The sequence below is a fragment of the Chiloscyllium punctatum genome, chromosome 32, assembly GCF_047496795.1.
Source record: "Chiloscyllium punctatum isolate Juve2018m chromosome 32, sChiPun1.3, whole genome shotgun sequence".
NCBI classification, from domain to species: Eukaryota; Metazoa; Chordata; class Chondrichthyes; order Orectolobiformes; family Hemiscylliidae; genus Chiloscyllium; species Chiloscyllium punctatum.
The window spans coordinates 40,343,877-40,415,965 of NC_092770.1; the positions used below are offsets into that span (position 1 = coordinate 40,343,877).

At 40.5% G+C, this 72,089-nt stretch overlaps 1 long non-coding RNA gene across 1 annotated transcript; it reads right to left on the reverse strand.

Moving 5' to 3' along the window:
* Positions 1-13,760: 13,760 nt before the first annotated feature.
* Positions 13,761-23,103, reverse strand: LOC140457796 (uncharacterized). The gene is made up of 4 exons (XR_011953364.1): positions 23,030-23,103; positions 18,752-18,840; positions 16,662-16,708; positions 13,761-14,088 (listed from the first exon to the last, which is right to left on the reverse strand). It is a non-coding gene; the product is annotated as an uncharacterized lncRNA (long non-coding RNA).
* Positions 23,104-72,089: the final 48,986 nt, after the last annotated feature.

The following is a 72,089-nucleotide window of genomic DNA, read 5'->3' on the forward strand; positions in this document are numbered from 1 at the left end:
GAGGAAACCCACGCAGACACGGGGAGAATGTGTGTGGAGTTTGCACATTCTCCCCGTGTCTGCGTGTCCTCACTTTCGCCTCACACTGTTGATTATCCTCTAAAATCATGCATCAGTTTACATCTTATTCTAGTATTTCATAAATGACTGTGCAATCAAACTCATTTTCTCCTCCCTCTCGTTTCTTTGTTCTGTTCAGCCTAGAACTTGTCTTTCCAATGTTTAGTTGTAATGACTTGTTTACCTTTGAACCATTTGTCTGGTCCTTTATGGAGGTATAGATCCTGATGCCTATCCCTATTCTGTCTTATTTCAGATTTTCCATGCTTTAAATAATTTCCTTTATTTGTAAGAATATCCAGTTTTTCTTTTCCAAAGATGGTGCTTAAGTTTATGAGGTGGAAATGCCAGTGTTGGCCTGGAGTGGACAAATTCAGAAGTAACACGACACCAGGTTATAGTCGAGAGTGTGGTGCTGGAAAAGCACAGCAGGTCAGGCAGCATTTGAGGAGCAGGAGAATCAATGTTTCGGGCATAAACCCTTCATCAGGTTATAGTCCAACAGATTTATTTGAAATCACAAGCTTTCAGAATGTGGCCCACTTCGGCATGTGAAGTGAGAGGGAAGCACACAGAACATAGAAATAATGGGCAGAGAGATCAAAGGTGGAGAGATCAAAAGATCATACAAATGATGTGAGTGGAATATCGAACATAAGTCTCTGCAGGTGACCAAGAGTGTTAGACGGTGTGAGTAAAATGTCAATAGTTAAAAAACAACTGAAGGGATGATCTATAATCCGATTAACTGAGCAGAGAGAGATGATAACAAAAAACTTAAAATAAGGCAGCGATGGAAACAAACCAAATGACTGGAATGACATTATATTCCAGTCAAATAAAAAGTGAAAGAACTTGTGGATGATTTAAATCAGGAGCAAGGGCAGGGGTAGGCAGGGTGCGGGTAGGTGGCATCTGTGAAGAAAAGTCAAAGTTAAAGTTTCGGTCCTCTGTTCTTTTTCGTAGATGCTGCCAAACCAGCAGCTTCTGTTTGTGCTCTATGTTATTCCTTTGATCTCTCTGCTCATAAGTCCTGTGTTCTGTGTGCTTCCCTCTCACTTCACCTGACCAAGGGGCTACATTCCAAAAGTTTGTGATTTCAAATAAACCTGTAACTATAATCTGGTGTTGTTTGACTTCTGACTAAATTCATTAGGGCAACCTTTTCTAAAATGACTGCTCTTTCAAACTTTCTTTTGCAAAGTCAATTGTTGTAGCAATGGAACACTGGAACCTACTAAATGTTTAAAAATACCACTACCCAAAAGAATAGTTCCAAATAGGCTTTACACCTCACCAGTTCTGTCCTAATGCAATTTTTTCATTTGTCTTTACACAATAGAGCAATCAATTAATTTATTTTTACAACCCTTCTGAGGGAGAAATCTCTATTACAAAGGGAACACTAAAATGTCACTGATTTTGCAATAACCCATTTGGTGAATCATAAAGTCGTAAATGACTAAGACCTTAGGGGAACAGTTATGAATCCCTTGTGTTTTCTATGGACAATGTAGATACTAAGTGATTAGATTAATAGCTTTAAAAGGAGATTTGGACTGATTAACGATGATGGACTAAACAATCAGAGAAGTCTTTTATGCAAAAGTTTAAAGTAACCTACAGCATGTGTAAAAAATTGGAAGTGAATTCTGGAATGGATAAACAAAGGCCTCCATTTATAGGGAAAACAATTCTTCCTGGCCAAAGATTTTTCCCTTTAAATTGTGGACACCAAGAGCATTGGTTCCTTCAAGCAACTATCCCTTTAGTTAACTTTAAAAACAACCCCTGAAATCTTTGATGTTGCAACAGTTGCAGAAAATATCAGGCTTAAAAATTAATTATCTCTGAGTACAATGGGACCGTGATCAGATGGGCTGAGGAGCAGCACACGGAGTTTAATTTAGATAAATGTGAGATGGTTGCATTTTGGAAAGGCAAACCAGGGCAGGACATAAGACAATTAATGGTAGGGCCCTGGAGAATGTTGCAGAATAAAGAGACCAAGGGGTGCAAGTGTACAGTTCCTTGAAAGTAGAATCACAGGTAGACTGGGTGGTGAAGAAGGTGTTTGGCATTCTTGCCTTCATTGGTCAGAATAATGAATATAGACGTTGGGATGTCATGTTGTAGCTGCATAGGACATTGGTGAGGCCAATTTTGGAAAACTGCATACAAGTCTGGTTGCCCTTTTACAGAAAGGATGTTCTTAAACTTGAGAGAGTGCATAAAAGATTTACAAGCATGTTGCCAGGGTTGGAGGATTGAGCTACAGTGAGAGGCTGAAGAGGCTGGGGGCTGTTTTCCCTGGAACATCAGAGGCAGAGGGGTGACCTTCTAGATGTTTATAAAATCATGAGGGGCATGAATAGGGTGAATTGCCAAGGTCTTTTTCTTGGAGTGGGGGAGTCCAAGACTGGAGGACATAGGTTTAAGATGAGAGGGGAAAGATTTATCAAGGATCTGAACTATAACTTTTTCACACAGAAAGTGTTTTTTTTATTATTCATTTGTGAGATGTGGATGTTGTTGGCTAGCCAGCATTTATTGTCCGTCCCTAGTTGCCCTTGAGAAGGTGGTGGTCAGCTGTCTCTTAAACCACTGCCGACCACCTGCTGTGGGTTGACCCTCAATGCCCTTAAGGAGGGAATTCCAGCATTTTGACCCAGTGACAGTGAAGGAGTGATGATGTATTTTCAATTCAGGATGGTGAATGGCTTGGAGGGAACTTGCAAGTGGTGGTGTTCCCATGGATCTGCTGCTCTTGTCCTCCAGATGGAAGTGGTCATGGGCTTGGAAGATGCTGTCTAGGGATCTTTGGTGAATTTTGGAGTGCGTCTTGTCGATAGTACACACTGCTGCTGCTGAGCGTCGGTGGTGGAGGGAGTGGGTGCTTGTGGATGCAGTACCAATCAAGTGGGCTGCTTTGTTCTGGATGGTGTCAAGCTTCTTGAGTGTGGTTGGAGCTGCGCTGATCCAGGAGAGAGAATGTGAGAACTGCAGATGCTGGAGATCAGAGTCGAGAATGTGGTGCTGGAAAAGCACAGCCAGTCAGGCAGCACCCAAGGAGCAGCAGAATCAATTTTTCGGGCATAAGCCCTTCATCAGGAATGGTTGCCTGCACTCATCCAGGCAAGTGGGGAAAATATTCCACCACAATCCTGGACGTAATTGGAGAGGTCATGAGATCTCCAGGGAGTAGCAGGGCCTATCAGGATATGGTTTAAATTTCTTTTAGTTCCAGTTTTTCTTCAGTTCCTGGATGCAGTCCGGGACGTACATATTTGGGTGGTTGCTTTACCTGAAACACTACTCAGGTAGTGTCTCCCACCCATCCTCCTCCTCTAAACAAAACAAAAAGTTCTGTACACTGGTTGGTAAGGTACAAGTGTTTTCTTTCGTGTTTCATTTGGTTTTTTTTCTGGCAGTTTATTTGGGAATTTAGAATAGTGGGAATGGAGGTTAGGGCCGTTGAAATGTTCCTCTTGCAGTAGTTGAGAGGTAAGAGTCACCTCTAGTGTCCCTGCTGACTTCATTTGTGGTAAGTGCACCCAATTCCAGCTCCACAAGAACCATGTTAGGGATCTGGAGCTGGAGCTGGATGAGCTTCGGATAATTCAGAGGTGGAGGGTGTTGAGAGAAGTTACAGGAAGGTAGTTACTCCACACCCCTGTGAAGAAGGTAGATGCGTTACCATCAAGTATAGGAAAGGTAACCGGGAGCAAGTGCAGGGATCTCCTGTAGTGGTTCCCCTCAACAACAAGCATACCATTTTGGATACTGTTTGGGGGACAAATTACCAGGGGTAAGCAAGGGGGCACAGGTCTGTGGCACAGAGTCTGTCCCTGTTGCTCAGAAGGGAAGGGGGAAGAGAAGCAGAGTTTTAGTCATTGGGGACTCCATAGTTAGGGGACAGATAGGAGGTTTTGTGGGAACAAGAGAGACTCATGATTGGTGTGTTGCCTCCCAGGTTCATGATGTCTCTGATCATGTTTTCGGGACCCTTGAGGTGGAGGGGGAGCAGCCCTAAGTCATGGTCCACATTGGCACTAATAACATAGGTAGGAAGAAAGGTAGGGATCTAAGGCAGAATGTCCATCCCCTGCAGTTTCCTTCCCCATCCTAAATCTTGCCTAATCGCATCATAATTCCCTTTCGCCCAGTTATACCTCCTTCCCTACAGTATAAATCTATCCCTGCCCATTGCTATTATAAACATAACTGAATTACGGTTACTATAACCAAAGTGTTCACCTACCTCCAAATCTAACACCATTCTTGAAATGTGCAGCTTATTCAAGGAACAGCTACTGCGGGTCATTGATAAGTATATACCTATCAGACAAGGAGGTAGTTGTGGAGAGAGGGAGCCATGGTTTACTAAAGAAGTTGAAGCTCTTGCCAAGAGGAAAAGAAGGCCTATGTGAGGATGAGGCATGAAGGCTCAGTTAGGGGGTTTGAGAGCTGTACATTAGCCAGAAAAGATCTAAAGAGAGGGTTAAGAAGAGCCAGGAGGGGACAGAAGAAATTGTTGGCAGATAGGATCAAGGACAACCCCAAGGCCTTTTATAGGTATATTAGGAATAAAAGAATGACCAGAGTAAGATTAGGGACAATCAAAGATAGTAGTGGAAAGTTGTGTGTGGAATCTGAGGAGATAGATGAAGCACTTAATGAATACTTTTCATCAGTATTCACATTGGAAAAGGGCAATGTTAGTGAGAATATGGAGGTACAGGCTACAAGATTGGATGGGATTGAGGTTGACAAAGAGAAGGTTTTAGCAATTTTGGAAGATTTGAAAATAGATAAAACCCCGGAGCTGGATGGGATTTATTCTCGAATTCTCTAGGAAGATGGGGAAGAGACTGCTGAGCCTTTGGCTTTGATTTTTATGTCATCATTGTCGACAGGAGTAGTGCCAGAAGACTGGAGGGTAGCAAATATCATTCCCTTGTTTATCAACCCTGGTAATTAATGGCCAGTGAGCCTTACTTCGGTTGTGGGTAAGGTGTTGGAAAAGGTTATAAGAGATGGGATTTATAATCATCTGGAAAGGAATAATTTTATTAGGGAGTCGACACAGTTTTGCCTCACTAACCTAATTGAGTTCTTTGAGAAGGTGACAAGACAGGTGGATGAAAATAAAGCGGTTGAGGTTGTGTATGTGGACTTCAGTAAGGCATTTGATAAGGTTCCACATGGTAGGCTATTGCACAAAATACAGAGTTTCGGGGTTGAAGGTGATTTAACAGTTTGGATCAGAAATTGGCTAGCTGAATGAAAACAGAGAGTTATGGTTGATGGGAAATATTCATCCTGGAGCTCAATTACCAATGGTGTGCCGCAAGGATCTGTTTTTGGAGCTAATGGTATTGGTCATTTTTATAAATGATCTGGAGGTGGGTGTAGAAGGATGTGTTAGTAAATTTGCAGATGACACCAAGATAGGCAGAATTGTGGATTGTGTCGAAGGATGTTGTGGTTTACAGAAGGACCTAGATATGATGCAGAGCTGGGCTGAGAAGTGGCAAATGGAATTTAATGCAGAAAAGTGTGAGGTAGTTCACGTCAGAAGAAGTAACAGGAATGCAGAGTACTGGGCTAATGGTAACATTTTTGGCAGTGTCGATGAACAGAGAGATCTCGGTGTCAGGTGTATAAATCACGAAAGTTGCCACCCAGGTTGATCGGGTTGTTAAGAAGGCATACAGTGTGTTGGCGTTTGTTGGGCGGAGGACTGTGTTTTGAAGCCACGAGGTCATGCTTCAGCTGGTAAGGCTGCATCTGGAGTATTGCGTACAGTCCTGGTCACTGCATTACAGGAAGGATGTGGAAACTTCGGAAAGGGTTCTGAGGAGATTTACTAGGATATTGCCTGATATGGAGGGAAGGTCTTATGAGGAAAGGCTGAGGGAACAGAGGCTGTTTTCTTTGGAGAGAAGAAAGTTGAGAAGTGACTTAATCGAGATGTATAAGATAATCAGAGGGTTAGATAGGGTGGACAGGGAGAGCCTTTTTCCTCAGATGGTGAAGGCTAACACAAGGGGACATAGCTTTAAATTGAGGAGTGATAGATTTAGGACAGATATCAGGGGTAGTTTCTTTACTCAGAGAGTGGTGGGGGCATGGAACGACCTGACTGCAAAAGTAGTAGACTCACTGATGTCAATGGCATTTAAGTGGGCATTGGACATATATGGATAATAATGGAACGGTGTAGGTTAGAGCGCATCAGATTAATTTCACAGATTGGCACAACATCAAGGGCAGAAGGGCCTGTACTGCGCTGTAACGTTTTATGTTCTATGTAATCCTAACTTTTGCTTTGTAGATAGTGGACAGGATTTAGGAAGTCAGGAGGTGAGTTTCTTTTTTGCAGCAGAGAGCAGCGGGAGCCGGGCGGAAGTGAAGTTGGAGCGCAGAGGCTGTTGGGAAGGTGGGTGAGTGTTACTTAAGTAGGTGTGTTCTAGGCCCCAGGTCCTACACAGTAGGGCCTCCTCTAACCTAAATTAAAAGTCCACAGACTTGCAACAAAACACGGGGTCGAGGGAAGTTTCTGTTGAGAAAAGACCGAGCTTTGGCTCAGGAGTCTTCGACAAAGACGTTGAGAGAAGTGATTATGCCACAGTTGAAGAGGGTGAAGACATGACTGCTAAGCTGATTCAGTGTACTGCATGCATGATGTGGGAGGTCAGGGACTCTGGCGTAGCTGGCTCGTATAACTGTGGAAGTGTGTACACATTCAGCTTCTGGTAGAGCATATTGCAGCACTGAAGAAAGAACTAAATGACCTCAGGCTCATTCCGAGAGAACGAGATCTTTCTGGACAGGATCTTCAGTGAGGTTATTACACCGAGCATACCAGAAGAGAGTAGACCGGAGAAGACGATGAGAAAGGCAGAGATGAGACAAGTGCAAGAGACACCGGGGGAAGTACCTGTCAGGAACAGGTTGAACCTCTTGGAAACCGTAGAGACAGACGTCACTGCCAGTCCAAGAGGTGGTCAGGTCTGCCAATCAGATATTGGCGTGGAGGCAGAGCCGAGGAGTCAGACATCACACAGAGCCGTGGTAATAGGGGACTCCATAGTGAGAGGGACTGAAAGGGGTTTTTGCGGCAACCGGTGGGATTTGAGGATGGTGTGTTGCCTTCCTAGTGCCAGGATTAAGGACATTGCAGATAGAGTGCAGGAAATCCTCAAGAGCGAAGGTGAAGAGCCAGACGTGGTGGTGCATGTTGGCACAAATGACGTCAGGAAGAAGAGGAGGAACATACTACAGCGGGACTTCGGAGAACTTAGAAGAAGGCTGAAAAGCAGGACATCCAGGGTGGTTATCTCCGGTTTGCTTCCAGTTCCTCAGGCTGGAGAGGACAGGAACAGGGAGATAATGAACTTGAACGTGTGGTTGGGAAACTGGTGCAGGAAGCAAGGATTTAAATTCTTGGATCACTGGGGTATGTTTAGCGGTAAGGATAAATTATACAAGAGGGATGGGTTGCACCTTAATAGTATTCTGGCAGGCAGGTTTGCCACTGCAACACAGCTGCGTTTAAACTAAATAGTGGGGAGAGGGGGAGGGGACAAACTGGAAGTTTAAGAAGGAAGTTAAAAGGGAAAGTTAGAATAAGAGAAGTCAAGAAAAACAACTCAAAAAATCATGCCGCAAGGTCAAATGAAATAGGGATTGATAGGAAGTGTGAGGGGAGTAACAAATTAAAAACATTATATATGAATGCACGAAGCATTAGAAATAAGGTAGATGAGCTTGAGGCTCATTTGGAAATTGGCAGTTATGGTGTTGTGGGGATAACTGAGACGTGGCTTCAAGTGGACAGGGCCTGGGAAATGAATATTCAAGGCTATACATGCTATCGTAAGGACAGACTGACAGGCAGATGGGGTGGGGTGGCCATGTCGGTAAGGAATGATATTCAGTCCCTTGCGCGGGGGGGACCTAGAATCAGGGGATGTAGAGTCAGCATGGATGCAGCTGAGAAATTATATGGGTAGAAAGACCCTAATGGGAGTAATCTACAGGCGCCCAAACAGTAGTCTGGATGTAGTACGTAAGTTGAATAAGGAGCTGAAATTGGCCTGTCGCAAAGATATTACTACAGTTGTTATGGGGGATTTCAACATGCAGGTAGACTGGGAGAATCAGGATGGTACTGGACCCCAAGGAAGGGAGTTTGTGGAGTGCCTCCGAGATGGATTCTTAGATCAGCTTGTGCTGGAGCCTACCAGGGAGAAAGCAATTCTGGATCTGCTGTTGTGCAACGAACTGGATTTGATCAGGGACCTCAAAGTAAAGGAGCCATGAGGAGGTAGTGACCACAATACAATAAGGTTTAATCTGCAGTTTGAAAGGGAGAGGGTAGAATCGGAAGTGACAATGTTTTAGTTGAATAAGGGGAACTATGGAGCTATGAGGGAGGAGCTGGCCAAAGTTCAATGGTGCAATACCCTAGCATGGATGGCAGTGGAACAACAATGGCAGATATTTCTGAGTATAATGCAGAAGATGCAGGATCAGTTCATTCCAAAAAGGAAGAAAGATCCTAAGGGGTGGCCATGGCTGACGAGGGAAGTTAAGGACCATATAAAGACAGAAGGGCAAAAGTATAACATAGCAAAGATGAGTGGGAAATCGGAGGACTGGGAAGCTTTTAAAGAACAACAAAGGATAACTAAAAAGGAAATACACAAAGAAAAAAATAAAGGTAAACTGGCCAAAACATAAAGGAGGATAGTAAATGGTTTTTTAGGTATGTGAAAAGAAAAAAAGGTTAAGACTAAAATTGGGCCCTTGAAGACAGAAACGGGTGAATTTATTACAGGGAACAAAGAAATGGCCGAAGAGTTGAATTGGTACTTTAGATCTGTCTTCACTGGGGAAGACACGAGCAATCTCCCAGACGTAATAGTGGCTGAAGGATCTGAACTGAAGGGAATTTATATTAGGCAGGAAATGGTGTTGGAGAGACTGATAGGTCTGAAGGCTGATAAGTCCCCGGGACCTGATGGTCTACATCCCAGGGTACTGAAGGAGGTGGCTCTAGAAATCGTGGATGCGTTGGTGATCATTTTCCAATGTTCTATAGATTCAGGATCAGTTCCTGCAGATTGGAGGGTGGCTAATGTTGTCTCATTTTTTAAGAAAGAAGGGAGAGAGAAAACAGAGAATTATAGACCAGTTAGTCTGACCTCAGTGGTGGGAAAAATGCTGGAATCAATTATAAAGGACGAAATTACGACATATCTGGATAGCAGTAACAGGATAGGTCAGAGTCAGCATGGATTTATGAAGGGGAAATCATGCTTGACTAATCTTCTGGAATTTTTTGAGGATGTAACTCTGAAGATGGGCAAGGGAGATCCAGTGGATGTCGTACACTTGGACTTTCAGAAAGCCTTTGATAAAGTCCCACATAAGAGGTTAGTGAGCAAAATTAGGGCACATGGTATTAGGGGCAAAATACTGACATGGATTGAAAATTGGTTGGCTAACAGGAAACAAAGAGTAGTGATAAACGGCTCCCTTTTGGAATGGCAGGCAGTGACCAGTGGGGTACCGCAGGGATCAGTGCTGGGACTGCAGCTTTTTACAAAGTACATTAATGATATAGATGAAGGTATTAAAAGTAATATTAGCAAATTTGCTGATGACACAAAACTGGGTAGCAGGGTGAAATGTGAGGAGGATGTTAGGAGAATACAGGGTACCCTGGACAGGCTAGGTGAGTGGACGGATGCATGGCAGAGGCAGTTTAATGTCGATAAATGTGTGGTTATCCACTTTGGTGGCAAGGACAGCAAGGCAGATTACTCCCTAAATGGAGTCAAGTTAAGTAAAGGGGCAGTACAACAAGATGTAGGTGTTCTTGTACATCAGTCAATGAAAGCAAGCATGAGGGTACAGCTGGCAGTGAAGAAAGCTAATAGCATGCTGACCTTCATAACAAGAAGAATTGAGTACAGAAGCAAAGAGGTCAATTCCCGGAATGGCGGGATTATCTTACGCTGAAAGATTGGAGCGACTGGGCTTGAGTTTAGAAGACTGAGAGGGGATCTGATTGAGACATATAAGATTATTAAGGGATTGGACACTCTGGAGGCAGGAAGCATGTTTCCGCTGATGGGTGAGTCCCAAACCAGAGGACACAGCTTAAAAAGAAGGGGTAAGCAACTTAGAATAGGCCACCCAGAAGGCTGTGGAGGCCAAGTCTCTGGATACTTTCAAGAAAGAGTTGGATAGAGCTCTTAAGGATAGTGGAATCAAGGGTTATGGGGGGAAGGCAGGAACAGGATACTGATTGAGGATGACCAGCCATGATCATAATGAATGGTGGTGCTGGCTCGAAGGGCAGAATGGCCTACTCCTGCACCTATTGTCTTTTGTCTTGCGGCAGCATTTCTAGCCTCTGACTTGCCCTTGTAGCCACTGTGTTTACGTGTTGAGTCTAGTTGAGTTTCTTAGGAGAAAGTGAGGACTGCAGATGCTGGAGATCAGAGCTGAAAAATGTGTTGCTGGAAAAGCGCAGCAGGTCAGGCAGCATGGATGCTGCCTAGTTGAGTTTCTTGTCCATGATAACTCCCAGGATGTTGATAGTGGAGGATTCAGTGATGGTAATACCATTGAATTTCAAGGGTTGGTGGTTAGAGTGTCTCTTATTGGTGATGGTTATAGCTTGGCATTTGTGTGGTGCAAATGTTACTTGCCATTTGTTAGCCCAATCCTGGATATTAGCCAGATCTTGTTTCAATTGAACATGGATTGCTTCAGTATCTGAGGAGTTGTGAATGGTGCTGAACATTGCACAATCATCAGCGAACAGGCCCACTTCTGACCTTATCATGGAGGCAAGGTCATTGATGAAGCAGCTGAAGATGGTTGGGCTGAGGACACTACCCTGAGTAACCCCTACAGAGATGTTCTGGAGCTGTGATGAATGAACCATGACCATCTTCCTTTGTGTCAGCTATAACAGGAGAGTTTGCCCCCTGATATCCATTCATTCTAGTTTTGTTAGGGCTCCTTGGTTGAATGCAGCTCAAGGGCTGTCACTCTCCTCAGAACCCAAACTGGGCATCACTGAGCAAGTTATTGCTCATTGATAGCACTATTGATGACACTGTTCATCACTTTACAGATGACTGAGAATAGACTGATGGGGTGGTAATTGGCTGGGTTGGATTTGTCCTGCTTTTTGTGTACAAGACATATCTGAGCTATTTTCTACATTGTTGGGTAGATGCCAGGGTTGTAACTGCACTGGAACAGCTTAGCTATGGGTGTGGAAGGTTCTGGAGCACAAGTCTTCACTACTATTGCCGGAATGTTGTCAGGGCCCGTAGCCTTTGCAGTAACCAGTGTCTCCAACCATTTCTTGATATCACATGGAGTGAATCGAATTGGCTGAAGACTGGTACTTGTAATGAGGCTGAGGTGGAACATCCACTTGGCACTTTTGGCTGAAGATTGGTGTGAAAACTTATCTATCTTTTGCACTGGTGTGTTTGGCTCTTCCATCATTGAGGAGGAGATATTTGTGGAGTCACTTTCTCCAGTGAGTTGTTTAATTGTCCACTACCATTCACGACTGGATGTGGCAGGATTGCAGAGCTTAGATTGATCTGTTTGTTGTGGGATCACTTACCTCTGTCTATCACTTGCTGCGTATGCTGTTTGGCAGTAAATATTTCTGTTTGGTAGGTTCACCAGATTGACACCTCATCTTCAGGTATACCTGGTGCTGCTCCTGGCATACCCTCTTGCACCGTCCATTGAACCAGGATTGATGCCGTGGCTTGATGGTAATGGTTGGGTGGGGAAATGTTGAGCCATGGGATTAAAGATTGTGCTGAGTACAATTCTCCTGCTGTTGACGGTCCACAGTGCCTCATGAATACCCAGGCTTCAGTTACTGGATTTGTTTGATATCTGTCCCATTTTGCATTGTGATAGTGCCACACAACACAATGGAGATTATTCTCAATGTGAAGGTGGGATTTCATCTCCACAAGGACTCTGCAGAGGTCGCTCTTATCAATATTGTCATATACAGATGCAACTGCAGCTGGCAGATTAGTAAGGTTGAGGTCAAGTATGTTTTTCCCTCTTGTTGGTTCCCTCACCATCTGCTGCAGACCCAGTCTAACAGCTATGTCCTTTAGGTACTGACCAGCTTGATCAATAGTACTGCTGCTGAGCCACCCTTGGTGATGGACATTGAAATCTCCCACCCAGGCTACATTTTATGCCCTTGCCATCTTTTGTGCTTCTTCTAAGTATTGTTCAACATGGAGGAGTACCAATTCATCAGTTAAGTGAGGAAGGTATGTGGTAATGAGAAGAAGATCTCCTTGCCCATGTTGAATCTGAAGCTATGAGACTTCATGGGGTCCGGAGTCAATGTTGAGGACTGCCAGAGCAACTCCCTCCTGAATGTATACCATTCTGCTGCCACTTCTGCTGCATCTGTCCTATCGGTGGATCAGGGCATATTCAGGAATGGTGATGGTGGTCTCTGGGACTATGTTAGGCTGTTGCTTAACTAGTCTGTGAGACAGCTCTCCCAATTTGGCACTAGCTCCCAGATGTTAGTAAGGAGTACTTTGCAGGGTTGACAGGGCTGTTTCTGCCATTGTCTTTTCTAGTGCCTAGGTCAATGTCAGGTGATCTAGGCCATTTCAGAGGGCAATTGAGAGTCAACCACATTGCTGTGGGCCTGGAGTCACATGTAGGCCAGACCAGGTAAGGATGGCAATTTCCTTCCCTGAAGGACATTAGTGAACCAGATGGATTTTTCCGACAATCGACAATGATTTCATGGTCATCAGTAGATTCTTAATTCCAGATTTTGGAACATGTATGAATCAAGCTGCCAGAGGAAGTGGTGGAGAAGGGTACAGTTACAACATTTAAAAGGCACCTGGGTAGGTATATGAATAGGAAAGGCTTTGAGGGAAATGGGACAAATGCTGGCAAATGGGACTAGGTCAGACTGGGATGTCAGGTCGGCATAGATGAGTTGGACTGAACGTTCTGTTTCCGTGCTGTATGACTCTATGACTCTATGGTCAAGGTTGCTCAGGGTATATTTACCCATTTCACTTTACACTGTAGCCAAATGGGATTGTGGCTTTTAAAAAGGAACTGGATAAGCACCCGAATGGGAAACAATTGCAGGGTTACATGGAAAAATCAGGATGAACAAAATAAATTCTGCACAGGGCCAACATGGGATCAACAGCACAATAATGTCTTTCTCTACTACAGCTATCCCATAATTCAGAAAGCATGATTGGCACATGTAAGTGCAGAATATTAGAAAGGAGTTAATTGCACATCACATTCATTAGTTGGAGAAAGAAACCATGTGGAATTTATCAAACTCCAGGTTTGCTGTTGGTCTCCATTAAGGACAGATTCCTCAGATGGAAAAATGTGCCACAGATCTATATAAAACACAGCCAGCCATGTCCTGGACTGAACACCAGCAGAACAATATTGTTTGTTTACACCACTGCTCAGCTGTGAAGGGATCCCTGCAGGGTCATGACAAGGAACACCATTAGCTGATTGCAAGCACATTCCACTGGGACTCTCCACAGGAAATCACAACACTGTAAACCTGACTGCATGCTGGGAGCACAAACTGCTTGTCAGCTTTTCTGCTCTCAAGGCTGATCAAAACAAACTGTAATTTATTTTGAAACTTCCAACATATCATTTGAGAGTCTAACACGTTTCTGTCATGGTGTCCAATTATCTGTGGCTCTGTGTTCAGCGTGGAGGTTGAATAAGGACAGGCCAAACAACAACACATAATAGACTCAAGCTCACAAAGGTTGAGCCCAAAGTGTACTTACTGGCAATCTACAAGCAGCCGATCCTCAGATTACCGTACCATCAATGACACTTCTTTCAGATGCCTTAATTTGTGCTGCTGTTTCTAGTGTCTGGTCTACGACCACCCCCATCATTCACTGCGGCTTTTTGGTATCCATTGTTTCAGAGCTGTAAAAAGATGTAAAAAAAAGACAGTAAGGAAGGGAAAGGAAAAAGATGAAAAACAATGGCAATTAGGAGGAAGAGGGCTCAGAGGGGTGTCAGAAGTGGGAATCTTTTCTGATGATAGCAGTGTTCAGGACCATTTGCAACTCCTCAGTTCCTGAACCAGTTGATGTCTACATCCAGCAAGACCTGGGTAACAGCCACAATTGTATTGATAAGTGACAAGTAGTATACATGTCACAAAGTGCCAGGCAGTGACCATCTGCAACAAAGTGAATCTAATCAGTTCCCCTTAAAGTTCAATGGCATTAGCACTGACCAGTAACATAATTGGGCCTGCCATACCTACCAGAGGAAGCCAAAAGTTAGGAGTTCTGTGGTGAGTAATGCATTCCATAATACCCAAGGCCATTTACCAATCTACAAAGTTAATGGTTAATAATTAAAAATCACAATGTACTTGCAGAGTTACGTTGTACTTTGCTCAAAAACTGCATGAATTCATGTAAGACTCTGTTATCTCACTTTTTAGATTAAAATCACTCTAAACATTATGGCACACACAGAGAACACAGGGAGCTAACACCTTCAACATATTGTCTGGCTACAACCAATTGTTACAGTTAACCTGGGAATGTAACTTTTAAAAAAAGTTTTGTGATTTACATATGAAAGAAGTGAAACTGCTATTCATGGTATTCGAACAGATGAAAGACTCAACAAACAATCAAGGTATTTTTCAATGTATAATTTCAGTTACATCACACTATAAACTTTTGCTATAAATTCTGCGTCTTACAATTGTGTCCTCCACAACCACACGATGAAAGAGCGGCGCTCCGAAAGCTAATGCTTCCAATTAAACCTATTGGATTATAACCTGGTGTTGTGTGATTTTTAACTTTGTACACCCCAGTCTAACACCGGCATCTCCAAATCATGGTTAATAATTAGATTTAGTTTAGTAATGATCGAGTAATCAAAGCACTTTAATCAATTAACCTTAAATTAACCTCTACTTAAACTTAATCAATGTAGGATACCAGTATCACATAACCAACTCTTTGTGGTTGCCAAGTGAGGCTCAAAGTTACACTTTGCTGTTTATTACAGAGCGGTGTTATGAAATCTACCAAGGTTGAAAAAGCAAGTTCCAAAACACTAAACTCTGGTAACATTAAACATTTTTATCAAATGTCTCCCATCATTGTTTTGTAAGGCGAAAAAGTAACAAGACAAAAGTGCACTCAATGAATGGCAGAAAACTAGGAAACTCAAGAGGAACAGAGGGATTTTGGGGTATTTGTCCACAGATTCCTGAAAGGAGCAGGACAGTTAACAGCACAGTTAAGCGGGTATATAGGATACTTCCCTTAATCAGTTCAGGCATGGATTATAAGCACAGGGATGTTATGTTGGAGCTGTACAGTACATTGGTTAGTACACAGCTGGAGTACTATGTGTAGTTCTGGTTACCATACAGGAAAGATGCAATTGCACTGGAGGGATTGCAGAGAAGCTTCACCAGGATTTCAGTGATGAAGACAGCCTGCCCAAGCTTGGGTTGCTTTCTGTGGAGCAACGAAGGTTGAGAAGAGACCTGACAGATGTATGTAAGGGGCATGGATGGGTGGATAAGAAGCAGCTGTTTGCCTAAATTGAAGGGTAAATAACAAAGGAACATACTTAAAGGTGAAAGGCAGGAGGGTTAGAGGGGATTTGAAGAAAAGTAATTTCACCCAAAGAATGGTGTGGGTCTGGAATGTACTATCTGGGTGGGTAGTTAGGTGGGTAAGCTCCCGACCTTTAAAAGGTATTTGCATGAGCACATGAAATGCCATAACATTCAAGGCTATGGGAACATGTGCTGGAAAGTGTAGAGTAGATTTATGCAATTTGGGTACAGTCGCGATTGGCCAAAGGCCCTCTTCTATACTGTATGATGTATACTGTAAGATTCTAGCAATCTTAAGTGTAGTTTGTGAGGTTTATTGTGTGTAGAATAACAGTAGTGAATTATCAGCCTCAACCTGTGGATAAAATTAATTTAGTTTTTAATTTTTAATGTCTTGACGTAAAGCAAGATTACCTTTTAGAAGTTGTGATTAGATTAGATTCCCTACAGTGTGGAAACAGGTCCTTCAGCCCAACAAGTCCACACAGACCCTCCAAAGAATAACCCACCCCCCTCTGACTAACGCACCTAACACTATGAGCAATTTTGCATGACTAATTCACCTGACCTGCACATCTTTGGACTGTGGGAGGAAACAGGAGTACCCAGAGGGTGCCCACGCAGACACAGGGAAAATGTGCAAACTCCACATAGATTCTTCTCCCAAACTTTGTCCACATAGACAGTCACCCAAGGCTGGAACTGAACCTGGATCCCTAGCAGCAGAGCTAACCACCAAGCCACTGTGTGAATATAGAAATGTATTATTTCATATACACTTGATATTTTTAAGTGTGACCTACTCTGTAATTTCTATATTAGTTTAAGGTTGTATACAACTAAAGTAAATTTGTTTCAAGTACCAACAACTATTATTGAAAAAGCATTAATAAGCACCTACCTTAATGACAGTTCTACCCACACTACTGATAGTCGACTTGGAGCAAGCTATCAATTAAAAAGATATAATCTTATAATACTGATATTTGTTATTGATTGTATTTTTCAATAATTTTATATGTTTGTAAAGTTTAAAAAATTTGCTAATAAATATATTTACAAAAAAAAATATGACCGCACATACCCCATTAACCCAAACAAAAAGCAAATTAAATATCATAATATCCATAATATCAGCAGAAAGTTATAAAATTTCATAACAGAATAAACTATAATGAGCGGTCAGTTCCCACAAGTAATTGAAAGCTTAGGGAAACAGTTACACGGGAAATGATATCAATTAATGACCATCTATAAGTAGCAAATTGTAAATTAACCACATATCACATTAGTTAATTGTAAAGTAACCTGACTACACTTAGACCAATAAGAATGCAATATTGTCACTGGTTATACAGGTGTTGTGGCTTTTGTGGTACAGAGGTAGTGTCCATACCTTTGGGCCACCCACTGCAGAAATGTGTCACAACATCTCTGTGATACACACCCTGAAGCAGATGGGACTTGAACGCAGCCGCTGCAGTGCAGAGGTAGGGACGATACCACTATGTAACAAGAGCCCACACAATATCTCTGAACAGGTGGATTAAAATACCCTGCACATGGTTTTAACTTGTAAAGCATTGATAAGCATGACCTTTCAGTGGCCAAAGTGCTCATCAAGTTGAAACTGAAGACAAAAGCCTGCTCTCCAGCCAAAGCAGAACACCGCAGAAGAGATGTAGGGAGGAAGAAAACCAAGTGTAGCCTGCTCCCTTGGCTGAGTCAAGAAGCAAGACCCACTATGAGTCAGTAAAGTCACAGCCTGGTGTTGTATTATCCTTGCCACTTAATAAACATTTCCTGAGTACATCTCCAGATTGTCTCCACATGTGTGAAAAGTTAAAATATCAAATGAACAAATGAATCTGTTTGTGCAGACTCATGGAATTTGAGTTTAAATTATACCAGGCACAAGTCAGGAGGTTGATAGGATTCTCTCCACTAGCCTAGATGTGTGCTGCTCCAAAATCATACTTGAACCCTTACACCATTCAGGACAAAGCAGCCTACTGAATCCGCACTTTCACTACCACAACCGGCAGATAGTGGCAGTCAGTGTTTAATGCATACAAGGTTCACCACAGCACTTTACGATGGTTCCTTTGACAGCACCTTTCAAATTGCAACCTCTACCATTTAAAATACCAAACGCAACAAATTCATGGGAATGTCTTCACCAGCAATTTCCCTTCTCCCATCTTGATGTGGAACTATATCATTATTCTTTCACTATTATTGGATCAAAACCCAAGTATTCGCACCCTAACAGTACTGTGGATGCCTAGATACCATATGGATTACAGCATTTGAAGATGGTTCACCACCACCTACCCAAGGCCAACTAGGAATGGCCAATAAATGTTATCCCTGCCAGCACTTTTACATCCAAGAATGTAGTTTAAAAGAAATTGAACTGATTCACTGCTCCAAATAGGTGTACAGCCCTTGCCTAGGCTATGGATTGTAAATGGACGATAGCAAAATTACACTGTAATGTTCCTCCCTGAAGTTAGAAAATGATAATCATTGCATCTGCTGCATTATCCTGATCCTACTTATTAATCCTATATAGTGAATCACTGCTGACCATCCATCATTTTTCTGATCTATCTCCTCTCTTTCTGATGGCTTCAGCTAGATAATTGAATTCATGCAGGTTAAGACATGCTTTCACAAGTTTACTCTGACAAAAGAATCAAAAATCTTAAAATCAAGTAGACCTATGAATGAAAAGCATATTTAAACAATGGAAGTTATTAATTGCATCTAATAGCTTGTTGTACAAAGCCAAAGGACTATATTCTTTTTAAAAATTGCTATATTTTCAGGAGTAAGAATAGTAATTGTAAGAATGGGTCTAAACTGAGAAGCTGATGTATTCCATGGGAACAAATGGTTCCTTGACTGATGAAGTGGGTATGACACATCTCCATGTTCTCATGTTGAAATTTCAAGCTAAATTTATATTCTGGTTGTTTGCTTGTTTACCTTTCTGGAAGTATACTCTCAAGGCGTATTGATACTGAAGCTCCATTCAGAACATAATCCAGTATCCTGGAGAGGTGAGATTGTAGGTACTGTAGTGAAGGAGCAAAATTGAATGGTTAATTACTTCTCTTTTATTCCATCTTTCTTACATTCTAAACGTTCTCTCCCCGTCTGCCTTTCTGTGTGTTGCTGTACTTGGTTCTTTTTGTATTCTGCCTTCATTTTTGATTTCTTCTTCACTATCACTACTGGCTTTTTGCAGTTACTATGTCTATCTGTTTTACTTTGAAACCTCAGTCTCTCTACATCGAGGCTCTTTCTGTTATGTGTCTTTATTTTCCTTGCTATTGCAAATTTTCTCTCCAAATTTGTTGTTCTGTTTGCTTCTCTTTGTATCTTTACATGTCACTCATTTTCATTCTTTGCTTCTCACAGTACTCGTGCATTAATTTACATATACTTGTTCTTGCATATTTTCCTATCCTTTATCTAGACAGTTCTGACTTGACAATCAGGAAAAGCATGGGTTAACTATTGGCTAAAGTTCCTTTCACATGATCTCATTAAACATTATTATGACAATTTAGTCACTTGCATTATTCAGAATATAAAGAGATCACATGGTGCATTGTAAATTACATTTCAAATCATCATGAGTTGGGGATTGCATTACAGACAAAGGAAACCAACAGAGATAAAAGAAAGTAATTAGCATAACACAACGCAAGAATAGAAAGCCATGACTATTCACTACTATAAAAGGATTTACTCCAGTTAAAGAATTCATAATTTAATGAGACTGGCAAGAGATCACGAAAAACACAAAAAAAATTGGGATTTCAGAGATAACAGAAACAATAAAAAAATTCACAAGTAGCACATAGCTGTAAAACATTAAAAAAATTAAATTCTATTTCCAGAAGAACAAATAATAAAAAAATTGTCGATAAGTATAGTGAGAACAATTGAGCTCCATGGTGGTGGAGCTGAGTTTGGACTGGTGATGTTTTAGGATGGTGCTGGAGAGTGGCGACATTATGCAACACTTTTCACTGTATTTTGTAACAAAACACACATGACAATAAATACATAAATTCAAATAAGTAATTTACTGTCGAAAAGATTTATTAATATGTTGTAGTTAATACATCCCATTGCCACATTTAACAAAGAGATAGGACTGGGAAATATCTGGGACAAGATTAAACTAAAATCATGTGTTAATTTTATTTATTAGAGTGACAGTGACCTATGTCAGTAACACAAAATGGGCAAGCAATCCAATGTAACACTGGCGACTAATTCCTTATTAAGCACATTGTAGTACTGCTGAAATATTGCACTTCTTTTGCTTCCGAAAGCCTTATTAATTCAGCAAATGTTTGGATATTTTATGTAAAAAACACAGTTAAGTTTTTATCAAAAGCATGTTTTGGTGACATGCCATATTCATTGGTACAGAGTTTATGCTGGGAAATGAAATATGTCCAATTTTAAATTGAATACGAGGGCTAGCTCTGCCACATCACTCTAGTTTAGATGCAAGATAAAGTTTCCTTGACACTGCTCCCTGAAGTGCTTGCAAGGCATGAATTGCATGGGTTAAGTTGCAAGATAAAACTCCATATGAACTGAGAGTACTTGCTAGAATGATGGTGAAGAAGTTTTATGAATTGTTGAATTCATGCCATACTTGATCTGGGAATGTTGAGAAATCTATAGTTGCCACCAAAAGCCTCTTGAAAACTCATTAATAAATCTCAACGGTAGTCCTGGGTTAAGTGTAATAGAACAGAATAGATTACTGCAAGTTCAGTGAGAAGGTGAGGTTGTAGTTCTCTTTTTCTGTTCGTCTCCAGGATACAAGGAGTTGAAAACCTATATTAGAGAGCTGAGTTTGAAATAAAATCTCAGAGTGACATCACATGAGCACTGGAAACACATTCACCTCTAATCTTTAGTTCACAGTAAATAGTGCAAGTAAGCCTAAGTTATGGCAGGGCAGCTTGGCCTTGTGGAGTGCTTATTGTGTGGCATTTAGAAAATTGCAGACACTTCATGTGATCTAGATTAAGACGTGTGCAGTATTTGTCACTGGCTGCAGAAACCTGAGCTCCAGAGTTTGGAACTCAAGCAGCAGCTGGAGTCACTATGCTGTATTTGTAAACCTGAAAACGATGTGGATAGCAAATTGAGAGAGGCGGTCACATGCAGGTCAGGGGCATGGAAGCAGTTAGGGAATGGGTGCAGGCCGGGAGAACCAGACAGGTACTGTTGGAGTTCCCTGAGGTCCCATTGAAGAATCACTTTACCTTCCTGGATACCGGTGAGGGCAATGATTCCTCAGAGGCATGTAGATAGACAAGATGCACAGGAGGGAAGGAAGAAGATTGGAATAGCAGCAGTGACAGGGGATTCATTCCTTAAGGGAACAGACATTTCTGTGGTAGTACAAGTGAGTCCAAGATGGAATGCTGCTTCGCTGGTGTCAAACTAAGGATGCCACAGATTGGCTGCAGGATACTCTTCTCAGAGAAGGTGATCAGCCAGAGGAAAGAGGATATAGTACTGCAGTCAAAATTTGGGGAGCTAAAATTAGCAAACACAACCTCAAAGGTAGGAATCTCTAGAGTACTCCCAGCAACTCATGTAAGTGGGTTCAGAAAATAAAGGATAAAGCAGATGAATGTGTGGCTGGAAAGGTAGTGCAGGAGGGAGGGCTTCAAATTCCTGATATTTTGAGACTGGTTCTGGGGGAGATGGCACCTGTACAAGCTGGATAAATTGCATCTAAAACTAGACATTTCTGATTTCAATTCCACCTATTAATGTATATTTCTCCACTTAGCGCTAGCTGTCTCTCACAGTATTTTAAGCACAATGGTATCATAAAGTTTGGGAGTGTTGGGAACCAGGCAGAACATTAGAGACTGACATAATTGTGCTTAAAATACTGCAAGTGACAGCTAGCACTAAGTGGAGAAATGTAAGTTAATAGGTGGAGTTGAAGTGGGGAAGAAATGCATACATTCTAAGTCAAGGTTACACTGCATGTATGTGATGCATGGAGTATAGTACAAAGATTGGTGAGTTCAGGACACAAATTGCCAAGTGGAATTGTAATATTGTGACAATTGTAATATTCTTCTAGCTGAAGAAAGAGCACCACCAGCTGTTAAATATTCCTGGTTACAAGATGTTCAGGAAAGTAGGAAAGAAAGGAGGAGAAGGGGTGGTGGTCTTTATTAAGGAGAGTATATAATTACCAAAATATAGATGAATAGAGTTAAAGGCAGCGAGGGACCAGCATTCTTAAACTTTGTTCAGGAAAATTTTCTATGTATGTGCCCAGTACAACAAAAACAGGTGCATTGCCAGATTCAGTTCTTGATCATAAACCAGCCAAAATAGATCATATTCTAGTGCAAGCACATTTAGGGGACAGTGGTCATTGCATAATTAGGTTTTGGAAACAGTGGCAAATAAAGTGGATAATACAGAGTAAGAATAATTACCTGGGGTAGAATTTACTTCAGTGGGGCAAGAATAGAGCTGAACTGGCTTGACTGGAAATAAAGGTTAAAAAGGAAACAGTCCTGAACAATGGATTACTACTATTAAAGAGGAAACGGTTCTGATATAGTTAAGGTATATTCACTCAAAATGGAAAAGTTGGGCAAAGAAACCCAGAGATGGAAATTAAGACAAAGAGGAAAAGATGGACTTATGATAAGTGTCAAAAAACAATTGGGAGCAAGGTGATAGAAATTAGTTAGACGGGAGTTGTAAAAGTAAATAGGAGAAGCAAAGCAGGATATAAAAGGCTGGCAGCTAAGATAAAGAAGGATCTCAATGTCTTCTATAGGGTCACAATAATAAAAAGGTGATAAAAGGAACCAATTATGGGTCACAAAACAGATTTACATATGGGGACCAAGGGCAGTAAGTGAACATTTTGCATCTGTTTTTACCAAGGAAGCAAGGAAATCCTCCTTTGTCATCCAGGCCATAGTGACAGAGGAGGAAATTCAGTCACTAGATAGGTTCAAATTAATAAGGAGGAGATATTGAAGAAGCTGTTGATATTTTGAACTGACAAGGAAACGTTGTAAGGGAAACATATGAACTCTGTATTGGATAGGTTTAACACAAAGTAGGAGTTTTCAACACATCCCCCACTACTGCTGCCTACATAACTACTATAATCTCAACTGGTTATTTCTCCAAGACATCAAATACCTGAACGTAAGGAAGGCACCGAGATCAAAAACGTCTTACCATGATTCTAATCCATTGCACCTAACCATGACGGAGAAGCTGCTTGCCCGCCTGTTTTGACTAACATTCAATGGGTGGATCTTGTTTGCATGATCTTGTGTCCTATTAGAAAACTGACTGCTGGGTGGTCCAGAAAAACCCACCGCCGGCACTGTGCACTGACCCCTCGTGGTCATCATAATTGCTTCCTTGGATCCCATCGTCAGCCTGTTTTGACCCATCACAGGAACAGGAATCATGTTTGCGTGTAGACTCGTAACCTCAGTGAACCGTACTACCTAATCCAGACGTCTGACAGTGCTTCATATATAACTGTCAGCAACCAGCCTAGTAAATTACAGAGCAGGATCTATTCGAGGGGTTCAGGTGTTTTGCACTTAGAAACCACCATTAAAGACCTTTGCTCCCTGAAAGGGAAGGCTGCTGTGAGATAACTGGAAAATGGAGAATGTTAGGACACTTGTGACGATAATATTCAGAGATAGCTAGTGGGTTGCATCCAGAGTTAGGATTAGTCTTGATTCAAGCTTTTTTTAAAAAAAACTCAGTTGAGTTCGAAGAATTGCATCACAGATGAATAAATGATATCCTTTCATAAGTCTAAAAAAAAGGTAAGTTTCTTCTGAACTGGAATGAGTGAAACCTTAATTGAGAGAGGTTTCACAGAATATTCGGGATTGGTTCCAGTGGTTTAGTATCATCCAAGTGTTTCTAATTGGACGTCACCCCAATGTCCAGTCATAAAGAAGTTATTTCATATCAGGCAGTCCTGGTTTTAAAGGGTCAGGGAGATCTGAAATATACTTCTTTTTTAAAAAAAAATAGAAACTGGAGTGGATTAGGCAAGAAGTGTTCTGAGGCTGGCCCTGCGGAGTTAACGCCGTTTGATGAGGTTTGAGGATTGAGCGATGAAGTGACAACACTTTGTGAGGAAGGACCAGAGGCGGAAGACAGTGCCGCAGCATCTCAACAGCGAGGAGCAGCTCCGAGTGGCCAAGGCCAGGCTGCGGCTCAGGAAACCCCTGAGCCAGGAGACCGCGCTGTAGCACACCGCCAGGATGGAGCAGCCCCTCAGACAGCAGCCACAGCCGCTGCGGAACTTGTGCCAACAGCGCGCCAGGGGCTCCAGGCACAGGCTGACCAGGTTCAGGCTCAGTTTGCTGGCGCCTCCTCCGCACGAAACCACCGAGTGCCAGAAATCCGAGGAGGAGGAGGAGGAGGGACGGCGGTACCTCCCGGTCACGGAATGCCAGCAGGACCGCAGGAATTGGCAGCAGCGCCCCAGCAAGTTGCACAGGCTGGCCAGGGGGTTCCGATCGCCCGTCAGAGTCTGCCAGTCGCTTCGGAAGGTTTTGAAACAGCGTTTGAGGCAGCGGTAAAACAGGATGTTGGGGGGGACTCGGTCTCCTACATAGGACCTCCAGCTCCTCTGCATGGAATCACACTCACTCAGCAGCCATTCATTGTCACATGTGAAGTTACAGCGAAAAAGCAGCAAGTAGCAGGCCCGTGACAGGTAACCCCAGCCCCATTTGAAGAGTTTCAGCAAACAACCCCAGCCACTTTTGAGGTAATCCCAGGACCAGTTCATCCAGTTCTGCTCTTGCTCCTCAATGGGGCTTTCGCCTGTTTTTTGTTGGGGCGCTGGGCATATGCACTCTTCACCAGTGGCGAGGAATGTTCCTTGTGGTTCCGCCATGGTGCTGGGCTGCAGTTTCCCTCACTCTTGTTTGGAATCACTTTGCTTGTTGGATAGAGTAATGTGCCCACTTTGTCTTCACAAAGTCACTCCATTGATGGGCAATGTCAAACTGATTCTTATTTCCCGCCTGTGGCCGGTTCATAAACATTTCACAGCCCCTTAAACACCGGGTTCGTTTCAAGATGTGAGAGCTCAAGACAAGTCACTCCAGTAGTGAAACCGTGCAGAGCACAATAGACAGACGTGCATTTCCAGCAGCAACTTGCTCTCTGACTCATATGAACAAGTGAAAATTACAAGGAATTCTGCTAGCGCCGAAGACTAGCCAACAACGTTATAGAACATTCTATTGTCATGACAACATTTGTTGCATCGGTGTTTCTGTTAGAATACCGAACTATGGCTTCTCACACCAATAATACAATGCCGAATGCGAATGCAAAATTGCTGGACTAAAGCTTACAAAAAAAAATCATAGAGAGGCTAAAAGATAGGAATTAGCTCGGAAACAGGTGATGCATTGCTTAATTGTCCAAAAAGAACTGGATAAATAACTAGTTGGGAATAAGCCTGAAAATTGTGGAATATACACAGAAAATAAGAGAAGACATGTTAAGGTATGCTGGAGAAATGGTGCAGAGGGGGTGGTTTCAGTTTCCTGAGACATTCGGATCAGTTCTGAGGGAAAAGGGGCCTGTATAAGATGTTTGGGTTTCACTTTAACGTGGCTGGATCCAGTGTCCCCTGGAAAGTTTAGTAACTGTTATGAGGAAATAGTTACTGGCAAGGATAGAGGTACTGGATGAAGCATTGGAAAGGAAATGTGAGGTGCACAGAGAATTGGAAAAGAAAACAATATTGGAAGAAATGGTTTAGAAACAAAACTCTTTACGCAGTGGAGAAACAGAAATAAGAAACAGCAGCCAGTGGCTAGAGACATTCAGAAACAGCTGATTCCCTTTTGTCCAAAATCCAAACTTTTCAGTCCTAGCCAGTGCAAGGAGCTCTTGATTTCAGTACAAAGTCAGTTGTTCAAAATACCTGTGCCCAGATCATTAGATTTGAGCATTGTCAGAAGCAGGATTGGTGCAATGAAAATGATTCAGAAATATATGGCCACCTGGAACAAAAATCAGCAGCTTTTGTTGCTGCCAGACTACCGAGGACTACAATTCAGAAGGTAGTATTCCAACCACTGTAGACTGAAGCCAAAGGCAAAACTGCAGCATTGAAGACAAATGATGGAAGAGGAAGCCCAAGGAATCAAACAGAATGCTGACCATCATGACACAGAGTTTTTTGAGTCCACCAGCGCAATCTATAGATTAAAGTCAATCAGACAAAATTCCCTTCACTCACAAATTTGTTTCTGTTTTCTTAAGAATGTCAACACTGGGAAAAAATATTTCAAACACTCCTAAACAGTGAATCCTCTGTGGCAGCTGATTCTCTCTAGGCTATCCCCAGCGTCCTTTGCTGCAATCCCTTGATCGACCATCATTGATGAAACAGCTGCAATATGCAATCAAACAGATGAGAAACAATAAAGCTCGCGGGCCTGATGATTTGCAGCTGAGGTCTTCAAAGCTTTTGCTCACAACACGACTCCATCACTTCACTTACAGAGTTGGGAGAAATAATTCATTTGTTTCCTTCGCTGCTGACTTCAGGAAGGCAGCAGTTATAACTCAAGATGTATCATGCTATAGAAACTATTAAGGTACTTCCCTGTTGTCTCTATAGCAGAGAAAATCCTGAGAAGCAATCTTCTGAATTGCTAACATCCTGTGGATGAGGAACTCCTGCCAAAGCACCGGGATTATGACAACAAAGACTTATACAGGTCAACAGGCATCATAATGTACAAAGCAGCTACCGTCACCATACTTCTGTATAGCAGTGAGAACATATCTGTGTACCAGCAATCGATAAAAGTGCTAATTTGATCGACAACACTCCTGCCACATTCTCCTAATTCAATAGGAGGAAAGTCAAACAAAATGTAGTGTCCTTTTTCAAGCTGCTTTTGAAACAATAGGAAAAAAAACTCTTCAAAATGAACTTCACTGGATTGGAAACTGTGTCCCAATAGTTGCAAAGCATTTGTCGGTCAGGCCATGTTTTCATAAACCACCAGCAGTGCTCAGGGGCACAAAAACTCACTACAGGGACACACTGAAGCTTACGTTAAAGCAACATCGACATAAATGACTGGTTACCAGTCAATCAAATGGTGACAACATTGTCAATGTGGATCTAAGCTACATGATGAGACAGAAACCAAGCAGCTTTCTTAGTGGATAGAGTTTATTAACTAATGCCCACCAACAGATCATCTGTATCACTTATTAAAAAAAAACAAGTTCCAAGCACTGCTGAGATTCTGAAGGGAGAATATAGAGTTAGACAGGAATTTAAAAAGGAGGTCCTTGAGAATAGTAATATCTGAATTACTCCTGGTGCTATGAGCTCGTGAGGGTAGGAATAGGAGGACACAGCAAATGAATGCATGGCTGAGGAGCTGGTGTATGGGAGGATTCACATTTTTGGATCATTGGAATGTCTTCTGGGGTAGAAGTGACCTGTACAAGAAGGACCGACTGCAGCTGAATTGGAAGGGGACTAATATACTGGCAGGGAGATTTGCTAGAGCTGCTCAGGAGGATTTAAACTAGTAAGGTGGGGGGGGGGAGGTGGCGGTTGGAGTGGGACTCAGGGAGATAGTGAAGAAAGAGATCAATCTGAGACTGGTACAGTTGAGAAAAGAAGTGAGTCAAACAGTCAGGGCAGGCAGGGACAAAGCAGAGAACAAGGTAGCACTGATAAATTAAACTGCATTTGCTTCAATGCAAGAGGCCTAATAGGAAAGGCAGATGAACTCAGGGCGTAAATGTCCTTATTACACAAGAGGAAGTGCTGGATGTCTTGAAATGCATAAAAGTGGATAAATCCCCAGGACCTGATCAAGTGTATCCTAGAGCTCTGTGGGAAGCTAGGGAAGTGATTGCTGGGCCTCTTACTGAAATATTTATATCATTGATAGTCACCGGTGAGGTGCCCGAAGACTGGAGGTTGGCTAACATGGTGCCACTATTTAAGAAGGGTGGTAAGGCCAAGCCAGGGAACTATAGACCAGCGAGCCTGATGGTGGTGGTGGGCAAGTTGTTGGAGGGAATCCTGAGGGACAGGATGTACATGTATTTGGAAAATACATGTATTCTCAAAACTCGCTGTATTTGGAAAGGCAAGGACTGATTACAGATAGTCAACATGGTTTTGAGCATGGGAAATTGTCTCATGAACTGACTGAGTTTTTTGAAGAAGCAACAAAGAGGATTGATAAGAGCAGAGCGGTAGACGTGATCTATATGGACTTCAGTAAGGCATTCGATAAGGTTCCCCATGGGAGACTGGTTAGCAAGGTTAGATATCATGGAATACAGGGAGAACTAGCAATCTGGATACAAAACTGGCTCGAAGGTAGAAGAGAGAGGTGGCGGTGGAGGGTTGTTTTCAGACTGGAGGCCTGCAACCAGTGGAGTGCCACAAGGATTGGTGCTGGGTCAACTACTTTTCGTCATTTATATAAATGATTTGGATGCGAGCATAAGAGGTATAGTTAGTAAGTTTGCAGATGACACCTAAATTAGAGGTGTAGTGGACAGTGAAGAAGGTTACCTTAGATTACAATGGGATCTTAATCAGATGGACCAATGGGCTGAGGAGTGACAGATGAAGTTTAATTGAGATAGATGAGAGGTGCTGCATTTTTGGAAAGCAAATCTTAGCAGGACTTATAAACCTAATGGTAAGGTCCTAGGGAGTGTTGCTGAACAAAGAGACCTTGGAGTGCAGGTTCATAACTTTTTAAAATTGGAGTCGCAGGTAGATAGGATAGTGAAGAAACCGTTTGGTATGCTTTCCTTTATTGGTCAGGGTATTGAGTACAGGAGTTGGGAGGTTATGTTGCGGCTGTACAGGACATTGGTTAGGCTGCTTTTGGGGAATATTAAATACAATTCTGGCCTCCTTCCTGTCAGAAGGATGTTTTGAATCTTGAAAGGGTTCAGAAAATATTTACAAGGATGTTTCCAGGGTTGAAGGATTTGAGCTATAGGGAGAGGTTGAATAGGCTGCGACTGTTTTCACTGGAACATTGGAGGCTGAGGGATGACCTTATAGAGGTTTATAAAATCATGAGGGGCATGGATAGGATAAATAGACAAAGTCTTTGGGGTAGGGAAGTCCAGAACTAGAGGGCATAGGTTTAGGGTGAGAGGGGAAAGTTATAAAAGAGACCTAAGGGGCAACTTTTTTCACACAATGGGTGGTGCATGAATGGAATGAGCTGCCAGAGGTAGTGGTGGAGGCTAGTACAATTGGCACAGTTAAAAGGCATTTGGATGGGTATATGAATAAGAAGGGTTTGGAGGGATATGGGCCGGGTGCTGGCAGGTGGGACTAGATTAGGTTGGGATATCTGGTTGGCATGGATGAGTTGGACTGAACAGTCTGTTTCTATGCTGTACGTCTCTATGACTTTATGACACTGCCCACCAGGAACAGTGCAACAACAACATAACAGAGGGTGAAAAGAAAGGGAGGGAACTAAATAAAACTGGAGTTGGAAGAAACTACTCAGTCTTAGATATTTTCTAATCAACCTGTTCAGAGATGTTAAGACACAGTACTGGAGTAGGTGGGCCTGGTTCTGAGGGAGGGACACTACCTCTGCACCACAAGATCCTCAGTAGTACATGGTCTTATCTTTTAATTATATCTAACAGTGCTTTTACACACAACTGAACAGCTTTTCACTAACAACAAATCACCCGTGATAGATTTCATCTGTTTTCCACCACCAATAAATCAACCGTGTTTCCAATTAGTCAATTTATGTGAAAAGCCAGTAAAGGGCAATGCAATAATACCAAAGGAGGGAGAGAAGATTGGGATTACATCACAATGGAGTTGAAAGGGGAGGTAAAATACTCTACCCACTGTGGTACCCTCCTTTCTCTAAAAGCATCAAGATTATTGGTGACATGTGGGGTTCCTTTCAAAGGATACCTGGGCTTGAATCTAGTCATGGAAGAAGTGCAGACAGCCAGCAACTCTAACACTGTTCACTGCCCCTGTCCTGGATCTGTTAATGGCCAACGTGGCCAGCCCAGGGTGCAGAGACATGGGGACGTCCTCTTATTTGCCCATGCCCTCCTCACTGGATACCAAAGATCAGGAGCATGAGGCTAAAGTGCAACCAAAAGTACAACAAAAGAATTTTCAAGTGATTAAAAAGGGGTGCAATTGCCCACAACCAATATTATAGTTTTATCCACATACCAGTCCCTCCCTTTGTTCCTCCCTGATATCTACCCAGTTAATTAATTAATTAATCATTTAGCCCCAATCCCTGCTTAACTACCTGATACCCATTTTTAAATGGGTATAACACAAACACAATGCTTGAACAAAACTGATGAAAATTAAACAAAATAGTATTTTTTTCTTATTCTATATATTAACTTAACAATTAATAATAAAATTATTTTTTCTGAAATTCCGTATGACACAACCAACCTTCTAGATTCTCTGTTTCTTCTTTAAACGAAGTAAATTAACCCAAATAAAATTGATATTTATTGTATTATTGTAACTCGACATAGCATCGGATGCACCACTTCAAGGATCTCTAATAATTGAAAAAACTGCAACATAGAATTAAAATACAGTATTATTTGGAAATATAGATAATAAGGTAGAGAAAAATAATGTTTTGATTTTAGTTCTGTGATGGAGACACTTTTAAAAGAGGTCATTCTTGATCAATGAGTTGCAATATCACTTCTAAGAAAGCACACAACATACTAAATGACTATATAATCTACCTCGGCAGTTAATCGAACTTTTATGAAATACTGAAAGACAAACCATAATTAAGTTTCAGTTGAGAAGACCAGTTTCATACTAGCAAGAGGGCTATTTAGTTTTTAGCATTCTTGGCTTTCAGAGCTGGAAAGAAGTCTTAAAATGATTTTGGAATGCTATGTGGTTAGGACCACTCTTCAAGTTCAGCCAGAATAAGTCAATGAAGCAACCACTTCCTGTGTATCTCATGAAGAGACAGTAACAAAGAGAATCACAACTTGTAAAGAGATAGAAAGTTCCTCAAGACAGATATCTGTCATCCTATGAGTTAAGTAAGAATCAAAGAAACTAAGCAGTGATTCTTCACTCTGGTTGAATTTTTGTAAAGGATATTGCTGAGGCAAGAGTTTTTTTTTCATTTTGCTAAATTCTTTTATATAATTTTTAAAAAAAATTGTAATAACCTATTGTTTTCTTGTTAAAAGAAGATTGACAGCCTTATGTGAATAGGTGCAGTAAGGGATAACCATGGTAACCAAATTATAAAGACAAAGCTTTTGATCCATCAACAATGTTGCATGGGCATCTGACTTGTCCAGCATTAACATCAGCTGGGATCATAACAAAAGCATCTATTTTTGTGATACAATCTGACAATTGGCGATTCACATCAATGCACTTTATTTTTGTATTCTCTTTTGTTTATAACTTTTATACTGGCAAAGTATTCAGGAGTCATAGAGATGTATAACATGGAAGCAGACCCTTTGATCCAACTCGTCCAACTTTCACAGATAGAATACAAAGAACTCTGCTACATCCAAATAGCCATTTAGAGGATTGGCATGTGAAGCATTGCTAAAAAGGGCTAGTATTCTATCTTTTGCATCAAGGCTGGGAATTTGAGTGTGATTCTTCCTGAATTTAATTTCTTTTTATTTCATTTGCTCCCAAGACTTCCTCAACAGTAGCATGTTTCATCATTGTACTCACATCCAAAATCTTGTTACTGGATTCAGAACTAGTCTGAGTATGCAAATAGTTAAGTCATGAAGTCATTGAGGACTACAGCAGAGAAAGAGGCCTTTCAGCCCATTGAGTCTGTGCTGGTCAAAGACAAGAACCTAACTGTTCTAATCCCATTTTCCCAGTGTCCGGTGAAACTTCCTCGTTGGTCTGTCTCTTTCTTTGATGTAAAATCATCTTTCTGGGAGGATCTGACCCAATTTATTGGGATGGCAAAGAATCTTTTTCAAGTAAGGCTGTCGATCTAAATGCACTTCTGCCTTATTCTGCTTAGTGTCTAACACAATGTATTTAAAGACTCCAGAAGCTTAACTCAGAAACTTAAATTTCCCTTTCATTTTATCTATTGTACATTGCTCAAATTCTGTTGAATCTTTTGACAGAAAACCATTGATATGCATCATAAAGATTCTTGGCAGTTTCTGTTTGTAATACCAATAGAACATAACTGTATCTACTTGAACCAGAAGCAACCTACTTTCATCAAGATGGACCTGAGAAATACAATAGCTTTGCTGCATCAATCAAACATTAAACACATTTGCCTAATTTCCATAACTTCTCTTCTACATCACTTGTGATTTTTGAATCAGCGGTCTTTCAAATATACTTGCTGTTAAAACTTCTCACCCCGCGGAAATGATATTTTTACCATTTCTCATATATATTGCTGATCTCTTCCAGTTTAATGTCCCTTATTCCTACATCTTTAGTAGGATTGTTGGGTAAACTGACAATGTATTTTTAAAATCATTAGCCTATTTTATGCCTTTAAGCTCCTGTCATGCCAAGAGCACTTGCTTCCTATTTTGATTTCAGAAGCTAGGTCTTGGTAAAAGAATATGGCAACATCCAGACTGTGTAAACTGTAAATTCACTGACTTCCCAAAAGCAATTGTATTTCATGTTCAGTTTCATTTGAGCCCCTTTTATAGATGGTCTGTTCAGCAATTAGGATGTTATACTTGTTATTGCATCTGTGTTGATAATGTGGATCATCCAACTATGTTACAGAAAATCATCTTGCTTTTTAGTGATCTTAGTCATCTTTAAACCTAAAGCAAGTAGAACTCTCAAATCCCTTAATGCTCCTTCGCACCATATTATTTAAAGAATCGAGATAATATTTTAATAACTCCATTCCACACATTATGACATGCATGTATACAGCACAATTCGATGAGTCTGTGACTAAAATATTAATCACTGGCTGAAATGCCTTGGAACTAGTACAGTTCCCTTTGCCTGGTCAGCATCACTACCTTCTCTTTCCAAATTTCCTGTCCTGCCTAATTTCAAAAACCTTCATATTCCATTTAAGAAAATTCATTCCATAATAGTATCTTGAGCTCCCTTCAAAACACTATTGACCATTCTGGCCCAGTGGTTAGCACTGCTGCCTCACAGCAATAGGGACCCAGGTTCAATTCTAGCCTTGGGTGACTGTGTGGAGTTTGTACATTCTCCCCGTGTCTGTACGGGTTTCCTTTGGATGCTCCTGTTTGGTTCCTCACACAATCTGAAAGATGTGCAGATTAGGTGAATTGGCCATGCTAAATTACCCATAATGTTAGGTGCATTAGTCAGGGGTAAATATAGGGTAGGGGAATGGGTCTGCTGGGTTACTCTTCAGTGGGTTGTTGGGCCAAATGGCCTGTTTCCATACTGTGGGGAATTTAATCTAAAATATACCAGCCAATCCTAGGATTCATTCTTCTGTCAGAATTACTCAATTTCTGTCATCCTTTATAGTTGCTCAAGACATTCCTGTCTTCATCCTTTTATTTATGATTTCCCTTTTGAATTGACACTTCCGACTTGCATCTTAGTGGTTTTACATTGCTGCAACTATTGAATCCTCCATTGTTTGTGTTAATGTTGAATGTCCCATTTGAACATGAGTTCTGCTGAGAATGAATGTTTTCACAGGAATGTTGTTAAGGCTTCTGAAATCTTCCTTAAGACTTACTTTTTTCTGAAATCCTAACTCCAGTTAATACTAGGAAATTGTTCATTTTCAACAATTTAGCACACTCCAACACTTTAAAGGCAAGCACCGTATTAGGAATTTCCACGTCAAACATTTTGCAATGTTGCACATAGTCTTTTAAATTACATTCTGCAATCTTCTATGGAATATCTATCCAGTTCTCTAAATTGATCAAAGTCTGACCATACCTCAAGTGCATTTAATAGATCAGCTTTCATATACATTTTGTCCATACATTTTTATATACTATTTCCTAATGTTCAATTGTTGAGCCTTGATCTCTGTGAATACTTTACATCTGATCTTACTTACAGTTGGAAGCAACAGTTTCAAGGTTATAACTTGTATTTATTTTTGGTAAAGGAGTAACCTTCATGTTGACAGGTCCATTTCATATTTCCATTGATCAGCTTCACAAAACATTAGTACAAAGGGGCATAGCTTTAAATTAAGGGGGGGTAGATATAGGACTGATGTTAGGGGTAGGTTCTTCACTCAGCGAGTCGTAAGTTCATGGAATGCCCTGCCAGTAGCAGTGGTGGACTCTCCCTCTTTATGGGTATTTAAGCGGGCATTGGATAGGTATATGGAGGATAGTGGGTTAGTGTAGGTTAGGTGGGCTTTGATCGGCGCAACATCGAGGGCTGAAGGGCCTGTACTGCGCTGTATTCTGTATTCTTCTAAAGTCATATTTTGAGACTTTGCACTTGATTTTAGACATTCTTCTCCAATGTAACTCCAGTTACAAGACTCTGTCTAAAAGGAATCATACTTTAAATCTTCACCTTTAGGCAATCATTCATCCAATGTCAATCTGGATCCAAATCAGTCAGTGTGTGACAGGAAACAATCTTCATGGATAGAAGTTGTTAACGACTCCATCTTACAGCTTCATCCACACGCTGGTTCAACTTCTGCCCCATTTTGGTCTGCCCAGTCAGAGATGTTTGCTAGTCAACCTATTCAGAGATGTTATCATACATCTCTGAAACAGGTGGAACCAGAATTGTTGCCTCCTGGATCAGAAGTACAGGCACTACCACTACACTACCAAAGCCCTTACACCCAGTAAAACCACTTTTTTTTTATCCATAAGTGTTATTATGCACAGCCAAATGTCTTATTTCCCACTAACAAATCACCCATGATATTTTTCATCTGCTAACCACCACTAAATCACCTATGTTTTCCAATTGATTACACGCAAAGCCCATTAAAGGCAATGCAAACCATCAAAGATGAGAGGGAGGGTGTAGACTAAATAAAGATGGACTTGGAATGCCTAGTCAAGGATATTTTCAAATCAGCCTGTTCAGAGATGTTATTAGACATCTCTGGAACAGATGAAAGTTGAACCCAGGTTTCCTAACTCAGAGATAGGAACACTACCTCTGCTACACAACAGCCCCTATTTCCTAGTTAAATATATTTTGACTAATGCCCAGTCAAATAATTAATTAATTTACCCCAATTCTCTGCTCAGGGACTTGCTGCATTAACAAGAATGGCCATTAAGCTGAAGCTGCTCTGAGTTCAAATGTCTTACTTCTGAGACAGAGTAGTGACAGAGAAGGGAAAGAAACGAAGCAAAACATGCACTCTGTGTCTGACACATGGGGACATCTTGCCTAATATGCCCAAAGATAAATGAATCAAGATTTATGTTCTGGCATGAAGGCCCATGGCAAAACCTCACAACCTTGAGTAGACATCGTCTCTGAATTGACAGATAGCCTTTGCTGATTGATGATTGTCTTAAATCACTTACTCCTGAAATTTGGCTCTGCTCAGTGGAAAACACAACTGTTGGGTAGAATCCCATTCTCCAACACTACTCTGCCTCTTTCAGCATTACTGTTGCTGAACATTCCAGCTAAATTCTCTGTAAAAAATATTAAATGTTGCATTGTTGGATTGAACAATGGAAAGTAACAATAAGGACTCTTCAATGTCCTATTCCTGTGTGTGCTCTTAAATGGTAGGAGATATTGATAGTAGATACAGAAAAATCATATGAATTCCTTATAGTGTTATTCAATTTATACAGCGAGATTAGTTTTCAAGCTGTATTTTGAAAATGGATACATTAGTTGTAACAACACACAAGATAGCCTCAGCCCTTATTGAAAAATAATTAGAAATATCAAAGAAATGTAGATTAAATCTAACTTCTCACCACAGGTACTAATTTAGTTGCAAATTGGAGTAGCAGTGTGCTCTGCCTAATATTCTATAAAAAATTCCAGAAAAGATATATCAAACCCTTTCAGTGATAGGTGAGAAGGAAATTGCAAGCATCTCCTTGATCCATCATTGGCCAAATTTGTTAATTTTTAATTAAAGTCTTAGCTTTGATATCTTATAAAATTACTTCAGATCCGAACTGTTGTGTCTAACAAAGGTGTCCCCATTTTTCTCAGGCAAAAAGTAATTTTTGGATTTTATATGAATGTACCTGTAACAGCTCACCAGGTATTCCTGTGAGATTTGTTTCTTGTGGGCATGTGGTGTATGTAATTTTACAAATTGAAGTGGCAAGGGTAGTTTGCGCCTAATCATTCATTTTGCACTGGTGGCTTGCAAATATCCTCATTGAGAAGACACACGTGTAGAGTGAACAAATATGGTAGTCATGATTGATGACTTGTGGCAGAACTGAACTGCAAACCAAAATTACACCATTTAGTATTATATAATTGTAGATGCAAAGAGCTAAGATCTGAATGGTAGAGAAACCTTCTTTCCTGATTAAGTGCATCAACTGCATGAGATTACCCAGCACTTTTCACCACGACTCATTGAGTGATAGATTCAGATTTGGATGAATCTTTACTAATCCTTGAGCTGTCCATCACAGGCAAAAGCGTTTGCTATTCTGTCCATGGTGAACTGCATTGCAACTGGTCATTATTCCAGAACATTATATGTGCCAGGAAGGATTGCTCCTACCCATGTGGGTGTGTCATGCTGATTGCAAGATCATCACAGCATTGTGATTGTATTTCTTATGCACTAATATGCCCAACATGTACTCAATTCCTATTGAAATGAGTACCTTCTCCTTCTTCACTTTGCCTCCTAGGGAGATAATGTCAGTGTCCTCTATAATATTTCCTGAGACAATGAAAGGAAAGGCTCAATGGGTGCTTAATGACAGCTAGCGACTATGTTATGGAGTTCCAGGTGATCCTGTATTTGTATTAACGGCTGATGGTGTAGTACTGATATGTGTTTGTTCTGAATATAAGACACAAGAAACTAGGAACAAGGAATCACAATTTTGTCCAAAATGCCAACTGCTTCCAGAGCTGATAAGTTATCTCCTCAATGATGAACTCTTACCTGAGTAAAGACACCCCCTTTCTTGGTCTCTTACTTATTCAGTATCTTTGTCAATCTATCAACTTGCCCTGAATTAATTCATTTTTGTATAGCTTGTCCTATACATTCACTATTCTTTTGAAAGGATGTTCTTCCAATTTCTATGGTTCTGGCCATCTCTTTGTACAGTCCTTCTCGGTTTGTCATGTTTTGAAATGCTTAAAATTGGGTGGTCCATCTGAAGCCATAAAGGAAATATAGACACGTCTCAGAGGCTGCTGCAATCAGAACAGTGGTTTGGAAAGTCTATGATGTAGTTCACCGAAGCAGACATCACTGTTATTTTACAATCTCCACCAAAAGGAGAGTGAAAGCTGTAATTATTATAAACGTAAAATGTATCATTGCTTCCATTCATATCTTCATTTATTGCTTTATGAATGTGTTTAAGAAAGATAAAACCTAAGCAGTAGGCTGGGGGAGGTTTGGTTTATTTTGAGTAGACCTTAAGCCTCTGCTATGCTGAAGTGCATCAGATACATCAAAACTAATGGGGCCTTGATGGACGGAAATTGCAAAATCATGGGCAATTTAAGTTGTCATATGGAATGGACAAATCAAATTAGCAAAGATAGCCTTGAAGATGAGCTTCAAAGTGTATTTTAAGGCCAGTTTCTTAGGCGATGTTCTGGAACCAACCAGACAGCAGTTTTATTAGACTTGGTAATGTGCAGTGAAACAAGTTTATTTAATGGTAAAGGATCTTTGAAGCACAACTTGGCAGATTTTCACAATCAGTTTGTGGATGAGACACTGGGTCTGAAACTAGTCTCTTAAATTAAGGAAAGACAATTTCATGTGTATGAAAACTAAATTGGCTGCAATGGACTTCAAAAACAGATTAACGGGTAACATTAGGCAGTGACAGACACTTATGAAGATGTTTCATAACTTTCAACAGTTACACACGATTAGGAAAGAAAGACTCTATGATAAGTGACTAAGGATAGTTCATCAAAAGAAAATGTATACAATATTGTAAAAGTTAGTGGTTGTCCAGAAAATTGGGAAAACCTTGGAAATTTCAAAGAATATCCGAAAGAAAATGTGGTAGATATTAAAATATGGGACTAAATTAGTAAGAAATACAAAATATAGTAAGTCCTTGTGGGTATATACAGAAAAGAAGAGACTAATTAAAGGATATATTGTTCCCTCAGAGAATGAGACTGGAATTAATACTGTAATGGCAAGCAAAAAGAAATGGAGGCTTTCATAAACATTTTCTATTTTTCTTGGCTGTGTAAGTCACAAAAAGCATCCTGCAGAGCAATAAAAAAATTAAGATGGAAAAGTAGGGACCATAAACCAATCAGTTTCATGGGAGAAAAGGCTAGAGAAATAAACAATGTTACTGAGGGCTAGTGAGTCCACTGGTCTTGCATGCAAATACAGCAAGGAATTAGGAAGACAAATAAAGTAATCATGTTTATTGTAATAGGGATGGAGTATAAAAGGAAGTCTTATTGTCAATGTAAGAGCATTGGCAAGATTACACCTAGCATATTGTGTGTAACAACATTCAGTCATAAATGAACATGAATGAACAGACAGATCATGGTCAACATAAACCATAAATTACACAATAAATAGCAGCTTACAACAAAGATAGATCTCATAGATTTACTGGATAGTTCACTCAACATATATAGCAACAATGTTAGCCACAAGGTCCTTCAACGCTCTGAACTTGTTCCAATAGAATTCCAGCTCCTTTCTTTCAAGAGTTTAGTCTGATCCCCAGTCAACAGCAGCATCCAAGCAACCTGAACTCCTGGTCTGAATATGGTCTTCCTCAAAATGGAAAGTGTTTGTAGAGCCTCCTAACCTCTTCTCACAATGGTCTTAATGATATAGATTCTCCAATGTTATATTGAAGTTATCAGAATATTATCAGAAACAGCTACAGGAAGTGTGCATTTCCTTGTACATTCCCCTCTCCTTGCATCCAGGTTCTATCTTCTTCAGTTGTATGGCATCACTGGGATCCAGCTCAAATTCTTGTTTTTGTTGCCTTAAACCAATGTTAAGATTAGAGTGTTGCTGGAAAAGTACAGCAGGTCAGGCAGCATCCAAGGAGCAGGAAAATCAATATTTCGGGCAAAAGATCCTGATGAAGGGCTTTTGCCCGAAACGTCAATTTTCCTGCTCCTTGGCTGCTGCCTGACCTGTTGTGCTTTTCCAGCACCACTCCAATCTTGACTCTAATCTCCAGCATCTGCAGTTCCCACTTCCACCTTAAACCGATGTTAGTTAACCCAGAAACCTGAAATTTATATTTTAGTTTCATTCTCTCCTAATTGTTGGTTACATGACTGATATTTAGTTCTCTGTTCCTATGTTCTGGAAGGTGATTTTTAGGTTGTAATTGGACCACTTTAGGGCTTTAGTTGGTGGTAGATTGAGAAGGTTATTGATGGATTAATATTAATTGCACAGAACTTAATTACTGAGAAGGCAAGAAGGGGAAAGTATTTCTCTAGGGCCAACTCACTCAATTATTTATCTTACCCTCTGCCCACTGACTTCAAATATAACTCTTGTTAATGGTTAAATATTTAATGCTTATCAAATTTCCGAAAGAATTAACAACAAAAAAACAGTTGCTATGATGTGCCAGGGATGCTTGAGTTTGTCTCTGAACTACAGGTCAAAATGGACAATGCCCAGATTAGAAAACCACAGAAAGAGGAGAAAAGGTTATAGAGAAATTAACAGAAGATAAATGGAAGCAATGATTCAAGAAAGTGGAGCAAGATACAAAATATATTTTAAAAGAAAACGGAGAAACGTATGTAATACAGTCCATTATAAACTGAATGTTGAGGTTGGAAAAGTGTAATAGTGTGTACAGTCAGAAATGATTGGCAGACTTTTAGCTAAAAAGGAAAATTTAACAGGAGTACTTTAACAAACCAGTATACTATGATAGTATTACTTTACAGTGGTTACATAAATGAAATGTAAAAAAGTAAAATTTTTCATAGTCAAAAATCATCTTAAAATTGCATGTATCTAAGAGGTGCTCTGGTGTCATGTACAATAAAAAGTTACATAAAGATTTACCTCTTTTAGCAACCTTGAGACTGCTGTAATAAGTGCACATTTGTGGCCTATTGAATCACATTATAATTAAATTCCACTGTATGACAAAATTTTAGTTATTAGCCGTTACAAATGGATTTTCATTTATATAGCACCTTCCTTGATCACAAGGCATCACAAAGTATTTCACAGCTAAATAAATACTTTGTGAACAACACTGTTGTAATCTAGGGAAGCATGACAGTTTGTTTGCACATTGCAAGGCCCCACAAACAGGATAAATTGCTCTTGTTTCTTACGGTCTTTTTGAACAGAAATAGAAGGCCAAAATATTTTACAGGAGGCAGAAGTCCCAGCACTTGAGCTGATAATGAGAGGCAATCCCAGTTCAGTTGGCACTGGAATTCTGGAATATTTTGATTGGCTATTGCCACTTAATTTTTCAAAATTTGCTATGGATCAGGAATCACATGTAGGCCAGAACAGATGAAGTTGACATACATCCTCTCCTAAGGGACATTCATGAATTGGCTGGTACCAAAGTTGTCATTGTTTTAAGGAATGACATGGATCCCAAAGAGCTGTCGACCAATCAGAAGTCCAGAAATCTCTGAGGGAGCCATTTTAGGATTATGTGCAATTACTTGTTTCCTAGTGCCAAAAAAAGTAGTCTACAGCAGCGGAATCTCAGCCTGTAGACACTCTGAAAATCTATACTGGAAAATCTAATCAATTTTCCCACAATGTCACACATGGATAGGCCCAAATCCTACCTCATACTGCTTTCACAAGAATTTCATACATCAAGTTAACATTTAGAAACTTGTGGTTTCGTTAAAGGCAGTCAGCAAAAATGTTTTCAAGGCAACATGTGTTTGACAATTTTTAAAAATGTGTTTTGAATGAGTCACAGATTGAATAGACAAAGGGAGTGCATCTGGATTTTCATGATGTGTTTCATAACGTGTCTCACAGGAGCCTTTTTGCAAATTAAAGTATGAGAAATGTAGAAGTATGTATGGATGAATAGTTTTGAACAGAAACAAAAAAGAGAAGGATTGGAAGAATACATATGAGGCGGTGGTGCTGGAAAAGCACAGCAGGTCAGGCGGCATCTGAGGAGCAGGAGAATCAACGTTTTGGGCCGGAGCCCTTCATCCGGCCCGAAACGTCGATTTTCCAGCAACACATTCTAGACTCTGATCTCCAGCATCTGCAGTCCTCACTGTCTTGTTGTGCCAGCTGGGAATTATAGGAAATTAGAGAAAAGAATTAGAATTAGAGGAATGGGTGAGGCAAACAGTAATGAGGACTATGATTGACATGGGTAAAGAATTTATAATAATCATGTTTAGACCACAGGTAGAGTACTGTGTGCAATTTTAGAAACATATGGAGAGTATATTAGCATGCATTAACAAAGTTTTAATCGAGATTCACTAGATTAATGCTAGATTAGGGATGGTACTTACAACTATAAGAAGAAACATGGAATATTGAGATTATTTCAACTGTGGCAGAGAAGGCTTATCAAGTGATTTAATTAAAGTTTCTAATATGATTATGTATATTGGGAAAATATAGTTTTCTTTTGGAAGTCTCTAATTTCACTTGCTTTTTCACTTTGGACAATAATGGAAAGTTAGGGCCATGGAAAGTTAATAATTGCTGATAGGGATCTAATATGTGCCCAGAAAGCCTTAGTCATGGGAAAGTGAGCTACATTTTCTGAGGGAGGGGAATGGTGTTTGTGGTTTCATAGCAGAAATGGAGCTGGCATGTAGCAGGATGTACCCCAATATTGGAGGTGCCTCTCAATCAGAGTGACTTCTCTGCCTTATTACCTTATTCACTCTTCCCAGGAGTGTAATCCTATCTCTCAGATTCCCTTCTTGTCTGGTCTGGTCTGCTCCTATGGGTTTACTCAGCGTATTATCACATATAGATTGCTATTTGGACACTCTAATAATTTAGAGGACTTGTGGGATAAGATCTGCCACCCTGCCTACCCATAGCAGGCCCACACAGAACATAGGAAAGCAAACTTAGCCAAACTATATCAGAAACACCCAGAATGCCTCAGCAGTGATGAACAGGCCGACAACAGAAACCAGACAGCACTCGCAGTCAAAGGAATACACTTCCCAAAACACACTAACGATACCTGGTCAACAGAGCTGACCCAAAGCCCTGTGGGCAGTCTCATAACAAAGCAATACTAAAACCACACAAAGGACAGGTCAGATGGAGAGACACCAAAGGACCTTGCTCTCAGGGCAGGAACAAAGGAAGCACCTTATTGATTCAAAAGAGACATTCTCACCTACCTGCAAAGAGAGCTGGAATCTCCTGATCCCATTGATACTGTCAGGATGTTACATTGTATCGACAATCAGGACATTCTTCCAATAACTGTTTTTCAATTGTTATCATTGTAATTGGATTACCTAATTCCCAAATACATTGTATCTTTCCCCATTTTAATTAACCTTATTGTACAAGATTCCTATAAAACCTGGCTTCATCCTCAGCTCGAGGGAAGAGAATTCTCAGCTACCTGGACAGACTGTCTGTGCTGTTTCAGCTTAGTCAACTTCCCTTCCGCGATATCGCCGTACTAATAAACTGTTTGTTAACTTCACTTTGAACTGTGCTTTGCGATCTCCAAGTTATAGGCTAATTTCTCTGACAGGATCTTATCTGGAACATTGAGTTCTACGCTATTTCTATACTGTTTAAAGCAGGGGAAGCTATAAAGGGAAGAAAGATGGACAGTATGCCAGCTGACCTTAAAGAAAAGGAATATGTTTTCTGGGAAGTACTCATTGTAATGCAGAGAAGAATGGCATATCACATGGTATTTGTGCATGAGTCAGTGTTTGCTTCAAATAGCTGCCAATTACAATGCTTCTTGTCACACATCAGCAATCACTAACTCCTCTGTTGTATGAAATACTTTGCTGCTCTTTGTTGGGAATAATTATGGAGCAGGTGGTGACTATTTTGGCCACTGTAATGGAGCATGATTAATAATCAATTTAGATTTAGATAAAGAGAAAAATAGTAAATGGTGAAAATCTGATGTGGAAACAGAACTGTTGAAAAGATGATTCATCTCTGCTTCCTTATCACAGCTTCACAGATGCCAATCTTCAAGTGCCAGGCAATAATCATCTCCAACAAGAGAGAATCTAAACACCTCTTCATAACATTTAGAGGTTTATAAAATCATGAGGGGCATGGATACGGATAAACAGAAAATGTCTCTCCCTGGGGTGGGGGAGTCCAGAACTAGAGAGCATAGGTTTTAGGGTGAGAGGGGAAAGAGATAAAAGGCTCCTCGGGGGAACTTTTTTACACAGAGGATGGTGCATGTATGGAAGGAGCTGCCAGACGAAGTGGTTGAGGCTGGTACAATTACAGCATTTAAAAGCCATCCAGATGGATATATGAACAGAAAGGATTTAGAGGGATATGAGCCAAGTGCTGGCAAATGGGACAAGGTTAGATTAGGATATCTGGGCGGCATGGATGAGTTGGACCGAAGGGTCTGTTTCCGTGCTGTATATCTCTATGACTCTATTCAACATGATTACCATGACTAAATTCCACATCATTGACATCCTGTGGTTACCAGCAACCAGAAATGTAAATGGACCAGTCAATATGCTATGTCTGTGGTGGAAATACTCTAATATTATTGATGAAACCAACAAAGATGGTTAGGCCTGAGAAACTCCTGCAGTGATGTTCTGGGACTGAATTAATTGATCTCCAACAAATACAACATTGTCTGTTGTGCTAGATATGACTCCAACCAAAGAAGAGTTTTCTCCCTGATTACTATTAACTTCAGTTTTGCTAGAGCTCCTTGATGATTTAGACTCTGTCAAATGCTACCTCGATGTCAATAGGAGTCCCTCTAATTAATGTCCCTCTGAAATTAAGCTTTTTTGTCTGTTTTGAATGATGGCAGTAATAAGGTCAGGGGCTGGGTGGCTGTGGAAAAACTCAAATTGAGCATCTGCCAGCAGGTAATTGCTGAACAAGTGCTACTTTATAGCATTGTCAGTAACTCCTTCCATCATCTTGCTGATGATTGCATTCACTGACAGAATGGTAATTGTGCTTCCTGCTTTTTTGTGGACAAGTAACAGCTGGTTAATTTTTCTCATTGCCAGGTAGATGTCAGGGTTATAAATGTACTGACTCAGCTTGGCTAGGACTAAACAAAAAAGAACAAAGAACTGGGGATGTTGGAAATCAGAAACTAAAACAGAAATTGCTTGAAAACTCAGCAGATTTGGCAGCATCTGTGGAGAGAAAGCAGAGTTAACGTCTTGGGTCCAGTGACTCTTCCTCTGAAGAAGGATCACTGGACCCGAAATGTAAACTCTGCTTTCTCTCCACAGATATTGTCAGACCTGCTGTGGTTATCTCGCAATTTCTGTTTTTGTTGGTTAGGGGCTAGTTCTGGAGCACAGGTCTTTAGTACTATTGCTGGAATGTTTTGAGGGACCCATCGCCTTTGTTGTATCTACTGCTTTCAATTTTTTCTTGTATTGTCGAATGACTTGAATTGGCTGTAAACTAGCACATGCAACATTGAAGACCTCAGGAAGAGGTAGAGATAGACCATCCACCAGACACTTCTGGCTGGAGATTGTTACAAATGCTTCAGCCTTATCTTTTGCATTGTTGTGCTAGGCTGTCTATAATAGGAATAATTTTGGAACCTCATCATCCTGTTGGTAGTTTGATTATTCGGTGCCATTCATAACTCGATGTGGCAGAATTTCAAGCTTCGATCTGATCTGCTGGTTGTGGGATTTCTTAGCTCTATCGCATGCTGCTTCTGCCATTTGATGTGCAATTAGTTCAGAGTTGTAGCTTCACCAGTTTAACTTATGTTTTTCTTTGGCAATGCCTGCTACTGCTCCAGCATGCCCTCCTGGATGAATACTGTTCCATCTTGGTCAAAATCCTGAAACCCTTACAGCACTGTGGGTGTTTGTAGACCACAGGGACTGCACTGGTACATCACCACCTTATAACAGGGTAATTAGAGATGGGAATTAATCACTGCCCTTGATTGTGATGCCCATATCCAATGAAAGAATTTTTTAAAAAGCATTGCTGTTAGTATCTGATCAAGTGGCATCATTCATCAAAGTTTTAGTTATTTGGCATTTTTAACAAATTGCAGTATTTTAACTGTTGAGTTTATTGTTACTTCAGATTTACATTTGCCATTGGGAGGTCTTCTGGCACAATGAGCATATACTTATCTTTGTGGCAGAGCTTGGGATTCAAGGTCCATTCTAAAATTTAATGGTCAAATGTCTCAAAACATTTGAGCATCAACTTGTAAATTAATGCAACATATACTAATGGCAGGCAGTTACAATGGGAGAGATTCCTGGTCAATGTAGTGGAAAGAATTTGAGGAGTTGGCTGATGGACCAGTGTCAATCGTACATATCACCAGAACAAAATTTGATCCTTGTTCCTGCTGGGTTATTCTTGCCTTCTTGACATAGTAGTGATGTTGGTTGGAATTCTCTTCAGCAGAGAACTCAAGAAAGGAAACAGGGCAAACATTGATATTTATATCTGGTTTTGACACATTGGGTGCATGTGGGTACATAAAATCAGATATCATTTTGGGATAATCACTACCTATAGACAGTAACTGTGATCATGATTGTAATCTGTCTTCAATAGATGAATACTGTACATTTCTGTCCATCACAAGACAATGTGTGCTCATGTCGTCTGTAGACAGAACAGAGCTGCAGTCCTCTAGATGAGAAGTAATCTGCACAGCTTCCCACCATTATCTGTATATAGTATTAGTCTTCTAATAAAGAACCTACTTTACTCTTCTACCAATCCATTTGTGTGATTGGCATATTTGTGCTAAACAAAAGAAAGCAACAATCATGAATTCCATCAACTGTACTATTGCAGACACACTTATTATTCTAAGAATGCTTGACAAGATTAGATTCCTTGTGGGTAAGATGGCTTTACGTTGTGCTTTTACACCTAATTGTGCAGGGCAGAGGGAAGTGAAAATTATAATCCAGCATAGAACACTAACCTTGTTTGATAACTATGGAAATATAGAAATTAAAGTACAGGAGTAAACAATTTGAAGCCTTCATTGCTCAGAAACTGTCATTTCAATGATTAATGATAGCAATAAAAGTTTTAATTTGCCAACTGGCTGTCGTCCCTGCAGAACTATTGCATGCCTACTCAACACCATCCTTGTGGAGTGATTTAAGATGCACTTTCATATTGTTGTTCCCCTATTTCATGGCTCAGTACCTGATTTTAATGTTGAACAGATATTGTTTAAAGCAGTGAAGAGATTTTTGCTGACAATTTAGTACCTTGTGCATTATAGGGTTAGGTGATGTTTGAAGTTATTTCCATGTCAATACATATTATCCCTAAAGTTTGACAATCTTCAAGTTAAGTGAATGGCTATGTGCTGGTTGTGCATTACATCAAGGAGAAAATGAGGACTGAAGATGCTGGACATCAGAGACGAAGAGTGTGGTGCTGGGAAAATCAGCCAGTCAGACAGCATCCTAGGACTAGGAGAGTTGACGTTTCGGGCATAGGCTTTTCACCAGGAATTACATCTCCCTGACCTACTGCCATTTATCAGGCATGTGGCCATGCTGAACTTAAACAAGGAAGAAGGGAAAGTTCATAAATTATACATGATCATAGGATCACGGTGGAGGCTAAAACAACTTCATCTTTCAAAATTGCAATATTGAGATTTGTCCTTGGTTAAGCAGTCGAACAATACAGATGCAGAAAAGGATTTGAGACAATGATGGAAATATTGATCTTGATTGTCAGTGTAGATTTGGGAGATGACCTTATTTCTGTGGAGGATGTTGCCATGGGGAAGCATAAAGATAAGGATGCTGAATGCCTCAGTTTAGGTACTTAGAGGATTTTAGAGGCAGTGCTTTAGGGCCAGGGAGAGAATTCAATGCTGAAAATACTGGATTTACAATTTTTTAAAAGTGATTCACTGGATGTGGGCCATCCTGGCGAGCACATCCTTTATTGTCCGTCCCTCACTACCTGGAAAGGTAGTGATGAGGCACCTCTTGGTCTGCTGTGAACCTTGAATGTTGGCACACCCACAATATGGTTAGGAAGAGAACTGCAGCATTTTGACTTAATGGCAGTGAAGGACTGATAATATATTTCCAAGTCAGGTTGGTGAGGAGGGGAACTTGCAAATGGGAGCATTTCTGTGCATCTGTTGCCCTCATCCTTCTAGATGGTAGAGGCTATGAGGTCGGGAAGATGCTATTCAAGGAGTTTTGATGATTTGTTGCAAAACATTTTGAATATGGTTCACACTGTGTGGATGTGTCAACAGTGAAGCAGGTGACTGTTCAAGGGCATGGGTTAGATGTCAGTCAAGTGGGCTGCTTTGTTCTAGACAATGTCAAGCTTTGTGAGTGTTGTTGGAAATTTATCTGTCCTGGCAATTGGGAAGCATTCCATCACATTCTATTTTTTTCACTCATTGAATATTGGTGGCCAGCACTTATTTCCCATCCCTACTTATCCTTCAGAAACTGGCGGTGAGATGTCTGCTTGATTCTGCAGTCCACAGTTCAGCTGTAGGCTGAACCACAATGCCGTTAGGGAGGGGATTCCAGGATTTTCACCCAGTGACAGTGAAGGAACTTGGACATATTTCCAAGTCAGGATAGTGAGTATGATGGGGAACTTGCAGGTGGTGGTGTTCCCATGTATCTGCTGCACTTGCTCTTCTTGATGGAAGTGGTCATGGGTTTGGAAGATGCGGTCTAAGGATCTTTGGTGAATTTCTGCTGTTTAAGTAGTGCACACTGCTGTTACTGAGCATCGGTGGTGGAGGGAATGGATGCTTGTGAATGTGGTGCCAATTAAGTGGGCTGTTTTGTCCTGTATGATGTCAAGTTTCTTGAGTATTGTTGGAGACGCAATCACCCAGGCAAGTGGGGAGTATTCTATCACATTTCTGATTTGCACCTTATACATGGTTGACAGGCTTTGATGAGCCAGGAGGTGAGTTACTGGCTACAGTGTTCCTAGCCTCTGACCTGTTCTTGTAGCTACAGTGCTTATGTGACGAGTCCAGTTGAGTTTCTGATCAATGGTAATCCCTAGGATATTGTTAGTGGGAGATTCAGTGATGGTAACATGATTAAATATCTCTTATTGGAGACGGTTAATTTCTGGCATTTGTGTGGCAGAAATGTCATTTGACACTTGTCAGGCAAAGTCTGGATATTGTCCGGATCTTGTTTCATTTGAACATGGACTGCTTCAATATCTGAGGAGTCACAAATGGTGCTGAACATTGTGCAATCATCAGTGAACATCCCCACTTCTGACCTTACGATGGAGTAAAGGTCACTGATGAAGCAGATAAAGATGGTTTGGCCTAGGACACCTTCCTGAGGTACTCCTGCAGAGATGTCCTGGAGCTGAGATGACTGACTTCCAACAACCACAACCATCTTCCTATGTACCAGGTATGACTCCAATCACTGGAGATATTTCCCCCAATACCCATTGGTTCCAGTTTTGCTAGTCCTTGATGCCACACTCAGTCAAATGTGGCATTGATGTCAAGGGCTGTCACTTTGACCTCACCTCTGAAATTCAGTTGTTTTCCCCATGTTTGATTCAAGGCTGTTATTAAGTCAGGAGCTGAGTAACCTGGCAGAACCCAAATTGGACATTACAGAGCAGATTGGTACTAAGCAGTGAAAGAGGGAAAAATGTATTTGACCTCATCCTCACCAATCTGCCTGCTGCAGCTACATCTGTCCAAGACAGTATTGGTACGACTGACCACCACCACATTGAGAATACCCTCCAGAGTGGTGTGTAGCATTATCACTGTGCTAAATGGGACAGACTTCAAACAAATCTAGCAACTCAAGACACAGCATCCATGAGATGCTGTGAGCCACCAACAGCAGCAGAGTTGTTGTGGCAGGATTGCAGTCCTGCCACATCAACCATGTATAAGGTGCAAATCAGAAATGCGATAGAATACTCCCCACTTGCCTGGGTGATTGCGTCTCCAACAATTGTAACCTCATAGTCAGGCATGTGCCTCACTCAACCATTACCAGCAAGCCAGGGGATCATCCCTGGTTCAATGGAGGGTGCAGGAGGGACACCAGGAGCAGAACCAGGCATACTTAAGAATGAAGTGTCATCCTGGTGAAGCTACCAAACATGACTACTAGCGTGCCAAACAGCGTAAGCAGGAAGTGCTGGACAGAGCTAAGTAATTTCACAATCAACAGATCAGATTTAAACTCTGCAGTCCTGCCACATCCAGCCATGAATGGTGGTGGTTTGTTAAACATCTCACTGGAAGAGGATGCTCCAGATATATTCCCATCCTCAATGATGGAAGAGCCCAGGACATCAGTATATTCCATCCCACTTATGATTTATATCTTGTAGATGGTGGATAGGATTGGGAAAATAGGAGGCAAATTACTTAACACAAAATTGCTAGCCTCTGACCTGCTTTAAGAGTCAGAGTATGTATTTGGTTGATCCAGTTCAGTCTGTGTTATAGTAACCCCATAATATAGATAATGGGGGATTTAATGCTTGTAGTAACATTGAACTAAGGGTAAATACAAAGGGTAAATTCTCTCTTGTTAGAGATGGTCATTGCCTGGCACTTGTGTGGCATGAATGTTTCTTGTCACTTATCAGTCTGCGCCTGGATGTTATTCTGGTCTTGCTGCAAAATGACACAGAATGTCGGCATTGAGGTTAGTAACCAAATAACTGCGCCATGGCTTTTTTGCAGGAGAATCAAAGAGTCCTGATTGATGTTTGGATGTGGCAAAAAGCACACACTCCCATTTTGTAATAAAGGCAAAAAACTTCAGATGCTTGAAATTTGAAACAAACACAAAGAATGCTGGAGATGCTCAGCAGATCTGGCAGCATCTGTGGGGAAAGAAGCAGAGTTAATGTTTCCTGAGTATGATATGTATCTTCTTTAGAATTGAGACTTCTGAACAAGACTCAAACTGAACTCGAAGCATTAACTTTTGTTTCTCTCTCCACTGCCACACAATAGCTGCAGAAGTGATGGCGTTGGTTGATATCAGGAACATGTGCCATGATAACCCCAAAAGAAAAAAATTGCATAGCAACCAGTCACTTCACATTTTTGTTGCATGGAGTTAGAATCAAAATGAAACACAAGGCTTATTTTTAGAACACAACTGTCACCAAAGAGTAAAGCTATAAAGGTAAGCTCTCAGCATTTATTCATGACTTTAGGTTCTTAAAAATTGGACAGTCCTTGTAAATGTTTGTTAGCATGCTCAATTAGATGATAAACTTGTGAGTTGTGTAAAAGATGGAAGGAAATGTAACTGAAGACATGCTTATAAAAGGATAAGATATATACTGCACAGATTCAAAATGCAACCAATGCTCCAGTGATAACAGAATTGGATGTATGCATCTTGTTATACATTGTGTTGAACTGATGTGCTAAATTCCACAGAAATATTATAAGCTACATCTGTGGAAGGTAGCCTTGATTTTCCTGAAGCCTTCTGATATGTGGCTTGTTTTCAGGCAGTTTTGGATGGAACCATAATTGTTCCTTTAAATGAAAACCTGGAAATAAGAATTGACTTACTGATGACTGCAAATGAGCTATAAGTCAAAAGATTCATTTCTGATTTATGTAAGTTGTGATATTATATAATGGAATATACAGATGCATTTGTGTAAAATCTGTAACTATCAAGACTTTTACAAAGTCTTGCAATCAATAAAATAGCCCAGCAGCATTATATTACTATTTTTAGCTGAAGCAAACAAAACATTCATCATTTAGCTTATACATCCATGTTCTTTGGATTGAATAATATGGTTTTATTGTAATTGTGCTTTGAATTGATCTGGAGGGATGAAAGTCCGGGGTCATTGTAAACTTCACAGCCATTGTCGGTTCTATTTGTAGTGCTTTGCACCTGGAAATTGCCTCATACTTTTATAGTCTATGCATATGCACTGTTCTCCTGAATGATGGAGACTTCAGTGTATGGCTTGTAGTTGTAGACATGGAGTGCCCTCAGTGTAATCTGACCCAAGTAACCTGACACAGTCCTATACTTCTTCCAGAAATCATAAGGATGGAAGGTCTTCATGGAGGAATGCAATATGGCACTGTCAATAAGGTTTGGATTGAACTGACAGTTATAGAACAGTTATCATACAGATACAGGTCTACTTCAGGGAGCCCAGAAACACAAAAGCCAAGAAGAAAATGTTAACAAATAGGGTGAAGTTTCTCCATTCAATCTTTGTGCAGGGCTTTCTAAAACAGCTACTGTAAACAGATTCAATAAATCATGGCAGCTGCAATTTTGTGCAATTATAATGCAATCTTAAATGAATAATATGGAGAGGTAGTATAAACCTAGGGGTATTTTGAAGCAGTTATACGTTCACAAGTCTTTGAAGGAAACATGGCAGCTTGATAAATTGGTTAAGGAAGTGTATGGAAACTTCACTTTGGAAATCCTGTAAATGTCACTGGATAAGCCTCAACACTTTAGGATCAAAGACTCTTGGAGAGGGTGTAGAGAAGGTTTACTAGGAAGATAACGAGGATGAGGAACTTTATTCATGTTGGGAGATTGAAGAAGCTGAGATTGCTCTCCCTCATCCAGAGAAGTTTACATGGTGATCTTGAGCAAGAAGGAAGAAATTGTTTCCTTCAGCAAATGTGAATAACCAGGGGTCAGAAATATAATCATTTCATATAAATCTGCTAAAAGTTGACTTTAAAATATTGTCAAAGCTATGGGCCTGACGTTTGGAAATCATCTTTCCATCTATCATATCCTTGGATCAAACTGGATTTATTTGCAACAGACACTCTTTTTAAAATCTCAGGCAGGTATTTAACATTGTCAAAAATTCTTCCCAATCCACTCACCCTGAGGCTTTGGTATCTTTAAATGCTGAAAAAGCCCTTGATAGAGTGGAAAGGAATTATATTTTTTTATTTTGGAGAAATTTGGCTTTGGGGAAAATATTGTTTCCTGGATCAAACTATGCTATGCATCACTGCAGGTCTCTGTTCGGACTAGTAATATGATTTCTGACTATTTCTACCTTTATTGTTCCACTAGACAAGGTGGGTCCACTGCGGTTTGCCATTATAATTGAACCTCTGTCTATTTCTCTATGGGCCTATCCTGATTTTTCCGATATTACTAGATTTGGTGTGAAGTTGAAGATTGCCTTCTATGCAGATGATCTTTTGCTATTTGTCTCGAACTTATCTCTCTCCATTCCCACCGGACTTTTAATTTTAGAATCTTTCAGTATGATTTCTGGGTATAAATTGAACCTTAGCAAAAGTGAGATATTTGCTATTAATAAGTCTGCCAGGGAATACCCACTAGATAATTTACCATTTAAAATTGCCAACTCTGGTTTTGTTTATCTCGGTGTACACATGGCACATACACTAGGTAATTTGTACAGGAAAAGCTCTGAACCATTACTGCTACAAATTAAACGAGACTTCAAACGATGGTCTCTCCTTAATTTGAGTGTTGCTACTAGAATTAATCCAATAAAATTAATATTTTTCCATGATTCTCTTATTTATTTCAACGCATACCAATTTTTCTCCCTCTTTCCTTTTTCTGTAAAGTAGATAGTCTCATTCTTGAATTTACTTGGAATAAAAAAAACCTCCTAGGTTACGAAAACAGTTGTTGCAGAGGCCTAACACACTAGGTGGAATGGCGCTGTCAGATATTTTGTTTTAATATTGGGCAGCAATCTTTAGAAATTTGAACTATTGGCTCCAATATGAGAACCTTGATGCTCTCTCAAATTGGTTGACTAATGAGGCAAATTCCACCCATCTGGAACATTGAAGGTTTTATTGTATACACCTCTCCTTTCTTCAACCTCTATTTACACAAATAACGTAATTATTTTATCCATTCTTAAAATTTGGTTTCAATTTAGATGCCACTTTGGCTTTCAGTCATTGTCTACTGAGGCGCTTTTGCCGGCTAATCATATTTTTCCCCATCTTTAGTAGACAGTGCCTTTTCTGGTTGGGCTAAGTTAGGAATAAAAATTGTGAAAGATTTATATGTTGATAGTGTTTTTGCATCTTTTCAACAAATAGATGGTAACATCTTTAAAAATGTCCATATTACAGAGTGCTGGATGTCTTGAAATGCATAAAAGTGGATAAAAGTGGTGGGCGGGAGAAAGCAGGAAATTATAGACCAGTTAGTCTGACCTCAGTGGTGGGAAAGATGCTGGAGTCTATTATAAAGGATGAAATTACGGCACATCTGGATAATAGTAACAGGATAGGACAGAGTCAGCATGGATTTATGAAGGGGAAATCATGCTTGACTAATCTTCTTGAATTTTTTGAGGATGTAACTCGGAAGATGGATGAGGGAGATCCAGTGGATGTAGTGTACCTGGACTTTCAGAAAGCTTTTGATAAAGTCCCACACAAGAGGTTAGTGAGTAAAATTAGGGCGCACGGGATTGGGGGCAAAGTACTAGATTGGATAGAGAATTGGTTGGCTAATAGGAAACAAAGGGTAGTGATTAACGGCTCCATTTCGGAATGGCAGGCAGTGACCAGTGGGGTACCGCAGGGATCCGTGCTGGGACCGCAGCTTTTTACAATATATGTAAATGATATAGAAGATGGTATCAGCAATAACATTAGCAAATTTGCTGATGACACAAAGCTAGGTGGTAGGGTGAAATGTGATGAGGATGTTAGGGGATTACAGGGTGATCTGGACAAGTTAGGTGAGTGGGCAGATGCATGGCAGATGCAGTTTAATGTGGATAAATGTCTGGTTATCCACTTTGGTGGCAAGAACAGGAAGGCAGATTACTACCTCAATGGTATCAAATTAGGTAAAGGGGCTGTTCAGAGAGATCTGGGTGTTCTTGTCCACCAGTCAATGAAGGCAAGCATACAGGTACAGCAGGTCGTGAAGAAGGCTAATAGCATGCTGGCCTTCATAACAAGAGGGATTGAGTATAGAAGCAAAGAGGTGCTTCTGCAGCTGTACAGGGCCCTGGTGAGACCACACCTGGAGTACTGTGTACAGTTCTGGTCTCCAAATTTGAGGAAAGATATTCTGGCTATTGAGGGAGTGCAGCGTAGGTTCACGAGGTCAATTCCTGGAATGGCAGGATTGCCTTACATGGAAAGACTGAAGCGACTGGGCTTGTATACCCTTGAGTTTAGAAGACTGAGAGGGGATCTGATTGAAACGTATAGGATTATGAAAGGACTGGACACTCTGGCAGGAGGGAACATATTTCCGTTGATGGGGGAATGCCGAACCAGAGGACACAACTTAAAAATATGGGGTAGACCATTTAGGACAGAGATGAGGAGAAACTACCTCACCCAGAGAGTGGTGGCTGTGTGGAATGCTCTGCCCCAGAGGGCAGTGGAGGCCCAGTCTCTGGATTCATTTAAGAAAGAATTGGATAGAGCTCTTAAAGATAGTGGAGTCAAGGGGTATGGAGATAAGGCTGGAACAGGATACTGATTAGGAATGATCAGCCATGATCATATTGAATGGCGGTGCAGGCTCGAAGGGCAGAATGGCCTACTCCTGCATCTATTGTCTATTGTCTATTGTCTATTGTCTAAATCCCTAGAACCTGATCAGGTATACCCCAGGACTCTGTGGGATGCTAGGGAAGTAATTGCTGGGCCTCTTGCTGAGATATTTGTATCATTGATAGTCACAGGTGAGGTGCTGGAAGAGTGGAGGTTGGTTAATGTGGTGCCATTAGTTGAGAAAGGTGGTAAGGACAAGCCAGGGAACATAGACCAGTGAGCCTGACGTCGGTGGTGAGCAAGTTGTTAGAGAGAATTCAGAGGGACAGGATGTACATGTATTTGGAAGGGCAAGGACTGATTAGAGATAGTCAACATGGCTTTGTGCGTGGGCAATCATGTCTCAAAAACTTGGTGGAGTTTTTTGAAGAAGTAATAAAGAGGATTGATGAGGGCAGAGTAGTAGACATGATCTATATGGACTTCAGTAAGGTGTTCAAAAAGGTTCCTCATGGAAGACTGGTTAGCAAAGTTAGATCTCATGGACTGGAGCATCGGATGCTGAGGGGTGACCTTATAGAGGTCTATAAAATCATGAGGGGCATGGATAGGATAAATAAACATGGTCTTTTCCCTAAGCTAGGAAAGTCCAGAACTAGAGGACATAGGTTTAGGGTGAGAGGGGAAAGATATAAAAGAGACCTAAGTGGCAACTTTTTCATGCAGAAGGTGGTGTGTGTTTGGAATGAGCTGCCAGAGGAAGTGGTGGAGGCTGGTACAATTGCAACATTTAAAAGGTATCGGGATGGGTCTATGAATAGGAAGGGTTTGGAGGGATATGGGCCAGATGCTGGCAGGTGGGACTAGATTAGGTTGGGATATCTGGTTGGCATGGACGGATTGGACCCAAGGGTCTGTTTCTGTGCTGTACATCTCTATGACTCTAATTAGTTGATAAGTATTCACTTCCTAAAAGCCACTTCTTTAGATACCTCCATGTTCACAGGTTTGTCCATAGCTTATTTCAGGTTTTCCCTGCCCTTCCTAATGATTTTGATTTTGACAGCTTTCTTGAACTGCCTTCTTCATTAATGGGGGCTATTTCAGCTATTTACTCAAACATCCATAAAGTATGCTCAGATTCTCTTCATTGTATTAAAGCTATCTGGAGGGCAGGTCTGGAAGGTCTGGGTGATGTGTGGGATGAGATTTTACAAAGGGTGCACACTTCTTCTATCTGTACAAATCATTGTTTTATTCAATGCAAGATTCTACACCGTGCCCACTGCACCAAGGCTCAACTTGCAAACATATTTGAGGAGGTGTCTCTGTCCTGTGATCGGTGTCAAGAAACCCCAGCAAATTATATGCAGATGTTTTGGCTTTGCCCTTCTTTAAGTAGATATTGGACTGTTTTCTTTGACACCTTATCTAAGGTATCCAGTGAAAACCTTACTCCTAATGCTCTTACCATTTTATTTGGGGTGTCACCCTCTGGACCTAATCTTCCTTCCTTTAAAAAAGACATGATAGCATTCACTATCTTACTGGCCAGAAAATTGATATTGTTAAAATGGAAATCCCTAATTCCACCTACTCATTCACACTGGGTTAGAGATGTGCCAGACTTTCTTAAATTAGAAAAGATTAGATTATCTTTGTCTGGCTCCTTTAACAAATTTACAAAAATTTGGAACCCTTTTCTTTCATATGCTGAAGGTGTTGCCTTTTTAACTGTTCCAGACTTAAGGTATCTTCTGTTGTTTTCTGGTTTTCTCTGTTTTCTTTTGTTAATGCAGTTATCTTACTGCGGGTTTAATTTACTATGTTGTGTGATTTGTATATGTTTACACTTATTATGGTTGCTTGTCATTTTCTCTTCATATTTTTGAGGGGGGGGGGTATGTGCTGTGGGGAGGGTGGTTAGGGTTTTGTTTACTGTTGTTTACTGCTTGTGATTGCAACCTGTTTTGCTGTCATTTTTTTGGAGAAAAATCAAGAATAAAAAAGAAATATGCAATAATTGGCAAAAGACATGAGGCTGTTAAGTATAAGGAAGACATTCCCTGACAAGGTGGTGAAATCTGCTCCCATAGCAACTTTCGGAAGACAACTGGACTTGTGCTTGATGGACTAATTTGCAGGATTCTGTGAAGAATTCTAAGTTGTAGGACTAAATTGGAGAGCTTGTTCAAAGCAAAGGAAAACAGGTCAAATGGCCATTTCTGCAGTTGGATTCAATGATTTAACAAGGAGAAAAATAAAGTTAAAATAATACAAAAAAAAGAGAGAAAAAGAAGAGGTTGAAGGTTTGCCAAGAGGTAACGGGAATAGCAAAAACAAAGAAGTTCAAAATTGAAATGTTTAGAATGCATTTTAAGTGTTTATTTTATGGATGGTATTACAGTGATGAAATAGCTGTTGATATTTTATACTTTAATACTTTAATACTTTATTTTATTTTATACTCATTAATACTTTATTATTTTTGTCTGTTTCGGTGTCAAATTACCAGAGGTGGAAATGTTCAGTCTGCCTAGTCTAGTGAGATTCTTATTTTCTTTTACTTATTAACAGACTTAGAGTTAAAGCAACAATACAGGTTGAAGTGAAAACTTTTACTGATATTGTAACATTTCAATAGCTACGGAAAGTTATTCAGCTTCTGTATTGTTTGCAAAGTGTTCCAACTTTTGTATGGGTGAGTCACTTGAGGATCAAGGACATCAGATAAACAACAATAATAAGCAAAACCAAATGAATGCACCAAAACTGCTGATTTTGCTTCATTTCATTTGTGATGATGATAAAAATCACGATTAAACAGCAGAAAATGGAAACATTTTGACAATGTGCTGAGGAGCTGATTACAGCCTGTGATGGATTATTCTGACAGTGTGTAATTATTGCACATATCCTAACTACAGTATTGCATCAATGGAAGATAAATGGTGTGTCTCCTGATACATAAGGTCAACGTTGTCTGCTGTAATAGTACTTGGCAAAGGAAAGCTGTCTTTACCGTATTATTTTTCATGCCTATTTGGCCAGATTGTTAGTGCTTATTGTAGAATTCTGCCTTCTACCTTGCCAACTTGCGTATAGAGTTCTCAGAAGTCAAGCTAATTTCTGTAAACTTTCCATGTATCTGTCCATCTCAGTTTTCTTTTTTACACAAGTATCTACTTCTCTTATACTATTGAATAAGTATTGGAGTTGTAAGACTTTCTTTGATTCTAGACTGAAACAGAGGACTGTTTCAAAGTTAAAGGTTGGGGAAGGAATTGTTGCTTTTTCAAAAATCACATTATTAAAGGTCATTGCAAGTCATGTTTACACTGTTGCTTTGTTCAAGCTGTTGGGGAGGCTGTTTGCAGATGGGCCAGCATCAGTGGGTGTGTGTGAAGTGAGATTTGAACACCAGCAGGTGGCCAATTGGCTTGTGGAATTGTTACCAGTTGTAGGTGATAATGGCCATCCACCTGACAACAACTATCTGATTGGCTCCTGGGTAGTCGAACATTTTGTGGGTGTTCACAATACTGGCAGAAGACTTTGGACAAGAGTGTGCCTTTTTTTCTAGTAAAATACCTAAAGCTGGAAGAATGCTAGTTTATTTTACTTTGCCAGTTGCTGTAAGCTGCAACATTTAACCCTTAATGAGTCACAAAGAGATTTTGTAGTTAAAGTATTAATCACCTGTGCCTCTTGCAAAGCAGTGAAGAGAACCTGAAGAAAAGAGATTGAAGAACAGAAAATCGTGGCAAGCAATATGACCATTTCAGTGAGCCCTGTGGACTGCGACCCTTGAACTGTGTGTGTGTGTGTGTTTATGTGTGTGTGTGTGTGTGTATGTGTGTGTGTAAGGTGGTAAGACAGTTAGAGTTTAACTAGTAGAATCATATGTTGACAGTTCTCAGTTGTTTACCTATCATTAATAAATGGTAGTTCCTGTTAAGTTTTTAACCTGGTCGGTGTTTTATGTTAGCGTGGGTCTATCTGACATATAAATTGGGAAATTTGTGGATTATGATAAACTTTAAAACCTTTCTGATGACTCTGAGTATACTGGGAATTTCCAGTGTACTATACCAGAGAGGCACAGCAATGTATATCGATGAGACTTCTCACCTTACCAGGAAGGGAAATTTATTGATGATGCAGTGGAAGACTTTTGGATCGAGGACACAATCCTGGGGATTACCCACAGTAATATACTGGTTTTGAGAAGATTGGCTTAAAACAACCACAATGATCTTCATTTGTAATGGATATGTCTCTAATCAGAGAGCTTTCCCTCAAATTCTCATTGACTTCAGTTCTGTTAGGGCTGTTAGATATCTTGTCAATGCTGCCTTGATATAAGAGGCAGACATTCTCACCTCATATCTGGAATTCACTTCCTTTTGTATTTTTGAATAAAAGCTATATTGAGGCCAGGAGCTGCGTAAGGTTGGTGAAACTCCAACTGAAACAGGTTATTGCTGAGTAAGTTCCATTTGAGACCGATGGGGACGTAATTGGCTGGGTTGGATTTGTCCCGCTTTTTGAGGACAGGTCATACCTAGGCAATTTTCCTAGATGCCAGTGTTGTCGCTCTACTGGAACAACTTGGTTTCGAGTCTGTCTCGTGCTGGAGCAAAGTCTTCAGTCCTACATTTGGAATTTTGACAGGAACCTGGCCTTTGCTATATCCAGTGCCATAAGCTGTTTATTTGTATCACATTGAGTGAAGTATGAATTTGTCTTTTCCTGATGGTCTAGCTGTAACTTGTTTTGAGCAAGTTTCCTCTCACTAGACTAAGCTCGCTTCTGAGATTTTACTGGTTGACTAATATGCAGAAGATACTCCTCTCATTTATTTTCTTCCTGTGTTTACAGCAAGTAGGAAAGGAATTTCTACTCCTCATTTCTGGAATTTATAAGCAGGCCTGTTGAACAAGACAGCCATTGTTCCCCAAGAGCACATGCTCAGCAGACACAAACCCAGAGAAATAAGCTAAACTCCACACAACAGATCTGGAAGTTTGTCGCGTCATTGGAGATGATCTGACAAGTTACTTAATGTCTTCGTTTGTTGTCGAAATACCCAACTCAATAATATCTCACAACCCTGGTCTGAGGTTTCATGGCATAAGCTAGTAACCTTTTAAGCCTTTATAAATTCACTTTGGTTTAAGATATAATAAATACAATGCATTGACAAGGCCTGTTTAAAAATAAATCAAAAATAATTCCACAGAATTAGCATCTGCAATATGCTGCTACATTGTCACACAGCATGTCAGAAGTGTAAAGCTGGTGAAGCTGGTGAAGAAGGGCAACCAATCATAACCACAATGGATCTACTCATAGGTGCACAGAAACAAAAATCACAACACTTTGTCCAATTGCATCCCTATCTCCAGTTCCAATTGCTACACCTAAATTACCATAGATCTCATTGCTGAATCATCATGCAATACAATACCAAGAAAACTTTGAAGATAACTCAATATCAGCCTACAACTCTGGGCTTAAAGCTGTCCACTGCTTCAGTTGGAGTTGTTTTTGCTCTGACTCAAATAAGCAGTTGGTGTTGATGAGTTGACCAGATTTTTTATATTAACTAATATTTACATATGTAGCATTAATATTGTCTTCTTCTTCATCTTGGCAAAAGTGTAGACTGCAGATGTTGGAAACCAGAGTGGTGCTGGAAAAGCACAGCAGGTCAGGCATCATCTGAGGAGCAGGAAAATCGACATTTCGGGCAAAAGCCCTTCATCAGGAATAGAGGCAGGGAACTTCCAGGGTGGAGAGATAAATGGGGGGGAGGCTTCTTCTTCACCTTGACCACTCTGCAATCTATGACATGATTGACACACCATCGTTCTCCATGCACCTCCCTCTGTAGTTGAGCTCAGTCAGTGTGCCCTTGTTTGGTTTTGCTTTACCTGTCGCTTTCTGACCCGAATATAAAAAAGATTTCAAAGTGTCATGCCTTTAGCTCCCTCCTCCTTTTCCTTTATGTGCTCTTGAGAGACATATTCAGAAGCAGGAAACCCAAGCGAGAGTATAGAAAACTATACTCTATTCCACAACTATGACGAAAGGAATTTCATACTCTACAAAGCTCTTTGAAGTGTGCCAGGTTTGTTGACAGTGCTATAGAGGTGTGACTCTTTATATCAGTTGTGCTACATCCATTCAAACATCATCAAAGCAATTCAGTGTTTTGTAACAATAAAACAAATGCATTCAATACACCACACAATGTCAATGATTAATTGATTTTCTATTGTTTTAAACTTGTCATAATACTTTTTCATAAACAGAAAGGTTTGCTTAATTATCCTTGAAATTGTGCAGAGGTTCAGAGAAAAGATTACAAAACATTTCTTCAAGAGATAAAATAAATTGAGTAGAATTTATAACCAGGTTGATATTACCTAGTAAAGAGTGTTTTTGATGGTCTGAATGGCCTATTCTCAGTCTGTATGCTTTTTTCTTAAAAATAGACAAATCATTTGTCACATCCATTAATCTTCACAAGCACTTTTAACAAAAAAAATCATCTTTTCTGGTATCTCCATAATATGATAATACTGACAAGATTTATGCTACAAAGTTTTACCATTCAGCACAGGATATTGATTTCTCACTCTGTGTTTATAATAATGATACAGCGCATTGGTCAATCCATCATATTATAAAATGAATGCTATTTGCCCGAGTCCAAATTGTTTTGAGGATGTTTCGGTGGAAAAAAAACTAATCAACAGTACAGTTTAAACTCAGTACATGGAAATGGGGTTACATTTTGTAAAATACTGTAAATAGTAGCAGAATTTTATAGCTGGAGGGACGTGCAGGCGACAGGAGTTGGAGTGTAGAAGATGGATGGCTCTTGTATAGCCTGGAAAGGGACACAATTACATAGCTTAACCAGCTGATGCAACACTGATCTGACAGCATTTCAGGAAAAGACCTGATCTCGCACAAATGATTAAGATGAGCGAATGTATACTCATAGTATGTTTTACACTGACCACAGGAACAACTTCTAACGCTGCTCATTGCAGAGCTCATTACATAGTCAGTGGCACCCCCGGCATTCAGAATTTCAACCTAACTTTCACACAGCAACAGTGATGTTGACAACAATGAACATTGTGTGAGGTGAATAATGTGAAAGTTAGGTTGAAATTCTAAGTTCAGAGGGTGTTGCTGGCTAAGTGATAGGATTGTGATGCATTGAGCAGAGTGAGACCCTGTTGGTGTGGTAGACATGAGCTATACTGTGAGCATGCATTCACTCATTTTAATCACGCGTGTGAAATCATTATGTTCCTACAGTGCATCATTGTAGCAACAGATGGTTAAGCAGTGTGATGGTGATCCTTTGCAGCTTGGCTTACGTAAGGGCAATCTAACTCGTGCACGGATGCCACATGGGCCGCACACAGCAAGCAGTGCAAAACCTCTGGAGCACCATTACAAACGATGCTACATGACTCTATCTTTTCATCCTTTGGTTTCCTGATTAGTCTCAAAGACCATCAAAGATCAATAGTCTTGTATTTCCTTTTATTTTACTTTGCTTATTAATCCATATTCACACCCATGGTACAGTTTGCAACCAATCTTTTTATAAGATCACTTGCTGCATCTGTGGAATTGTACCTTCTATTGGTGATTACATTATCAAATTATACAGTTAATTATATAGTTAATACACTCAAATTACACAGTTTTATAGTTAATATACAGTATTAATACAGTAAATATAGTAATTATACAGTTAATTCTTTATAACACATCTTCAATTCGCTCAAGAAGATGCTGTTTGCAAAATCTTGCTTACTATACACTAAGACCCAAGGAAAAACAGAATTCTCAAAGTGAATGAATCACATAAATGGCCTAGGGTTGTCTCTTTCATAAGATGTCAAAAGATTAGCTGCTGCTTCCAAAGTATTGCAATCTGCACAAGCCAACCAGAGTATGAGACATTAGCTCTCATATTTGTATTACAGACTAATAATTTGGTATTACACATGCTTATTTGGCAGGACATTCATAGAAGAAATAGATTATAAACCATTAGAATTTATTTACTGTCATTCACAAATGAGAGCATGTTTGCAATGTCTATTTGTCACTTGAGGATCATGGCTTCTTTGTGGTTTTAAAAACTGTGAACTGAAATGAGAAAGAGCTGTACTAAAAACCAATCAGAGTCACAGAATCATAGAGATGTACAGCACAGGAACAGCCCTCTCGGTCCAACTCGTTCATGCTGACCAGATATTCCAATCTAATTTAGCCCCACTTGCCAGCATCCGACCCATATCCCTTCAAACACTTCCTATTCATCTACGCATCCAGGTGCCTTTTAAATGTTGCAATTGTGCCAACCTTCACCTTTTCCTTTGGCAGCTTCATTCCATATACATACCACCCTCTGTGTGAAACAGTTACCCCTTAGGTCTCTTTTATATCTTTCCCTTCTCACCCTAAACCTATGCCTTCTAGCTCTGGACTCCCCCACCCCAGGGAAAAGACTTTGTCTATTTATCCTATCCATGCCCCTCATGATTTTATAAACCTCGATAAGGTCACCCCTCAGCCTCAGATGCTCCAGGGAAAACAGCCCCAGCCTGTTCAGTCTCCCCCTGTAGCTCAAATCTCCAACCCTGGCAACATCCTTGTAAATCTTTTCTGAACCCTTTCAAGTTTCACAACATTCTTCCGATAGGAAGGAGACCAGAATTGCACGCAATATTCCAAAAGTGGCCTTTCCAATGTCCTATACAGCTGCAACGTGACCTCCCAACTCCTGTACTCAATACTCTGACCAATAAAGGAAAGCAATACCAAACGCCGCCTTCACTATCCTATCTACCTGTGACTCTACTTTCAAGGAGCTATGAACCTGCACTCCAAGTTCTCTTTGTTCAGCAACACTCCCTAGGACCTTACCATTAAGTTTATAAGTCCTGCTAAGATTTGCTTTCCCAAAATGCAGCACCTCTCATCTATCTCAATTAAACTCCATCTGCCACTCCTCAGCCCATTGGCCAAACTGATCAAGATCCCGTTGTAATCTGAAGTAACCTTCTTCACTGTCCACTACACCTCCAATTTTGGTATCATCTGCAAACTTACTAACTATACCTCTTATGCTCATATCCAAATCATTTATATAAATGAGGAAAAGTAATGGATCCAGCACTGATTCTTGTGGCACTCCACTGGTCACAGGCCTCCAGTCTGAAAGACAACCTCCACCACCACCCTCTGAGTTCTACTTTCGAGTCAGTTCTGTATCCAAATGGGTAGTTCTCCCTGTATTCTGTGAGATCTAACGTTGCTAATCAGTCTTCCATGGGGACCCTTGTCGAATGCCTTACTGAAGTCCACATAGATCATGTCTACCGCTCTGCCCTCTTTATTACTTCTTCAAAAAACTCAATCAAGTTTGTGAGACATAATTTTCCACACTCAAAGCCATGTTGACTATCCCTAATCAGTCTTTGCCTTTCCACATGTACATGTACATCCTATCCCTCAGAATTCCCTCCAACAACTTGCCCACCACTGACCTCAGGCTCACTGGTCTATAGTTCCCTGGCTTATCCTTACCACCTTTCTTAAATAGTGGCACCATTTTAGCCAACCTCCAGTCTTCCAGAACCTCACCTGCGACTATTGATGCAAGGGGTCCAGCAATCACTTCCCTATCTTCCCACAGAGTTCGAGGATACACCTGATCAGGTCCTGGGGATTGATCCACCTTTATGTATTTGAAGACATCCAGCACTTCCTCCTCTGTAATGTGGACATTTTTAAAGATGTTACCATCTAATTCCCTACATTCTATATCTTCGATGTTCTTTTCCACAGTAAACACTGATGCAAAATTCTTGTTTAGTATCTCCCCCATCTCCTGCGGCTCCACACAAAGGCTGCCTTGCTGATCTTTGAGGGGCCCTATCCTCTTCCTAGTTACTCTTTTGTCCTTAATTATTTTGTAAAAACCCTTTGGATTCTCCTTAACCCTATTTGCCAAACTTATCTCATGTCCCCTTTTTGCCCTCCTGATTTTCCTCTTAAATATACTCCTACTCCCTTTATACTCTTCTAAGGATTCACTCGATCTATCCTGTCTAAACCTGACATATGTTTCCTTTTTTTTTAAACAAACCCTCAATTTCTTTAGTCATCCAGCATTCCCTATACCTACCAGCCTTTCCTTTCACCCTAACAGGAATAAACTGTCGCTGGCCTCTCGTTATCTCATTTCTGAAGGCTTCCCATTTTCCAGCTGTCCCTTTACCTACAACATCTGCCCCAATCAGCTTTTGAAAGGTCTTGCCTAATACTGTCAAAATTAGCCTTCCTCCAATTTAGAACTTCAACTTTTAGATCTGCTCTGTCCTTTTCCATCATTATTTAAAAACTAATAGAATTATGGTTGCTAGCCCCAAAGTACTCCCCCACTGACACCTCTGTCACCTGCCCTGCCTCATTTCCCAAGAGTAGGTCAAGTTTTACACCTTCTGTTGTAGGTACATCCACATTCTGAATCAGAAAATTGTCTTGTACACACATGACAAATTCTTCTCCATCTAAATCCTTATCACTATGGCAGTTCCAGTCTATGTTTGGAAAGTTAAAATCCCTGACCATAACCACCCTATCATTCTTACAGATAACTGAAATATCCTTACAAATTTTTTTCTCAATTTCCCACTGGCTATTAGGGGGTCTATAACACAATCCCAATAAGGTGACCATCCCTTTCTTATTTCTCAGTTCCACCCAAATAACTTCCCTGGATGTATTTCTGGGAATATCCTCCCTCAGTACAGCTGTAAGGCTATCCCTTATCAAAAACACCACTCCACCTCCTCTCTTGCCTCCCTTTCTATCCTTCCTGTAGCAATGGACACGTTTCCGTAATTGCTATGATATCCCAGTCCCATGTTCCTAACCATGCCCTCAGTTCATCTGCCTTCCCACTTGCATTGAAATGAATGCAGTTTAATTTATCAGTACTACCTTGTTCTCTCCTTTGTCCCTGCCTGCCCTGACTGCTTGACTTACTTCTTTTCTCAACTGTACCAATCTCAGATTGATCCTTTTCCTCACTATCTCCCTGAGTCCCACCCCAAACCCCCACCCCCACCTTACTAGCTTAAATCCTCCTGAGCAGCTCTAGCAAGTCTCTCTGCCAGTATATTCGTCCCCTTCCAATTCAGGTGCAATCCGTCCTTCTTGTACAGGTCACCTCTGGCCCAGAAGAGATTCCAATGATCCAAAAATGTGAATCCTTCTCTCATACACCAGCTCCTCAGCCACGCAGTGAACTGCTCTGTCCTCTTATTCCTACCCTCACTAGTTCGTAGCACTGTGAGTAATCAGATTTCCCCTTCTATGTTGTTGGTTCCAGTGTGTACAATGATCTCCTGCTGGCCCCTTTCCCCCTTGAGAACATTCTGCACCCTCTCTGAGACATCCTTGATCCTGGCACCAAGAGGCAATACACCATTCTGATTTCTCGTTGCTGGCCACAGAAACGGACTAGAGAGTCCCCTACCTATACTCATTGCATTACAGCCTGTCTCAATACCAGAAACTTGGCCCTTTATACCACATTGCCTTGAGAATCCATCATCTCCCACATTTTCCAAAACAGCATACTTGTTTGAAATGGGGATAGCCACAGAAGACTCCTGCACTAACTGCCAACCTCTCTTACCTTTTCTGGAGTTAACCCATCTATGTAACTGTACCTGTGACTTTTCACCTTTCCTATAATTGCCATCCATCATACCCCCATGCTCTTGTAAATTCCTCATTGTCTCTAACTGTTGCTCCAACCGATCCATTTGATCTGATAGGATTTGAAACCAGCGGCATTTATTACAGATATAATCCTCAGTAACACGTAAACTTTCCTTAAACTCCCACATCTGACAAGAAGAGCATATCTCTCTAATAAGGGCCATTTTTGTTTCTTCCAATCTACAGACCCAGAAAATAGCACCGTCTTATTCCTCTGCAAAATATTGCTCCAGGCTAACTTAATACTAATGGCTTATCTTTTTAAATTTAATCATGAGACATTTCTCAAAAAAACATATAATTAAGAAAGAACTCACTCTACTCACTATTGTAGATTTTCTTGAAAGTGTGGCTGCTATTTTGAGAAACAAGTAACCCAAGATCCATTGCAAGCATCATAAATAACTGTCTGAAAAAGCATTCAAGTTGCAGACAATTAAAGTCAAGGTGGTGTACTGGTACATCTTTTGCTGAAAACAAGGGTTGATTGGTCTATGCACTAGCGACCAGTTATCAATGACAGAGACCATTTTGCCTGCCAGCAACTGTGTAATTGATTTCTCAGGTAACTGAAAAGCTTGAATCTGTGGACAAGATAGAACAAGAGGGAAATATTCAGTTCTTCTCCAGTTCTGGAGTGGTGTCTCTGTTCTCTGCAAACTCCCTGTAAACCTGAAGAAAACTGGTTTATCTTTCCTGCAACATTTGTAAGTTGTGACTTGCAACTGAGGAGTCAGAGACTTTTACAAATAAAGAATTCACCTGTGACACTCACTAACTGGTGGAAGCATCCAAAGAAGGTGGTTGGAGCAATGTGCTGGCTAGCAGAAGAAGCAAAGTATCATCTCAATAACAGTACATGGGTATAAAAACTGCAGAACTGTCTTTATAGTCTTTTTCCACAATACATAACCAATTTAACCTGCCCATTTGATTGTGTGTGTGTGTGTGTGAGAGAGAATGAGAGAGAGAGAGAGAGAGAAAGAGAGACAGAGAGAGAGAGAGAGAAGGGGAGTAGAATTTTAATGGGAAGTGACAGTTTATAATGGTTTACGGTCCTAGAATCTAACTTCTTGTTATGAATAGTGATTCTAGTTAAGTACCTGTACAGAAACTAATCCATGCTTTCTCTCTGAGGCTGAAAGTCAGCTAATTTGGGAAACTTTGCTACTTTTAAAAATCTTTAACTTTTGTGATAATTCTGGGAATAGCAGGGTGTGAATTTGGCACAATAGTCCTGCAGCAATCAAGGCATACGAAAGGACTTTGCTGTGAGATATAAACCAGGTACCAGGATTATTACACCTGACGTACTCAGCAGATTACCCTCCCCACACAAAGATCAAGGTGTTTCTCTTGATCTGTGCATTGACCCCGTAGAAATTGAAGGCATTCTCAAAATTGATTCATTAGACATTGGCCAGATGCAAGTACGAACAGTTGCAAATCGCAACTGTTGAAGCTGAGCAGCTACAAGAAATGAAAACAATCATTATCCTGACCATATTAAAGAAGTAAAACATAGAACATGGAACATCACAGCGCAGTACAGGCCCTTTGGCACAACATCGAGGCCCAATCTGTGGAACCAATCTGAAGCCCATCTAACCTACACTATTCCATTCTCATCCATATGCCTATTCAATGACCTTTTAAATGCCCTTAAAGTTGGTGAGTCTATTACTGTTGCAGGCAGTGCTTTCCATGCCCTTACTACATTCTGAGTAAAGAAACTACCTCTAACATCTGACCGATACCGATCACCGCTCAATTTAAAGTTACGTCCCCTTGTGCTAGCCATCACCATCCGAGGAAAAGTCTCTCACTGTTCAACCTATCTAACTCTATGATTATCTTATATGTTTCAATTAAGTCGCCTCTCAACCTTCTTCTCTCCAATGAATGCTAGCCTCAAGTCTCTCAGCCTTTCCTCGTAAGACCTTCCGTCCATACCAGACAACATCCTAGTAAATCTTCTCTGAACCCTTTCCAAAGCTTCCACTTCCTTCCTATAATGCGGCGAACAGAACTGTTTGCTATATTCCAAATGTGGCTGCAACAGTTTTGTACAGCTGCAGCTTGATCTCATGGTTCCAAAACTCAATCCCTCAACCAATAAAAACTAGCAAACTGTATGCCTTCTTAACAACCCTATCAACCTGGGTGGCAACCTTCAAGGATCTATGTACCTGGATACCGAGATCTCTCTGCTCATCCACACTACCAAAAATCTTACCATTAGCCCAGTACTCTGCATTCCTGTTACTCCTTCAAAGTGAATCACCTCTTACTTTTCCACATTAAACTCCATTTGCCACCCCTCAGCTCAGCGCTGCAGCTTATTCTAGGTCTCTCTGCAACCTACAACATTCTTCTTCACTATCCACAACTCTACCAACCTTAGTGTCATCAGCAAATTTACTAACCCATCCTTCTATGCCTTCATCCAGGTCATTTATATAAATGATAAATGACAGTGGACCCAAAACAGATTCTTTCCCCAACCCACTAACAACTGAACTCCAAGATGAATATTTCCCATCAACCACCAAACTCTGTCTTCTTTCAGCTAGCCAACTTCTGATCCAAACCGCTAAATCACCCTCAATCCCATGCCTCCATGTTTCGTGCAATAGTTTACTGTGGGGAACCTTATCAAACACCTTACTGAAATCCATATACACCACATCAACCACTTTACCCTCATCCACCTGTTTGGTCACCTTCTCAAAGAACTCAGTAAGGTTTGTGAGGCATGACCTATCCTTCACAAAACCATGTTGACTACCTCTAATCAAATTATTCCTCTCTAGATGATTATAAATCCTATCTCTTATAACCTTTTCCGATACTTTACCCATAACCAAACTAAGGCTCACAGGTCTATAATTTCCAGGGTTGTCTCTATTCCTCTTCTTGAACAAGGGAACAACATTTGCTATCCTCCAGTCTTCTAGCACTATTCCTATAGACAATGATGACTTAAAGATCAAAGTTAAAGGCTCGACAATTCCCTCCCTGGCTTCCCAGAGAATCCTAGTATAAATCCCATCCAGCCCAGGGGACTTATCTATTTTTACACTTTGCAGAATTGTTAACACCTCTTCCTTATGCACCTCAATCCCATCCAGTCTAGTAGCCTATATCTCAGTATTCTCCTCGACCACATTGTCTTTTACTAGTGTGAATACTGATGTAAAGTATTCATTTAGCGCTTCACCTATCTCCTCGGACTCCACGTACAATTTCCCACTAATATGTTTGATTGACCCTAATCTTACTCTAATCATTCTTTTATTCCTGATATAGCTATAGAAAACCTTAGGGTTTTCCTTGATCCTATCTGCCAATGACTTCTCATGTCCCCTCCTGGTTCTTCTTAGCTCCCTTTTTTGAAAGTACCTGAGAAGATTTGTTCTTTTGATCATACAAATATAAACTTAGTATCTCACAAGTCGTTTTCAAGAGCAAACAAGTTCTATTACTAAAAGCACTACACCACGATATGATGACCAAGTTACATCTGGGATACATGGGCATAAACACACAAGTCAGTGGGCATGCAAATCTGTATACTGGCTGGGACTGAATTAGCATATTCAATGACTTGTGAATTCATGTGAGGCATATCAAATGCACCAACTCCTGTAGTGGAGAGCGATCATACATTCACACGCTTGGATGAAAGTAGCACGTGAATAGTTACAATTCATAGGGAAGATTGTATTCCTGTAATCTCTTACTTCTCCAAATTTCTCATTGTTCAACAACTTAACTATACAGTGTGTATGACTGCCAATGACATTTTGAGCACTATTTTTAGTTTCTGCATGTGCCAGAATGGATAGTCTCTGACAACGGCAGTTCACTGGCAAACCCTTTTCAGAAGTGCACGATGTAGATAGTGACCCACATAATATTGTCACCCAACTATTGTCACTGAAATGATCTAGCAAAGTGTATGTACACATGAGTAAATCAATATGTTGAGCAACAAAGCAACATTTTTGCATTGCGTTGCTGCAGTTTTGTGCAATGTCAATTGAGAAGGGAATCCTAGAGGTTTCCAGCACAGAAGAAGGCCCATCAGCCCATTGAAGCTGTTCTGGTCAAAAACAACCACCTAACTATTCCAATCCCATTTTCCAGTACAAGGCCCATTGCTTTGGCATTACAAGTACACATTTCAATAATCCTTAAATATTATCAGGTTTCTGCCTCTAGCATCTTTATAGACAGTGAGTTCCAGATTCTCATCACCCTCCAGGTGAAATTATTTTCCTCACATCCCTTCTAAACCTCCTTTCCCTTATCTTAAATACATGCTCATTGGTCATGTATTCACTCTTCCAAGCAGTAAAGTTCTAAAAAAATTCTAGAAATAATTACTTGGGATAGAATTAGTAATTGCATGTAAAATGTGGATTGATCAGGAAGAATCAGCTAGGAGAAATTGTGTTTAACTAACTTGCTAAAGTTTTTTGGAGAGGTAACAGAAAGGATTGATGAAGTTGACGCTGTTAACGTGGTGTGCATGGATTTCGAGAAGATGTTTAAATCAGTGTTATATAACAGACTTGTGAGAAAAGCTATAGGTCCTGATATAAAAGGATCTATAGCAATGTGGATGCAACAATGACTGAATGACAGGAAACAGTCAGTGAATGGATATTTTTAGGTTTGTGGAAGGTTTGTAATGGAGTTCCACAAGGATCGATATAAGAAACCTTGCTTTTCTTGATATACATGAATGATCTGGATCTTGATATAGGGGGTTGGGGGAACAATTTTAAAGTTTGCAGATGACACTAAAGTTGCAAGCTTGTAAACTGTGAAGAAGGCAGTGTGGGACTCCAAAGGACTTTGACAAGTTGGTGGAGATGATAATTGGTGGCAATGCAATAAGTGTGAGGTGATGCACTTTGGTCGGAGAACATTGAAGGGTATTATATGGGGGTATAATTCTGAAGGGGGTGCAGGAGCTGAGGGATCTGGTGTATATGTTCAGATCATTGAAGGTCAAATCCCTCCATAAGTCAACAAGATTTTTGAAGTATAGAGCAGTTGTCACCATTACACTTCTGTACTACAATGAGAGTTGGACTACAGATCATCAGCACATTTGAGAATTTCCAGCAGCTATGCCTCTAATGCATTCTCCAGATTCAATTAGAGAAACATTCTTACTGAAGCCAGCTGTACAAGTATACGGGCAGAGCTCTGCAAAATAAACTTTAACGGATTAGACATTGCATCCAGATAGCTAAAACAAAATCTAACCAATCAGGTCATGTTTTCCCATCTTTTAAATAGCCAGCTTTTCAAGACAAAGAAAACATCACAGAGACAATCTCAAACTTTGTACTGATGGGTGGACTTGGCTACCAATAATTCAAAATGTCAATAACTTGGCCCTCCAAGGGCCATCATGCTTTGAATTCAAGCACCTCATTGATGTGGTGGAGCAACTGCAGAGATGGAAAGAAAATTGAGAAAATCCTGCTGTACAGATCCCTCTACCTTGTGTGATATCCTGCTCCATGTGTTTAAAGAT